Genomic DNA, 61,792 nt, shown 5'->3' with positions numbered 1-61,792 from the left:
TGGCATCCCTTGTTCATCCCTGCCGTTTCCAGACCGAGGAAGAGCTGAGCACGGTGCACCGCCTGCTTGGGTGGAGTGCACAGGAGACCGGCTGGGGGATCCGAGTAGGCTCGGTTCCCCTCGGCAACCTTCGCGCCGGGGAATTTGTGCTATTCACCTCGCACATTTCCACCGGCGTGGGGCTGCCCATCTCTTCGTTCCTGCTGTTGCTGCTGGAAGACTTCGGCCTCCAACTTCAGCACCTTACGTCCCACTCCCTCCTCCTGACTGTCCATCTTCGTCCATTTGTGCGAGATGTTCGTGGGAGTGCGGCCCTGCGTCATCCTCTTCCGCCACTTCTTCATACTGGTGAAGTCCGGGAGGGCGAAGGATGAGGTGGGGGCGTATTACTTCTAGACAAGGAGCGACCTGCCGGCGCCTTACATTCCCGGCCTCACTGGCGGGAAGTGGGAGGAGTGGCGCAAGGATTGGGTGATCGCCACCACCGACGCCAACGAGCGCCTCGCCCTGCCAACCGAGGGACCCGCCTCCGACCGAGCATCCTGGAGGGCCAAGCCGTCCCTGCAGCCGGATTTCGACTCCGTGCTGGGCAAGATCAGGTCGCTAGCGGAGAGCGGCCTCACCTCGCTGCACGTTCTCGGAGATATCTTGAAGCGCCGGATAGCCCCCCTAAAGCAGCGGCCGCGCCCTGCTTGGAGCTTCACCTTCCTCAACGATTGCAGCAGGACCCACCGCGGAGAGGGGAGCGATCTGACCCAGGAAGCCCTGGAGGTCCTAGTGCGGGCGGTGACGGGAGAAGTCTTTGTCCCGGAGAACCTGATCCTTCCCCAGGGCGTCGTCCCCCTCTGCGAGGACTCTGCGAAGACGGCGGTGCTGGCTACCCTGCCAACTCTTGACGACGGTGGGCTGGCCCCACGCCAGATCGGAGGCGACCCGAACCGTGGGCTCCGGATCCCTGGTGCGTCCGGGGATCAAGATATTCCGAGTGCCGCGGGGTCCGGCGCCACTATGAAGGGGAAGCAGGCCGTGCCCGACAGCACCGCCACAAGCGGCCCCAGCCAGGTCCGGAGGAGCCCTGGCGCGTCGTCAGGAGATGCAGGCCGGCGCAGGCTACTCAGGGGCGACGGGACCCCAGTCACGGAGCCCGCCGCGAAGCGTCAGAGGACCGCCGGGGGCGCGGGCCAGGGTAGCTCCCGGGCCTCCGGCCCTCGCGGGTCCTCCGGGGTGACCGCGCCGCCACCATCCCCGCCGAGGGATAGTTCCCTCCGGCAGCAGCAGCGGCGGCGGCAGCCACAGGAGCAGCAGCAACAACAACATCAGGAGCAGCAGCAGGAACAGTCCCAGGTTGTGCCTCCGTCGCCGCCACGGGAGCAGCGGCAGCAACAGAAGCAGTCGTCGAGCCTCCGTGGTCGCTGGGTACCCGGCGCCTCTGGGTTAGTGTTATTCTGCTCACTCCTCTTGTTCTAGGTGCCATGTTTTTTGCTGAAGGCTTCTTCTCTTTGTTGCCAGGGCTCTTCGCCCAAGCATTTCTTCCACCATCGCTGGCTCGTCGGCTGGTGCCCAAGCGACCGGGGCCTCGGCGGCGATAGCGGGAGCGACGGCGGGTGCGGGAACCTTGGATGCAGCGACCTCTGCAAACCCGGTGGTGCCCGATGAGGCGGTGACGGGCGTGCCATCATTAGGCTCTGCAGCGCCCGACGCTGCGGCGGCGGTTGTGCCTGCGGCGGACGCAGCGGCGGCGGAGGCGCCGGTGCTGGGCGCAGCCGCACCCGACGCAGCGGCGGCGAGCGCGACAGCGACAAGTGCTGCAGCGGTGAACACAATGGCTACCGAGGCCCCGATGCCTGCACCGGAAGCTCCCTCCTCCAGCTCCAATCCTGTAGCAGATGAGGAGTTGGAGGTGGTCTTTGGCAGGCAGCTCCTGCAGGGTCCCTCGGAGGAGGAAGCAACTCCGCTGCCCCGGGTGTTGGTCTAGGTCCGCGAGTCGATAATGGAGGCAACCTCTTCCGCCGAGGCAGCCTTCCGGCGGGAGTGGGCTGCCCTGGAGAGCGAGCGCCAGCGCCTCTCCAATTGGCACACCCGCCTGGAGGCGCAGACGAAAGCTGAAGCCTCCCATGCTGCGGAAGCTCGGTCCAAACTTCGGAAGGTGTTTGACCGGGAGTTCGTAGTATCGAGCCGGGAGAAAACCCTGGTGCAGTGGGAGGAGGTTGTTGGCTTCGCGGCTCAGCGGTCCGAACTCGAGACTCGCCTCGCGGCCTAGCAGTCCGAGCTGGAGACTCGCAGCCAGGGTCTCGAGGTCCGGAAGCAGGAGCTCGACAATCTCTCCGCGACTCTAGAGAAGCTGGCTGTTGCCGAGGTGGAGCTGGAGGAGGACCGGAAGTCCCTCGATAAGCGGGAGTCCCTCACCGCCAACATGGAGAAGCTGCTTGGGCACCAGCGCGACTCCCTCAAAAATCAGAAGGAGTCGGTGGAGAAGAGGAAAGCTGAGCTCGAGGAGAGGTCCCGCGAGATGGAGGTGGCCAAGGCGGCTCTGGACACCCGGGTGCAGGAAGCGGTCCAGGAGGCGGTCCGGAAGCACCAGGATGACCAGCGCATGGGGGCCTAGCGAATCGCTGACTGGGCGGCCGAAGCGAGCTTAGCACTGGTGCCACTTGGAATGAGCCCAATCCAAGTGGCGGAGCCGCCAGCTTCGATAGCCGACGCCCTCCCAGTGCTGAACTCCGCTTCGGATAGGCTCCGGCGTCTGGAGCCGATCCTTGCTGGCCAGCTTGAAGCCGAGGGCCGCGAGCTGATTCGGATGGTGGCGGAGCACATCCTGACCTGCCTCCGGAGCCACGACCTGGCCATCTCGCTGACGCCCGTGGTCGATGGCCCTGTGGCGGTGACGGAGGCCGCCGCTCGGGACAGCGTGCGGGAGGTCGTCGATTTCGTCGCCGCCTACTTCAAGCGGGAGCCTGCAGACCCTTGAGCTGGGCATTGTACCTTTTTTCTTTTGCGTTATGTAACAAACATTGTACTAGTTGAAAATTTTGAAATAGAAGAAAACTTCAACTTAGTTGTTTGTCAGTTGCTAGTATGCGGTATGCAGCACCCCGGCGCCCTGGCCCCCTGGCGGATAGGTTCAGTTGTTTGGACCTATCTGCCACTCGAGCCGTAGAGGACGCTCCGGACCCCCGTATGAGGCTGGGCAAGCGTTCTTGGGCATAGGTGTACCATAGTTTGCAAGCCGAGCGAGCGTCTTATTCCCTTCTCTGTGTAGCAGAAAGAACTACAGATAGAAGAATCAAACTCGCTTGTATGAAAGTAATGATACTGCAACTTAGCTGTTTGATGCATGTAGGATCGATCGTTGGTGTCTGGCTCAAAGCAAACGCCCTGGGCCCCTGGGAGATAGACTCAGTTGTTTTGAGTCTGTCTACCACCAAGACTGGACCTCGATCTGCAGGAAACCTTTAAAGCGGATGCCGGGACCCCCTGGTAGGTAGGCTCAATGGTTTGAGGCTGGCTACCACCAGTCAGGGCTTTAACCTGTGTACCACTTCAAAGATACAGCTTAGTAGCAGGCCCGCGGGACCTATTCTGGACCGGCTCCCAGGCTAGTACGAGGTCCGGAGCTCTAGAAGCATAGGTCCAGGTAGTTCAGTGCTTGTTACAGAGTGGTGGAGTGTGTAGGTTTAGGGTGCGGAACCAAGCTAAGGCGCTACACAGAGCTCCGAACCACTCAAGGAAACAACACGATCTTTCCGGACCTGGCTCCGACGCTCCAGACCCTTCCTAGCAGTGGGTGCCACTGGCGGAGATAAGGGTATGCCTGGGTATTCCTTGGAATACCCAAGATTTCAGCACAAAAAATAAATACATATACCAAAATACATGTATATTCTATTTTTTAATTACCAAGATGCAAAAGCCCACCAAGTTGGAGTGAGCAGCTGAACAGCCCATCATTTGGCTAGGCCCAAGAGCAAAAGTGAAGAGGCCATCTCCCGTCAGCTCCCACTGGCCTTGCCCTTTCCTATTCTGAGCATCGAGCATCGTGCTCGTGGGCGACTCCCAAGCGGAAGCAGCGGCGGCGCATCTCGCTGTGGCCTGTGACTGTGCGAGCTGAGGAGGCCACATCTCAGCCGGCAAGCAGGTAGCCAGGTAGACGATTTCTTTCCCCTTTCGTCCGTCCCCTTGCGTTGCTGTCTTGCTGACGTCCAATCCCCAGACCCCAGATCTCGTCATTTCTATCTGCTTCTTTTGCAGTGCTGTGGCGACCGACGACGGGCGGCCGGTGACCAGCAACCAGCAGCCAGCAAGCACCGGCGCGTCATCGATCTCAATTGCAGCAGGCAACTAGGTAAATATTTTATTTTTCTGTTCTAATTTATTTGTTTTTATACTGCTGTATGTGTGCTACTTTATTCAATAATTTTGTAACATTTATTTCTATGTAAATTGTAATCTAGATGAAGAAGAAGGCTACTAGCAGTATATTTACAATATGGGAGAAAGCAAAGGCAAAAAAAGCAGATTTGGCATCTACACCAAATCCTCCTCCTGTTGAGATCGAGAACAATTTGCAGATAGCACTTGTGCAAGCACAGGATGATGATGAAGCACTGGCACAGTCCGCTGTTGAAGCAAATGATGAAGCTCCCCAATCGGACAGAGGCTCCCCAACTCCAATTGTACAAGATGATGCAGCAACTGATGAAGAGGGTGAAGATGGAGCAGATTTGGAAGCACTTGAGCATGATCCTGGGAAGCGAATAGCCATCTCAAGGTATGCTGTAAATGACCAAGATAGAGTTAGAAGGAGATATATTGAGTTGGGTCCATGTCAGCCAAAGAATCATGATTTTCCATATAGAGACATAAGTGATCATCCACGCCGCTTTTGCCCAGTTTGGTTTAAGCAAAATAAGTGGCTTGAGTACAGTGTAGAAAGAGATGCCGCTTTCTGGTTCGTTTGCTATTTGTTCAAAGATAAAAGAAAATGCCCAGGTGGTGATACATTTGTGAAGGGTGGGTGGCGAAATTGGCACCTAAAATCAAGATTGAAAAAACACATGGGTACTGTCAGTAGTGCTCATGCTGAAGCTCAAGAGAAATATGATAGGTTCACTACACCAAGAACATCAATTCGAGAGTCTATTGCTTCAAACACCACAGCAGTACAAAGCTTTATATAAGCTTCGTTTGACATGGACACTCAAGTGCTTAAGGTTTCTATTGCGCCAAGGCTTGGCATTTAGAGGGCATGATGAAAGTGAAGACTCGCTAAACAAAGGAAATTTCCTTGAGCTTTTAAATTGGCTTGCAGGAAATTTTGAAGAGGTTGACAGGGTGGTTCTAAAGAATGCTCCACAGAACTATAAGATGACATGCCATCAAGTACAACATGAGCTCATCAAATGTTGTGCACAAGAGACTACTAAGCTAGTAATTGAGGAACTTGGTGGTCAAAACTTTGCAATACTTGCTGATGAGTCTGCTGATGTGTACCAGAATGAACAGCTAGCTGTTTGCTTGCGTTACGTTGATAAGAAAGGAAGGGCAGTTGAAAGATTTCTTGGTGTTGCCCATGTTGAAGATACTAGTGCTATGACACTTAAGGCTGCAGTGGAGCATATGCTTATGAAGTATAATTTGACCTTTGCAATGGTTCGTGGGCAAGGATACGATGGAGCTAGCAATATGAAAGGTAATGCTAATGGGCTGAAAAAACTTATTATGGATGAGTCTCCATATGCCTATTATGTTCATTGCTTTGCTCATCAGTTGCAATTAACTCTTGTTGCTGTTACTAAGGAGAGTGGGGATTGCACATGGTTTTTTGGACAGCTTGTTATCTTGTTAAATGTTCTTGGCAATTCTTGCAAAAAGATGAGAATGCTTCGAATGGCTCAGGCTGAGGAACTAATTGATGCATTAGAGTTGGAGGAAGAAGAAACCGGAAAGGGTTTGAATCAAGAAATGGGTTTGGGAAGGCCGTGTGATACTCGTTGGGGCTCTCACTACAAAACTGTGATGCATGTTATCTCTATGTATCCTGCAATCAGGCGTGTTTTGGTGAAGATTGGAAAAGAGTATACTACAGCGGAGGCTCAATCAGCTATGACTATGTTGACATCATTTCGGTCATTCGAGTTTGTATTCATGGCACACTTGATGCAAGAAATATTTGGTTATACCGAGGACTTGAGTAGGGCCTTGCAAAAGAAAGACCATGATATTGTGAATGCCATGGAGCTTGTTGATCTTACAAAGTTTCATTTGCAGTGCTTGCGGGAAGAGGAAGGATGGAATAATTTTCTTCAGAGGGTTACTTCTTTTTGTGTGAAGTACAAGATTAAAGTTGTTGACATGGAGGGTTCTTATTATCCTGTTGGGAGGCCTAAAAGAGGGTTCTATAATGGCGCAATGAACTATCATCGCTTCCATGTTGACATGTTTGTGAGCGTCATTGATAGGCAACTTCGAGAACTGAATGACAGATTCGATGAGGTAAACACAGAGCTACTTTCTTGCATGGCAGCATTTAGCCCACTTGATTCATTTGCTGCTTATGATCAAGCCAAGTTGGTTACACTTGCTACAAAGTTTTATCCTAAAGATTTCACAACTGAGGAATTAGGGAAACTTCCATGGCAGCTTAATATGTACATTTCTCATGTTCGTAGAGATGAAAGGTTTAAAAATTTGAAGAACCTGTGTGAGCTTTCAGTTAAGCTTGTGAACACACAAAAGGATGAACAATATTATGTTGTTTACAAGCTTCTTAAGCTGGTGCTAATTCTTCCTGTAGCCACTGCTAGTGTTGAAAGAGTATTTTCCACACTGAATTATGTGAAGAACAAGCAAAGGAACAAAATGGGTGATGAATATTTGAACAATTGCTTGGTTACATTTAATGAGAGGGAATTCTTTAGTCAAGTGAAAGACGAGGATATCATCAATCTCTTCCAACAAGGGGATCGTAGAGTTATATTGTAGTAATTGTTACTATTTTATAATATTTATGTTTCGAACTTGTACTTTGGTTATTATTATGGATTCGATAAATGTAATGGCTGTTATAACTTTTCATTCACTATATTATATACATTTTGCTTCAATTTTTTTTAGCATTTGGCATACCCAGGCACAGATTCCTGGCTCCGCCACTGGTGGGTGGGGTCATCTTGTCACACTCGATCCTTTGAGATATGGAGCTGGACATGCCGTGTAGGTCTTAGGAAGCCAACTCTTGAGCTAGAACGAGGTCCGGGCCCCTAATTACCCGGCTCCAGGTACTAGAGCACTCGTTACAGGGTGGTGGAGTGTGTAGGCTTTGGGTACGGAACCGGCTAAGCGGCTACACAGAACTCCGGACCACCCTAGGAAACAAGCACCCCCTCTCCAGAGCAGGTCTCTAGGAGTCCGGACCCCTCTCCTAGCAGCAAGAGGGTCCGGACCTGTTCGGGAGTCCAGCGACTCAATACAGATCTTAGTTGAAGCGACAATAGTGGCAGTCCGCGCGGGGGTTAGAAAAGTAAAATCTTGAGAATTGAAATGCGAAATTAAATTTTGACACAGAGATAGAACTGGGGTAAATTTTTCCTTTGCAACTTGATATACATGGCTTGCGCGATGGATGCCAGAGGCTGGGTTTACGAGGGTGGACCTCTACCGCTCTGGGCCGTGCGTTAATGCTAGCCGACGGTGCGATGGATGCCAGAGGTCGGGTTTACGGGGGCGGACCCCCAACTGCTCTAGGCCGCACACTGATTCTATCTTATTAGAAAGGAAAAGTTCATTTCCCTGCTCTGCCTAAGTGTAAAACTTACGCAGATGCTCCATATTCCATGGGTTGGGTAGCGGCACTCCATCTTCTGTGGCAAGACAAACGCACCCGGGCCGCCACACCTCTGTGACCTTGAAGGGCCCCTCCCAGCTGGGGGAGAGTTTGTGGAGCCCTGCTCGGTTCAGGATCTGTCTGAGGACGAGGTCGCCATCCCGGAGCTCCCTACTATGCACGAACCGTTGATGATAGCGCATGAGCGCTTGGTTGTAGCGTGCATTTCGGATTGCTGCTCGCCACCTTCGTTCGTCAACGAAGTCCACATCGTCGCGCCACAGTTGTTCCTGCATGGATTCATCAAAAGCCTGGACCCGTGGTGAGCCCAGGTGAATATCTGGGGGAAGGCATGCTTCAGCCCCGTAGACCAGGAAGAATGGAGTCTCCCCGGTGGCTCGGCTGGGTGTGGTCCGATTGCCCCATAGCACGCACAGAAGCTCGTCAACCCATTTGGCACCATGCTTTTTCAAGCAGTTGTAGGTGCAAGTCTTGAGACCCGTGAGGATCTCTGCATTCGCTCTCTCAACCTGTCCATTGCTGCGAGGATGTGCCACGGACGCAAAGCATAGCTGGATGCCGATGTCCTCGCAGTACTCTTGGAAGAGTCTGCTTTTGAATTGGGTCCCGTTGTCCGCAATGATGCGGTTTGGGACGCCAAATCTACACACAATGGACTTGAGGAATGCGACTGCTGATTTCTTAGTGATGTTCACCACCGGGGTAACCTCTGGCCACTTTGTGAACTTGTCAATGGCGACATAGAGGAACCGGTACCCGCCGATGGCCCGAGGGAATGGCCCCAGGATATCCATGCCCCACATGGCAAATGACCACGAGGGCGGAATCATTTGCAGAGCTTGAGCCGGTGTGTGTATTTGCTTTGCATAGAACTGGCATGCTTTGCAGGACTTTACCACCTCAGCCGCATCCTGGAGTGCTGTCGGCCAGTAGAAGCCATGCTGAAAGGCCTTGCCAACAAGCGTGCGAGATGAGGAATGACTTCCGCACTCGCCTCCATGGATCTCCGCGAGCAACTCACGGCCCTCTCCCTGGGAAATGCACCGCATGAGGACACCATTAGCGCCACGGCGGTAGAGATACCCTTGTACCACCGCGTAGCGTTTAGCCAATCGTATTATGCGCTCAGCGGACACATCGTCATCAGGGAGGATATTGTCTTTCAGGTAGCCCCAGATCTCGGAGATCCATGCATCGGGAGCTCCCTGAGCAGGTGGGAGCGGCTCCACGAGGTCTCCAGGATCCTCGACAGATCTCACAACCCAGAGCGGGCACCACAGGTGGTATGCCGCCGGGACCGCTAGCTTCGAGGTGCTATCTTGATCCCCTTCACCCAGTTCGGCAGGCTGGGCGGTTGGTCTCAGCAGCCATCTTTCGAAGACGCCCTCAGGCACGAATGCCCAGGTAGATGCTCTCGCGGAGAGATCACCTGCTGCTGAGTTGAGTTCGCGGGGAACATGTTGCAGTTCCAAGGCATCGAAGTCCTTCTCGAGCTTCCTCACGTGGATGAGGTATGCCGCGAGCTGGGGATTGTTGCAGCTGCAATCCCCTCAGACCTGCTTGATGATTAGCTGAGAGTCCCCCTTCACCAGAAGCTGCCGGACCCCCAGAGACAGGGCTTGAGTCAGGCCAAAGATCAGAGCTTCGTACTCCGCCATGTTGTTGGTGGCCTTGAATTCAAGGTGCACCATGTACTTCAGCTGATCCCCGCTTGGGTCGGTGAGGACCACACCAGCCCCGGCCCACTTCTCGCGGGCGGAACCATCGAAGAAGAGTGTCTAGTGGGGCTCGGTGAAGACTGGTGTCCTGACTTCCGGCTCCGAGGGTCCGGCGTTGAAGTCCGGACCCCCAGAATTGCTTGGGGAAGGAGTCCATTCCGCTATGAAATCAGCCAGGATCTGGCTCTTGACTGCATGGCGAGGCTGAAAGTCCAATTGGAACTCAGCTAACTCTGCCGCCCACTTGGCGATATTGCCCGTGGCGTTGGAGTTGTGCAGGATCGCTCTTAGCGGGTAAGAGGTCACTACGACAACTCGGTGTGCCTGAAAGTAGTGGCGAAGTTTCCTGGACGCAATAAGTATTGCATAGATTAGCTTATGCGTCTCAAGATACCTGGCCTTCGCCTAGTGGAGGACTTCGCTGACATAGTAGACTGGCCTTTGGATGGTCCGGACCCTGGTGGCCGGGTCCGGCTTGCCCTTATCGACCACGTCAGGTCCTTGGGCCCCCAGCGGTTCTGGATTTCCACTGGGACGAGGCTCCTCCGGACCCCCTTGTCCGGGGTCCGAACATTCAGACAGAGGTGAGGCTGACGGGCCCCCATGTGTGGGGTCCGGCTCACCATCCTTGGCCGGGGAGACCCTGGTGTCCCCCTGGCGAGCTTGCTCCGTCCTCTCGGCGACCAGCACCATGCTGACCGCCTCCGCAGACGCAGCAAGAGACAGAAACAACGTCTCACCCGGCTCTGGAGCCACCAATACTGGCAGTGAGGTGAGATGTTGCTTCAGTTCCTGGAAGGCTTGTTCAGTCTCTTCGGTCCAAGAGAATGGACCGGACCTTCTCAATAGCTTGAAGAAGGGGAGGGCCCTCTCAGCCAGCCTCGATATGAAGCGGCTAAGAGCGACGAGAGATCCAGTAAGCTTCTGGATGTCCTTGATGCGGCCGGGAGGCCTCATCACTTCGATCGCCTTGATCTTGGCTGGGTTTGCCTCGATCCCTCGATGTGAGACCAGGAAACCCAGCAGCTTCCCTGCCGAGACGCCGAAGATGCACTTCTCGGGATTCAGCTTCGTGTGCGTGGTGCGCAGCCGGTCGAAGACGAGGGATAGGTCCTCAACCAGGGTTGACCCTACCTTGGTCTTGACCACAATGTCATCAACATACACCTCAACAATATCTCTGACTAGATTACAGAAAGTTTTGTTCATAGCTCGTACAAACGTGGGTAAGGCATTCCGTAGACCATATGGCATAACAATATAGCAATAAAGCTCATCTACTGTTACAAAAGCAGTATGCTTCCTATCCTCTCTAGACATCTGAATCTGGTGGAAACCAGAGTATGCATCTAGGAGCGACAAAAGATCGCACTCGGAGGTGGAGTCCACGATCTGATCGATACGTGGAAGAGGATAGGGGTCTCTAGGACATGCCTTATTGAGGCTAGTGTAGTCGATGCACATCCGAAGCTTCGCGTTGGCCTTTGGAACGACGACCGGGTTGGCCAACCACTTGGGGTGGTAGACCTCCTCGATGAAGCCAGCGTGCAGGAGCTTGCAAACTTCTTCACGGATGAAGTTCTGCCACTCCACGGACTGCTTCCGAGGTTTCTGGCGCACCGGCGTGGCATCGGGGTAGATCCTCAGTTGGTGCTCGATCACTTCCCTGGGGATCCTGGGCATCTGCGACGGTTCCCAGGCGAACACGTCCACATTTGCCCGGAGGAAAGTGATGAGCACGTCTTCCTATTTCTACTCCAGGTTGCCCGCGATGCGGGTGGTCCTGGAGGAGTCCGCTCCGATCTGCACCGTCTTCACGAGAACATTGTCCGGATCAGACGGTTGAACCTTAGGTGCCTTTGCAGGCGCCCTAGGTTGCGAGGTGGATGGATCCTCCTCGGAACGTGCAACCTCTGCCGCCAGAGCATGCAGTCTCTCAACTGCAGCGATGACAGCGGTGCGGTCACCCCGCACGGTGAGGACACTGGCAGGGGAAGGCATTTTCAAGACCAAGTACCCGTAATGGGCAATGGCCATGAATCGGTAGAGAGCCGGCCGGCCAATGATGGCGTTGAACGGGAGGTTCACCTCCGCAACATCGAACTGAACGCTCTCTGTGCGGAAGTTCTCCTCGGTCCCGAACGTGACCGGCAGTGTGATGCTCCCCAGAGGGAACACCGGATGTGGGCCCACCCCAGAGAATGGGCGAGAGGGAGTCAGCTTGGACTCCGGGATCTACAGCTACTTAAATGCTGCATAGCTGATGACGTTGAGGCCAGCCCCACTGTCGATCAGCACGTGATAGAGCCTGACATTGGATATGACAGGGGCGGTGACTAGAGGTAGTACACCGGCCCCAGCCATATTCTCCGGGCAGTCGGATGGCCCGAAGGAGATGGTGGTGTTCATCCACTTCTGGTGCGGCGCCGCCTTCGGGACCCCCGGCTTCACCGAAAGGACCTCTCGGCGAAAGGTCTTCACGTCCCGCCGGGAGACAAGCTCCCAGCTTCCACCGTACATTATGTACAGCTTCTTGCGGCGGTCACCGTCGTCGGAGTCGGAGTTCTCGTCTTGGTACACGCCCTTCAGTTCCCGAGAGGGGGATTGGTACCCCAGCTCCTTCTCCCCAGCAGCAGCGCCGCTGCCGGAGGCTTTCTCCTTGCCAGGCCTCTGGCGTAGAGGGGGTGAGCCATCCTTGGAGGACTGCTCACGTCGCCCACTGACCCGCTTCGCGAGCTTCTGGATCTCGCGGCAGTCAACGGCGCTGTGGCGTGCGTTGGGATGCACTGGGCATGAACCTCCGCTGCCACCTTGCGGGCGCGGACGCTTGCCATGCGCATTCTGGCCCCCAGCCGCTGCCGCAGCAGCTAGCGCCGCTGCTGCAACGGCTGGTGCGCCAGGATGTGACACCCCGCGACTCCGGTTCTTGTTCTTCTTCTTCTTGCCACCGCCCTGAGCGGTAGCACCGGAGCCACCAGCTTTGGTATCTCCATCTTGGGGGGCTGAGTGCCATGCGCGGCCCTCAGCGGCCCAAGCACACTTGTCTGCCAGGGAGAAAAGTGTGGTAACGCTTTCCACCTCGTGCGTCGCCAGCTTCTCGAGCATCTTCTTGTCACGTACCCCCTGTCGGAAAGCAGTGATAATAGATGCATCGGAGATACGAGGAATGGTACCCCGTACCTTGGTGAAGCGGGAGATGAATGCCCGGAGCGTCTCTCCGGGTTTTTGCCTCACGGCGTGGAGGTGTGCCTCCACACCATGCTGCTGGTAAGCACTGGCGAAGTTCGCTGTGAACCTTGCACAGAGCTCCTCCCAGGACTGGATCGTCCCGGGAGTAAGATTCATGAGCCAAGTCCGGGCTGGCCCGGTCAAGGCTATATGAAAGTAGCTTGCCATGACGGTGTTGTTACCACCAGCTGTTGTGATGGCGGTAACATACACCTGCAGGAATTCCGACGGGTTAGTGGTACCGTCGTACTTCTCCGGCAGGTGTGGGCGGAACTTGGACGACCATGCCACTGCGCGGAGGTGATCTGCCAGCACAGCGCAGCCTACCCCAGCCACCGGGGTGCCCGCCTGTATCCGGGCGTTTACCGGAGGCTTGGGTGCCACCACGTCCAAGTCAGCATTGAGGTTGCGGCCCTCAATGTTGAGACGGCGCTCTCGCGCCCTCTCCACGGAGATGCGGGCATCCTCACCTGCGCGCCTGCGGTTGAGCTCCGCCCGCAGGTCTTCTGTCCGCGCACCCCTCACTATGGGGGAGCGCACGGACGCCGACGCACCCCCTGGCGCCGGTGGTAAGGTACCACCGCATTGCCAGGCGGAGGTTGTAGCCCAGACTTTGCAGAACTGGGGGAGGCCTGAGCTAGATGAAGGAGACGGTCGACGTCGTCTCGCCACTGTCTCAGGGCGTCTGGCGAGGCTGCAGCAGCCGAGGGGTTGCGAAGCAACTTCCTAGCCGCCGCCAGCGCTCCGCCGCTCGCAGCTTGTGAGGGGGCCCTTGACGGGTGCCCTGACTCTTGCCGACGAGCAGCACGCGCCGCCGCCGACGGTGGCTGCTCCACAGGCACGGTTGCCCCTGGAGCAGGAACGCGAGAGGCGTGTGGCGTGGAGGACGCCACACCCTCCATCATCTCCACGTCGTCCACCCGAACCATGGAGACGAGCAAGAGATGAACCGAAACCAGCTGCCCCCCTACCTGGCGCGCCAAATGTCGTGGTGTGGCAAACCACAACCGGGTGGCGGAATGCACCTGCCTCAGCCCAGAGGGTGGATACTCGGGGGTTAGCTAGCGACTAGTTCGATCTCGCTCAAGAACACGATGAACAAAGCAGGATTAGAGTGGTTCGGGCCGCCGGAGCGTAATACCATACGTCCACTGTGTGTTGTATTGCTTGGGTCTGGATCAGCTTGGAGCTAAGCCCAGCGTGTGTCTCCGTGTGAGTGTTCTAGCGTGCTCCTGAGAGCTTGTCGTGTACAGCGAGCGCTACCCTTTTATATCTCAAGGGAGGCGCGTACATGGCCGTTGGGTCCCCGACAGGTGGGCCCAACCGGTGCAGTATAGAATAACGTGCTATTCATACATTATGGAGTTGCAGGCGAAGGAGATCTCTCCCCTGGGTTCCCTTGCCTGCTCCTGGAGTCCCCCGTTCAGCATGTCCAGGCGCTGTCTTGTCGGAACGGCGCCAGGCGTAGCTAGCGGCGTCGCCTACCACGTAGCTGAACGGGCCGCGTAGCTTGCGGCGTAGGCGGCATGATGGAAAAGTGTCGTGCCATCGTATCCAATTAATGCGGCAGACGGGTTCTGCGTGGGTGCGGCGCAAGCGGCTTCACTGTGTACCTTGGTAATACGCGGTGCACAGCGAGGCCTGACAAAGGCTGCCCTCGCGTGCCGCGGCAGCAGAGCACGCCTCAGCCACCCGCATTGAATGCGGTGGGAGGGCGAGTCTTCCAGCGGAAGGCTCGTGCACGAGCCCGCGCCCGTGCCTTCGGGACACGCGGCGGCTCCGGACCCCCGACGGTATGTTGATTCTACCGCGAGGGGGGTCCGGATGGACGCAGGAGGTTCCGGACCCCTATGGGGGGTCCGAGGCCTCGGCTGTCAGCTAGGAGCTTCCTTTCCTCAGGGACACGTGGCATCTCCGGACCCGTCCCCAAGCGGGGAACGGGTCCGGGGCCGTTGGCCTGGTGAAGCAAAGGCCTGACCCGTGGGGCCCGACTGCTCCGTCCTTTGGGCATAGTTACAGATAACTACGCAGGTCCTGCCTTGCTGCAGTAGGAGTGGGTATCCCTGCTACAGGGTACCGACACAATGCATTGTAGAAATGGGGGTTGCTGAGATTTTTGTGGAGGATGGTGGAGCAGAAAAACAGTGTGAAGCTGAATCTGATGCAGAGAGGAATGTGAGTGACTTTGAGGATGAGATGGTTGATATGGAAGAGAAAATGTCTGAAGATAATGGTGTAGAACCAATTGAGAAGCAAGTAGGCTGTAAAATCTAGTCAAGGGCTGAAGCTGAGAAGCAGATAATGTGTCTGCAAGAATTCTATAGGAGTCCAACTAAGAAGTATCAGCAACTCAGTGTGTTTGTTAATGAGGAGGTGAAGGGAAGTGATGGATCAGATGACTCAGAAGACAGTGACTATATGTCTGGGGATGCATGTTCCTCAGAAGAAGATGATGAAGCTGCAGAAATTCTGAGTAAGTACAAACCTTTCAAGAAGAAGTTGAGGAAGGGTGAAAAGACCTCATTAGATTATGTGGTCTTAGGCAGTAAAGCAGCAAAGCAAGTTCAAGAAGATACTCAGAGTGAAGGTTATGATACTCCCTATGTAGATTCAGATGTTGATGACTCATTTGAAGAGATAGGCAGTGATAGGGAGATCAGGCAGAAGAAAGATCATTACAGGAGGTTCAAGTCTAGTGATGATGTCACAAAATTTGAGCTGGGGATGAAATTCTGTGGGAAAAAAGAATTCAAAGAGGCAATCATCAGGTATTGCTTGCATGAGAGAAAAGTAGTCAGATTCATCAAGAATGATCCTAAAAGAATTAGGGCTATATGTGATTGGCAACACTGCCCTTGGGTCTGTTTGTGCTCCAGGTACTCCAGAACAACCAGCTGGCAAATAGCAACATTTAGAGATGAACATACTTGTCCCCCTAGGAGAGATAACAAGCATGTGACTGCCAGGAGGATTGCTGCCAAGTATGAAAAGTTTATAATGGCTAACTCTGGGTGGAACTTTGTTCAGATGAAGAGTACTGTGCTAGAAGAGATGGAGCTGACAAATTTAAGGTGAAGCATTGGGATCACAGATTCACAGTTGATCTTCAGGCTAAAACATGCAGATGCAGGTACTGACAGCTATCTGAAATGCCCTGTTGCATGCCATATCAAGTATCTATTTCATTACAAATTCTTTGGATGAATACATTGCTGACTGCTACTCGGTGGAGAACTTAAGAAAGAGCTACATGCACTGCTTGGAGCCAGTTGAAAGCCAAGATAGCTGGCCTACCTCTGATAGACCAAAACTGAGAGATCCTGGATACAATAAGATACCAGGTAGACCCAAGACACAAAGGACTAGAGAACCACATGAGAAACCAAAAGCAACCAAGATGTCTAGAGTTGGAACTGTCATCAGATGTGCAAAGTGCGAAGGTATTGGCCATAATAGGAGCTCTTGCGACAAAAAGAGTGCCACTGCCCCTTCTGGTGGTGCTGCATCTGGTTCTGCTACTAGAGGCATGAGTGGCATTGCACCATCTGCTCCACCTGCCTTAGTTCGTCGTGCAACAACACATGGTGCTCATTTTGTTCCTGGTCATGCATCTGGTTCCAATCAAGTGCTTGCATCCAGCAAAAGAAAGCTGTCCCTCACAATTGGAAGCCAAGACTCTGTTGGCACCACTACTGCTAATACTAAGGTACAAAGTTCAACTATTTCATTATTATCAACCATTTTCAATCTGTTATCAACCAATTAAAGCTTTGTTCTTTTGTAGGAAAAAAGTCTAGGTTTGGTGCACAGCAAGGCAAAGGCAAGGGTTCAAACTGGCCCATCAGGGTCAGCAACCATCAAAATGCATGCACATGCTCCAAAATCAACAGCAACATCTAGTGTTAGTGTTCAAGTCAGAGCAGGATCAGCATCTGCACAATGTTCAACTCAGGAACTAGCAAATAAGAAACAAGTTCAGAAGAAGCCGATTGCACCAGGACCAATGCTTCTCCTTCCTCCTTGGGACTCTGCCAAACTGTGAAGTGCTTCCATGCCTACTGAATGTAGGCCAAACAATTTATTTCCATTTGTGATGTTTACCAAACTGTGTGGCTTATTGTGTCATTAAACTGTCATGTTTGTTCAGTGATGTATGACAAACTGTGTGGCTATTTGTGTCATGTATGCCAAACTGTGTGGCTATTTGTGTCATGTATGCCAAACTGTGATGGCTTATGCCCTATGCAAAATGCCAAACTCTATGGCCTTGAATATTATGTGTGCAAATAATATCGTTCATTCTGTTACCTTTGCAATCTTGTCAATTTACTTGCATCACAAACTCGAGGCATACACATACATCCCAGGATAGCTGAAATTCCATAAGCTAGACAACACTGCCATTACACACCACAGTTTCAAAGTACACATCCTTTACAAATGCATCACAAAAGAGGTGGTACCACACAAAATACAACCTACCACACAGATGCACCATCTACTTCCATTACCATGTCCACTCCTAGATCACATATCTAGATCATTAGCATTCCTAACTGATGCACTTCTTCTTGGTTAAACAGAAACTACTGGTAGCACTACAAGCCTAATCTAAGAACCAGCAAGCAGCAGCACCACCAAATCCAACAACCAAACCAACAACCAACAGCTTGTTCATCATTGCCTTCTGTGACTTCGCCAAGTTGCCAGCATTCAGAGCTTCGTTGGCTTCCTTCAGAGCAGCGATTTCCTTCTTCATCTGCTCCATCTTCACCACAACATCAACAATTGCAGACTTCACCTCCACCCTTTCACGCTTCAGCGCCCACACAGCGTCACGCAGGTCCACCAGCAGGGTAGCGACGAATGGATCCACAGGCCCCTCGAACCATTCCATGAAACCACATCCTCTAGACTGCAATGTTCCCACCAAACGATTTCAAACGTACATTGTATTACGGACTACCATAACTGAATCCAGTTAACTTTATGTACTTACCCGAGCATTGTAGCACTTCAAGTACCTCCATTCCGGATTGTCATCGCTCCAGGAGATCAAGAGGGCTGCCTTCGTCCCGCAGTTGCAGTTCACGGCAGGCTCGTAGTCGAACGGCCCTCTGCGGTACGGGATGGGCGATTGGCGGCGCCAACCATCTCCGTTCCACAGTCCACGACCTGCGCTCGAGCTCATCGAGCTCGACATCCTAGCTAGGGTTCCCTACGACAGGGATTGGGTCCGCGGAAATGGAGGAGAGAGGACGCGGGCGGCGGCGGCGGACCGTTTATCAGTGAGAGGGGACTGACGAGTGGGCCCATGCCATGCGACGCCACGCGAGCCAGCGGACGTGTCGTCGACCCTGCGCCACGTCGGACGAAACCGGCCTCAAACCCGCTAAAGGAGGACCCATGCCCGGTATGGGAAGAACAGGGAGCCAGTTCAGCCGGTTTTGCGGTCCAGGGAGGAAAATCAGATTTCACGTATAGTTGAGGGAGGCAAAAAGGAATTTTTCCCAACCAAATAAGCTCAATGCCTATAACAGGCCTGGGCACTCTCTCAACTTAAACCCATTTTCGAGCGTGGGCCTCGTGGTTATAGGCATTGAGTGAAGGCATCTTGCTTGATAATACACCCCTCAAAAAAATATATATAGCTTGATTATATGCTTAAAATACATGTTGGCTGCAGCTACTTTGCAGCCGCTGCAACCAGGAAACCAGCTACCATTACCAAGCCGAACAATTGCAAGAGGCTGAGCTATTCTCTACCAATTGCTGGCTGGTTGCAGCTTGTGTAACCGCACCACCAGCCAGCTGCAATAATCTTTACCGAAAATCCTTATTATTACAAATTTAGACATTTATTATTACATTTCTAAGATCCTGTTCTTGCATATTCTCAAAAAAAGTAGCACAAAAATAAAAAAAATCTATTAAACGCTAAATCTAGCAAAAATCTCCAGAGCCGCAGTCTATAAGATTGTACTATCATAAATTTAAAGGAATCCTCGAATTAGCATAATAGTCCGATTTTCAACTTTTAACTACGACATCGGACTGCGGAGGCCGTCCAACTATCAACTAGGTAAATTTGGCCCTTTGAGTGGTTTCAAAGGTAGTTTTCTGCTTCTACTTTTTTTAAAAAAAATATAAGACATTATCATTAAACCTAAAAAATCAAAACAAAATTATTTTAAATTAGAAAAATATGAGTTATTTTTTCATAATTGGATCATTGAAATATTATAGACAAATGTTTTGATGAGCTATCATCTTTTCTACATGTATTATACACTCATACTTTAATCCCTATGTGTAAATATTTTTGCTATTATAACTACATCGATAAAGTAAATGAGTAAATGCTATCTCCCAAAACAAGTAAATATCTGGATGTAAATCTGAACTTGAGCTATCTATTTCGTATTCCTATTCGGATGCTATTCAAATCCGAAATCTACATCCGATTCAAAATCCATCTCTAGAACCGTTGTGCTCATGTGGTTACTTTCTGCTCAATGCATGCTCTGTAGAAAATTATGAATTCGCAAGCGATGGCTATGTGTTTTGAGTTTTTGTACTTGATGAGGACATCACTACATCGGATACGTACACGTTAAAATCCGAATCGTCTTCAACTTTGACTTCGTTTTCTTTTCAGAATCCAGAAACATACTGCACCAAAAACGACGCGCACGGCCACCTATGGAGTCCGTTTCAGGAGATCTTTATATGGTTGGAAAGATAATTTCATAACCTTTTCAGTGCCACTGAACTCGGGCCCCGTTCTCCAAGTCTAGACAAGAATCTATTTAAGACTGCCATGCAGCCTGTGAGCTTCTGGACGTTCTTAATTGTTGCTGGAGCATCCATGACCATGATGGTATTGATCTTCTCTGGGTTAGCTTCAATTCCTCGTGGCTGACGATGAATCCAAGTCATGTTTCCAGAGGGTACGCCAAAGCCGCAATTGGTTGGATTGAGTTTCCAGTAGAACTTGCGGAAGTTGTTGAAGGTTTCTTCCAAGTCAACGATGAACTGATCCTGGGTCTTGGTTTTGATGACGACATCGTCAACATAAGCTTCAACATTGCGATGTAGTTGGTCATCAAAACACAGCTGTATCGCCCGCTGGTAGGTGGCTCCTGCGTTCTGCAACCCAAAAGACACGGCCTTGTAGGTGTATGTCCCGTAAGAGATGATGAATGCCGTTTTGATTTGGTCTTCTTCTTTGAGGGCGATCTGGTGGTAACCAAAGTAGCAGTCGAAGAAGGATAGTAGAACACATCCTGCTGTGGAGTCGATTACTTGATCAATGCACTGTAACCCGAAAGGGTCCTTTGGGCAGTGCTTGTTCAGATCCGTGTAGTTGACACACATCCTCCACTCATTGTTGTTTTTCTTCTGGACAAGTACAGGATTGGCCAGCCACTCTAGATGGTAAACCTCCTTGATGAACCCTATTGTGAGTAGTTTTGCCATCTCTTTATTGATGGCTTCTCGCTTGTTCACGGAGAACCGTTGTAGTCGCTGCTTCTTTGATGTGGCCTTAGGGTCAACTTTTGATGCATGCTCGATCAACTCCTTGGGCACCCCTGGCATATTTATTGGTTTCCATGCAAACACGTCTCGGTTAGCCCTAAGGAAGTTGATGGGCTCGAGTTCCTATTTGTCGCTCAGCCCTGCACCGATGATAGCAGTCTTGGACTCATCTCCTTCTTGCAGCTGTATGGTCTTCGTGCCTACGTCACTGGCTGGTTTGACCGAGGACTGTCTTGGCCTTTTGGAGGGCATGGAGTCCTTGTTGAGGGATAACTTCTTGGCGGCTACGGAGCTTGGCACACGAATGCTTGAGGTGTGGATGATTGATTTCTTGTTGCATTTGAAGGACTTAAGCAGATTCCTGCGTAAGGAGAGAACCCCTGTGTTGCCAGGCATCTAGAGGAGTAGGTAGACGTCCATGAATTTGGCCAGTGCTGGTCTTCCTCCCTCCGTCCCAAAAAAAAGTCATCCTAGAAATTCTATGACAAATTAACAAGAAAGTAAAATGATCATGTTTGCCCCTATTTACTACCCATATTTGGTACTAATTGATTCTTGCATGCACATGCACTTTCTAAATAGATAAGATGATTTGTTTTTTGGGATAAATTTGAATAATAGGGTGACTTGTTTTTTGGGATATCATTTTTATTTTCGATGAAAAAATTTGAAAATGAAAATGATGGAATCTTTCACCGATCGACTGTTTCCATGGCTAGGAAGATGGGTCGGTTGATCGCCTGTTTTCTTTCCGTCCTTCAAAAAGGTTCTGTACTTCGCGTCAGAGATGGGCCTTAGGCATCGAAGCCCATAGGAGAGAAGGCAGGAGGATGAGAAGATCCAAAGGATGGGCTGGGCTCACTACCGGTTTTAAAAAAAATACGAATCGAAACTCACAGTGCCACGGAATATCGCGATAACTCGCGATTTCACTTTTGCACAGCCCGTTCTCCACTCTCCGTTCCGCGCCTCTCTGCTCTTCGCCTCTTCCCTCCTCCCAAATCCCAAACCTCTCGAGCCCGCTCCGCCGCCGAGCAAAACCCTAGCCGCTCCTCGCCTCCGCCGAGATGGACGACAGCCTCTACGACGAGTTCGGCAACTACATCGGCCCGGAGCTCGCTGACTCCGACGCCGACGATGACTCGGACGCCGGCGGCGCCTCCCCGTCCCCCTCCGCATCGCGTTCGCCGTCCCCCGCCGCGCGCTCCCCGTCGGGATCCCCCTCCCGCCCGGCCGCGCTCATGGACGTCGACGAGGAGGAGGACGGGGACCCGTCACAGCAGGCCGTGGTGCTCGCCGAGGACAAGAAGTACTACCCCACCGCCGAGGAGGTGTACGGGCCGGGCGTGGAGGCGCTCGTTATGGACGAGGACGAGCAGCCGCTGGAGCAGCCCATCGTCGCGCCGCCCCGCGTCGTGAAGTTCGAGGTCGGGACCCGCGCCGCGGCCACGTCCACCTACGCGTCCACCGACTTCCTCCTGGGGCTCGCGGGGAACCCCGCGCTGGTGCGCAACGTCGCCCTCGTCGGTCACCTCCAGCACGGGAAGACGGTGTTCGTGGACATGCTCGTGGAGCAGACACACGAGGTGGACACGTTCGACTCCGAGGGGGAGCGCCACGTGAGGTTCACAGACACTAGGGTGGACGAGCAGGAGCGGCAGGTCTCCATCAAGGCCGTGCCAATGTCGCTCGTGCTCGAGGGGGGAAATGGCAAGTCATACCTGTGCAATATCATGGACACGCCAGGGCATGTCAACTTCTCCGATGAGATGACTGCGGCACTGCGGCTTGCGGATGGGGCTGTGCTTGTTGTTGATGCTGCTGAGGGAGTAATGGTAATGTACACATTGTTTGCTTCACAGCAGTGCTTTTGCTATCGCAATATATGATGCTGAAATTGCTATTATCATCAGTCATCACACATTTTAGAGAAAATGTTAGGATCATGAGGAGATGCATTTAATCTTGTATGGAATACAGTTTAGTCAACCGTCAACCTAATTCACTTCAAGAAAAATTCACTAAGAATACATTCACCATCCAACTGTTTTTCCATCCAAATTAGAGTGCTCCACCCTCCATTTCCATTGGAAGGGAGTAAATTGTATCGTGCAGTGTTACAGAAACTGCTCCAGATGTGTCACCCATGCATTCTAAATGAACAACATGCGACACTGCTGAATGTAATAAAATAGGTGACTTTGCTGCTGGCATGTAGACTAATTTAGTATCTGTAGGATTTGAGTCAGATCGGTAACATTAATACCTTGCTTGCCAGATTTGTCAAGTACACCGTATTGTGTGCTTGGGAACAGTGTAGTCCTGAGGCTCACAGACAGCTTCACCTGAGGGGTATACACACATTCTGATATGGACATGGACTCAATTCAGGGAGAGGTGAAATATGCATTTGTATGATAAGTTGGCTTTAGTTTGGGTGTACGATGTCAGTGTATCTGAGGATTCTGATGCACTGAGCATGTATGAATATCACATGGTCAATCTTTTGGATTATATTAAAGGTCATGTTTTTATTTGTAATGATCAACTTATGGAGCATTGTGTTAACCTGTTGCAATTGACACTTTAAAGGTTTTCATTCATTACCGACAAAGTAGAGTAGCTAAATTTGAATCAATGTTCCCTCAATCTGAAGTGCCCAGATAACACAAATCAATGATTTTGTTGTACAGCAAAACGCAGTTATGTGACTTTGGTAAAGTAGCTTGTGCTGCTTATGTTTATGCTGGGAACATGAGCTGTGATTGGAAGGGGTTGTTTTAGAAATTAAAAGATGTAAGAACAATGTTTATGGAGCATTGTGTTAACCTGTTGCAATTGACCCTTTAAAGGTTTTCATTCATTACCGACAAAGTAGAGTAGCTAAATTTGAATCAATGTTCCCTCAATCTGAAGTACCCAGATAACACAAATCAATGATTTTGTTGTACAGCAAAATGCAGTTATGTAACTTTGGTAAAGTAGCTTGTGCTGCTTATGTTTATGCTGGGAACATGAGCTGTGATTGGAAGGGGTTGTTTTAGAAATTAAAAGATAATTAAAAGATGTAAGAACATTGAAAATAAATTTTTGTGTACTGTCATTTTCTACACATGCTAGAGTATTTTCTTTCTTTCTTATATGGAGATATAAAGTATCATGTTATTTATTTACCTTCATTGGTGATTAGGTTAATACCGAGAGGGCGATTCGTCATGCAATCCAAGAAAGGCTTCCCATTGTTGTTGTGATTAACAAGGTACATTTTTGTTGCTCGTTTTTCTACTATGTGCCAGTAGCAAGTTGAAATTAAAGTTTATGCTTACTGTGTGCGTAATGGGGTTCTTGAGCGGGTCGATAATGTAAAGAGGGGTAGAGGTAGACCTAAACTGACGTGGGATGAGTCGGTTAAGAGAGACCTTAAGGATTGGAATATCTCTAAAGAGATAGCTTTGGATAGGAGTGCTTGGAGACTAGCTATCAATGTGCTTGAACCTTGAACTTATTTCTTTCGGGTTTCATCTCTAGCCTACCCCAACTTGCTTGGGAAAAAAAGCTATGTTGTTGTTGTTGTTGTTGTTGCTTACTGTGTGCTATTACAGGTTGACCGATTGATAACAGAACTAAAGCTGCCTCCAAATGATGCATATTTCAAGTTGCGGCATACTCTGGAGGCAATTAATGATCTTATCTCATCATGTTCTACTACAGTAGGTGGCACTCAGCTGGTGGATCCTGTTGCTGGAAATGTATGTTTTGCAAGTGGTGCTGCTGGCTGGTCTTTTACCTTACAATCTTTTGCTCATCTTTATTTAAAGATTCATGGGATTCAATTTGATCATGAGAAATTTTCATCGCGCCTATGGGGAGACTTGTATTTTCACCCTGATTCGAGAACCTTCAAAAAGAAGCCGCCAAAGGAAGGAGCTAATAGATCATTTGTTGAGTTTATCCTTGAGCCTCTGTACAAAATATATAGTCTGGTTGTCGGTGAGCAGAAGGGGAATGTTGAGTCAAAGCTTGCTGAATTGGGCGTCACCCTGAGCAATGCAGCTTATAAGCTGAATGTTAGGCCTTTGCTGAGGTTAGCTTGTCGCTCAATTTTTGGCTCTGCTACTGGTTTTACGGATATGTTAGTGAAGCATATACCCTCTGTGAAGGATGCTGCCGCAAGGAAGATAGACCACATATACACTGGCCCACAAGATTCCTCTATTGTGGATGCTATGAAAAAATGTGATCCCAATGGACCCCTTATGGTTAATGTAACAAAATTATATCCTAAGTCTGACTGCAGTGTCTTTGATGCCTTTGGACGAGTTTATAGTGGTACGATACAGACAGGACAGACTGTGAGGGTCCTTGGAGAAGGCTATTCTCCAGATGATGAAGAGGATATGACTGTTAAAGAGGTGACCAAATTGTGGGTTTATCAGGCACGGTATCGTGTTGCAATTAGTAAAGCACCTGCTGGTTCTTGGGTTCTTATTGAAGGTGTAGATGCATCAATCATGAAAACTGCCACAATATGTCCAATGAACATTGATGAAGATGTGTACATATTTAGACCTCTGCGGTTCAACACCTTGCCTGTTGTAAAAATAGCAGCTGAGCCTCTTAACCCGAGTGAGCTTCCTAAGATGGTGGAAGGTCTTCGTAAAATCAGCAAGAGCTATCCTCTTGCTATTACTAAGGTAGAAGAGTCTGGAGAGCATACTATACTGGGGACTGGTGAGCTATATCTGGATTCTATAATGAAGGACCTCAGAGAGCTTTATTCAGAGGTCGAGGTGAAGGTATGTACGATGCACTTTACTACACTTTTCCTCTTTTTTTTTGTGTGAACCAAATTATTTATTTTGGGTGGAACAAATTGATTTGATTTGTTGACTTGTTGACATGCAGGTAGCAGATCCTGTTGTTACATTTTGTGAAACAGTTGTTGATACTTCTTCGATGAAATGTTTTGCTGAAACACCGAACAAGAGGAACAAAATTACTATGGTAAGCTTTTCCTCAATGCATTCTTTGTATTTGCTTTTAACATTCCTGTGTGGATCCTTGTTTGTCAATGTAAGGACAAGGGATGTTATTAAACCTTTTATCTTTGTGCCATGAAATGCAGGTTGCTGAACCACTAGAGAAGGGCTTGGCAGAAGATATTGAGAATGGCCTTGTTAACCTTGATTCCAGACAGAAAGAAATCACTGACTTCTTTCGCCAGCGCTACCAGTGGGATGTACTTGCAGCAAGGTCAATATGGGCTTTTGGACCTGACAAGCAGGTAAGTTGCCATAAATCGTGATTGATCTGGTATTATCTTGGAACCTTGGTTTCTCAATTGTTTTCCACCTGTTTATGGAGTTTCATGACCCCATCACCCTGTTGAACTGCTGATCCAAAAGCAATCTTAGTGCTCACTTTTGCAATTGACATTGATTTGTTCCCATACCATGAAGCACCCACCAAATCATCAGCCTTTTCGTTTGATTACCACTATATTTGTAGTAGCTCATTTCCTTGTACATAATGCATCTTACTTGACATGCAGGGTCCTAACATTCTTCTGGATGACACACTTTCAGTTGAAGTGGACAAGAACTTTCTCAATTCAATCAAAGATTCAATTGTTCAGGGGTAGGGCTCTGCACTTTTCTGTTAACTCGAAGTCCAATTTGAATCCTATTCCACTATCTTTTTTAACCAGTTTATTTATCAACCTATACATAGGTTTCAGTGGGGTGCTAGAGAAGGTCCTTTGTGTGATGAGCCAATAAGAAATGTGAAATTCAAGATCTTACATGCAAACATAGCTCCAGAACCATTGCACCGTGGTGGTGGTCAGATAATCCCCACAGCACGTCGTGTTGTCTATTCTGCATTCCTTATGGCTAATCCTCGCCTTATGGAACCTGTGTATTATGTTGAGGTCAGTAACATTGATTATCTGTAAATACGTGCATGCGTACTCATCCACAAATTTTGACCCTACTTAGTTTCTCTTTTGCTGCTTGAAACATATTTTAGTTTGCTGCCATGTCTGATGATCTTATGTGTGCACTTTGGTAGATCCAAACACCAATTGACTGTGTCTCTGCTATTTATACGGTGCTATCCCGGCGACGTGGTCATGTAACAGCTGATGTACCCAAGCCAGGCACTCCTATATACATAGTCAAGGTAAGGGACACAATGGTCTCTATTCAATCTTCATTTACCTTCTGGAAAACCTGTGAGACTCTTATTGATGATATTGTTTCTTTGTTTTGTTTTACAGGCATTTTTACCTGTTATAGAGTCTTTTGGATTTGAGACAGATCTCAGATACCATACACAGGGGCAAGCATTTTGTGTGTCAGTATTCGATCACTGGGCTATTGTTCCTGGTGATCCTTTAGACAAGAGTATTGTCCTTCGCCCTCTGGAACCAGCACCAATACAGCACCTTGCCCGAGAGTTCATGGTAAAGACCAGGCGAAGGAAGGTAAGAGATGTAGCTGCCTTGATATTAAGCAAATTTACAACTCATTCCTCAGGTTTTATCATCAGTGAGATCCTCATAGTATTACTAGTCATGGCCTTAACTGTGTGCACTATCAATCATATTTTCAGGGCATGAGTGAGGATGTGAGCATCAGCAAATTCTTCGACGAGGCCATGATGCACGAGCTGGCTCAACAGGCTGCTGATCTCCATATTCAAATGTAGTTCGAAAGCGAGATTAGATGTGCTTGGTTGACCAAGCTGGATCCAAGATGGTCACACTTGAGAAGATGCAAATGAGTCATCGGCATTTTTATTGCAGATGGAAAGCTAGAATCGCTCCTCTCTTCGGAAGTTCCAATCGCACCTCCATGTGCTGTCATTTGCCAGCGGCTGTTGCGCCTGGATTTTTGTTTGATATCATGTGGGGAGCGACCATTGTAGGATCGGGTACCATGACCAATCGTGTATGTACGATTTCTGTAGCATCTACATCATCTAACGAACTAGCGCGACCCATTGAGGGTTAAGAGATTTTTTGTTTAATGTGTTAACTCTGAGTGGCGATGACATCTTCGGGGATGTAGACATGCAGAGCATAAGTGAGATTTTGACTGGCTTGATCCCTTTTCTTTTTGCTTGTTCCTGCTCCGTTTCTTAAACTCGTTACAAAAATACAAATGTGTGGTTTTGAAAAAGTAGAAGGAACTATTTTATATTGTCTCTGTTTTCCTGTCATGTATGTATCCTTACGAAAAGATATTTCGTCTCAGGTACGTATGTAGTAGTCATTGCAGTTTGCAAGGTGTCAATTATCATCGACTCGATGGTATGAATCGATGATATGAGCTCGGAGCTTCAAACTCCAAAAGGTAAAGAAAAAAATACTATCCTCTAATATCGGCCCATCCAAATTAGTGAACGGGCCTCCACTTCTCCAGCCCACTTTAGTTCAACTGGCCCACTGTGTCATCCAACGGCCACTCTTCCTGTAATAATCCTGTCCCTGGAGATCTGAGTCATCAGAGAGAGAGAGAGAGAGAGGCGATAAAACACCGAAAAAATTTCCCTCCAAAAACCCGCGTCCCTCGTCGCTCTCGCTCGCCATCTGCCCCAAAATTTCGAACGCCAAACCCTAGCCCTCGTTCTCCATCCCAAGTCCCGTCTCCATGGACTTCGGCGGCAGCGGTGACCGCGGCGGCATCATCGCATCGCCGGGGACGGAGGACGAGAAGCTCACGCGGAGGCGCTCCCGCCGCGTGAGCTTCGCGGACACCACCGCGGTGCATGTGTTCGACCGCGACGAGGACTTCGAGACGCCCCCCGAGGAGCGCGAGCCCGGCTCGGCGTCCCCGTCCCCCGCAAGGTCCTCGGCGGAGCGGGAGGATGTGGACGACACCGAGGAGTTCCACCGGCCCCCGGTCATCTTCCTGCCAGACATCGAGTCATCGTCCCCCGGCAGCACCGCCGGATCCATCGCCTCAGCTGATGGTGACCCCCCCCCCCTCCCCCGCCTTCGTTCGTAATGAGAAGCTGTGTTAACCGGCACGTTTGATTTTGTTATGACCACGTTCGACACTTCCATATTTCCATATTTGATCGGGAATTAGTTCCTTTGTGTTCAAACTTCTGATGCGCAGATTGTTGCATTCGCAATTCAATTATTTAATCCTCGCTGCTTGGGGCCCCTTACTCTTTCAGTTTTGGATCCAAACGTTCGATGACAGACGTGGCATGCCCTGTTATTTGTTTGGTATATTTGGCAAATTTGCTGCGCAGAGTGCTAAATTGCCAGTGTAGATGCGAGTAGGGATAAAAATGAGCGTGTTTAAGTCAGCAGACATTCTTGTAGTGCTTTCTCAGTAAGATCACTAAAACCAAGCTTTGTTAATAGATTTGGAGATGCCACTATCTCTATTTTTTTTTTGGTTTTACAAGTTTTACAACTTAAACAAAACTATATGGCATGGGGTGTCTTGCTCTTATGTGTCCACGAATCTAGTGTGAGTGTGTGAACCTACCATTCTTTTAGTTATATGCTAACAATAATGTCATATTTTTTGTGGAAAAGGTTCTTCTCTTCTCACTATGCCCATTCCTATGACAGATGATAACTTCTTTGGACCTGTATCGACAAGCTTTATTCAAACAGGAAGACCATCGGATTCTGGAATATCAGAGGATGACAACCATGATATAACTATGGATTCCACGATGTTCTCGATGCATTTTCGCAACATTGATCCACCAGATGACTGTACAGCCAACTCAGCTGCCAGTCTAATGACACCTAATGTGGAATCTAAGGGACCCTTGAAAGAACTTACTGTATCTGATCCTGGAAGAACATTGAGTAGTGATCGGACTGACATGAGTTTGTTGACTGGTAACCCCAGGAGTTATGATTACGGTAAGCTACCACCCACATTGAACAGTATGATGCAGAAGGTAAATGGGGGGCAGCAAACAGAGTTTCCGAAAGCTGGAATAGCTGATGTAACTCCTGATTGTGTTTTAACCTTGCCTTCATCTGAGGAAGAAAATAGGGAAGGAAACTTGTGCATTGGCAATGGTACATCTTCTGGTGAGCTGAGCTCTGATAATACTATCGCGGAGCACATATCCATGAGTGATGATCATGAGAATTCCCAGGTTAGTACTTGACCCTTTGATTTGGTATATTGAACTTGCTTCATGCTTTTTAGCTATACATTATAACTTGTAAGTAACTGGAGCACCTTAACACTTTCTGATATATTGATGTTCCAGAAAAATTTTGACTGGCATGTTGGATAGATGCTAGGGAAACATGTATTTGGCACAGGAGGGACTAACATCCTTCATAGTTGTAGTCAAGCTGAGTTGTCTCACTAAGTTGCATTTGCCAGTTTATGTCTCTGACTGGGTTTTCCCTATTCTTGTTTCTCATGTTACTATTATTTGGTTATTTTATTTATTGGGCATCCATCACTTTGGTGCTTATCTGTGTATTGTAATTCAACTATTTTGCAGAATTGCAACTATGACCGCATGGTTGTTGACCCTGGTGTCAATAATACTGTAGAAGCTCCGGCAAAGCTTTCATCAGTACATAAATCCTCTGTGAACAATGGTGACTTACAATCCCATCTCTTACATCAATCTTTGTTGAAAGATCAATCACCTGGAACAAATAACACTACAGATGCTTCCCAACTGTCAAATGCTGCTCCTGCCATTTTGCTGATGGATGCTGAGCAGCTGCACCAGCAAAATAAAGTGATGGATACAGAAACCATTCTAGATACTCCAAGAAATGTAGGTCAGCAGTTGCAAGTTCTACAAGGCTCTATATCCTCCCTACGCTCGAAAAGGCAGAAAATCTTCACTGGTACTCCTCTATCCAACAGTAAAGTGGCAAGTGAGGAGGCTTGTTCTTTGGGTAGCGAGTTTGTTGAACATGGCAAGAGAATATCTGCTCTGAAGAATGTGCTGAAGACCAGGCTTCAAGAATCGCCTGCAGCTTGCAGGTTACCATTGGTTGAAAAGAATGAACTTGGTCATCAAGCAAATGACATGGTCAGAAATACTGAAGATCATGATTCCACCTTATCTGTTTCTTCTAATTCTGTTCCACGACATCAACTGAAGAAAACTGATGAGTCTTTTATCCTAGGCACTCCAAAAGAAGGGCTAAATGAAGCCACTAGGGTTCAGGATACTTCACGTCATGTCCTTACTTTGGATAGCCAACCTAGTCATGAATGCAATCCCCTCCTGGATTTAGATGTTGGAAGAAAAAGAGCTGCTACAGAAAATGGTCATGCTCAGCAAGAGTGCCCTGAGGAAATAGCTAAGGCAGCAAGAAGCCCCAAAAAATCAAGAAAAGTGCTTTCTTGTGTATCTCAATCTTCTCTTATGATTGAAGAAAAACAGAATGGTGCTCTTGGTAATGGGCAGTTAGTGAATGTTGATTGGGACAAGGTAAAACTGCAAGTTTATATATCCAAACTTTAAGTACTGGACAAAGTTTTTGATTGTTGAAGTGGTTAGCTTCTTTAAAAAATCAGGATTTTTCTCTTTTGTACAGGCACTATGTACCATCTCTAATGCAACGGAGCAAGTTTTGTCAGCATCAATAATTAAGCTTAATTTACAACAGGTATACTTATTCCCCTGCTACTGTGGTAAAGCAATACTCCCTCCAGACCCTTTTATAAGGCGTATAGCGCTTTTGGAAACGGCCGATATATAAGGCGCCTGTAGGATACCAATGCATCCATTAACTGAAGTGAATGCAAAGCGCAATATGCATGTGCATGTAGGATAACGATGCATCCATTAATTTTGGCAGTAATTCAATTTTTGCGATTGGGCGGGCGAGGCGAGCATGCATGCAAAATTAGCAACTGAATGGACGCCTAACAGCCTGCTGAGCACAGCGATTGGTGCTAGACTAAATGCTCGTATGCATGCGGCACAGTTACTTGATGGTTTCTTGGTATGTGTAATCCTACTTGCGCCTTAGAAAACGGCCTGGAGGGAGTATGATTTTTTGTTAGGAAAAAAATCTTTTACATGGAGTGGACCAATTTCACTATTGCAGGTTTTGCAATACACAGTATTGCCTCTAGCTAGTATCCTATAGTGTCGACTGAATTGCATACTTGTTTTATTTGGTAGATAAACCTAATAAAAATTAAATTTCAGTGAACTATAACTGTGCCCCTAGTTGTCATAAAAACAGTTTTGTGCTTAAGTCATATCCAAAACCACACAAGTGCGTCCATATTACTATGACTTGTGCTCTGTAACTAACAGCATTACTTCAGAGTTTGGACGTCAACTGGCATCCTGGGCCCAGATGTAAGACATGTTTAGCTCCAACTAACCGCACTATGTGTCTAGGAGCAAGATGTCAATTTCTGTGTAAACACGGTTAGTTTAAAAGTGTGGTTTTGCAATAAACATAACATGATGGTTATGTTGCTTGAGAAATGTTCTCCAAGAAACATAGTTTCTGATTATTTAGACTACATAAGTGTAGCTACATAAGAATAATTTCTATGTTCCGTTTTTTAGTGTCTTAGGATTCATGATGTCAATGTCACCAATGTTTCCTTGTCTATTTTCATTTTTTTTTTCTTGTCTCTTGAGGACGTAAAACGCTTGTAAATGTTAGACGTGTATGTGTGTGTGCGTGAGGGCCCTAGGTGCATATTGCGCCTGGGCTAAGGCCGGCTGTTATGTCAAGCCCAACTGATTAGGATAGGCACTGATCCCTGATTGGTGTATTCTATAAACCTCTCTAGGGCTTGCCTATATATTTAACACATTTGCTTAACCCTAATCAAGCAATCATTCCACGCAATCCTCATTGCTTTCATGGTATCATGAGTTCGGGATCCCCACGATCCCGCTTCCGCACCCTAGCGCACACCCCCTTCGCTGCTAGTCCGCCGCACTCCTTGCGGCGGCGCCCATCTCGGATCGTTGCTGCCCGATGCCTGGCCCTCCTGACGCCGACGCCACCAAGGCCAAGGCGGACGCCGACGCTGAGGCGGCCGCCAAGGCCAAGGCCAAGGCCGACGCGCGCGCTGCTCGCCAGGCAAGGCGTGACGTCGCCCTCACCCGCGCTCGCCAGGCTGACTAGGTGACCGATATCTCTGCGCCCGACGGTGATGGCGACTTGCACGACGCCCTCCTCCACGAGGCTGCCGCCGTCCTCAACCTGCACTCCCAGGCGGTGGCTGTGCAGAGCATTCGGAGTCTTGTCCCGTCGTCCTCGACACTACCTCCAGCAACTACTCCAGATGGCGGGAGCAGTTCCTCCTCACCTTGGGAAGGTACTAGCTGCAGGATCATGTCGTCATGGCCAACCTCCCCGGGGGCGCGCTAGGGCTTCGTGAGGGTGGCGCGCTCGAGGGGCGCCGTGGGAACAGGGCAGCCGCGGCGTGAGAGGAGGGGTGCCGGCGTCGCGAGTAGCGGAAAACTAGGGTTTGAGGCCTAGGGTTAGAACCCAAACTCGTGATACCATGTAGGAGGAATAGAGATGCATATAATGGATGGATTTTATTAGCCTGAGCCTTGGGGCTGAATATATAGGGGTACATGATTTAGAGGGCAAGGAGCCTCTCCTACATACTCCCTCCGTCCTGAAATGTAGGGAATTCTAGGACTCAAAATTTGTCCTCAAATATAAGGCATTCTAGGTTGAAAGTGGATCCAACCATTTTAATTGTGCATTGTTTTTGGGTCTTTCTCAATAGAAAGACGTGCATGCAACCATGTATGGAAGGTGCATGTGGGGAAGGTGCATGGGAAAATGGCATGCTACCTTAATTAGCACATATTTAATGACCCAAATAGAGTTCCAATGTAAAATGATTAGGGGTAGGAGAGTCTTTTCTACACAACCATAATCTGTCCTAAAAACTCTAGAATGCCCTACATTTCAGGACGGAGAGAGTATATGGTAGGATACGGATACAATCCTAATCTACCTAATATAGAGATATCCCTAATATACTCTAACACTAACCATAGGACATTTAGGACAAGCTAATTAGTACTCCAGGTGTTCTGTTAAAATGTTTATGACATTCAAATGTCATACTTAATGTTGTTTTCTGTTTTTCTTTTGAATGAAGCTTGATATGCTAAGCGGTAGGCTGGATGAGATTCATGTGGCTAGAAAATATAAAAGGCTTGCTACTGCTGTGGTATGCTCTCATCTTTTATCTTTTAATTTTGGCAACAGTTCCACTTATCTAGGTAACATGTTTGTTCTTTGCATCCAGAGGATCAAAGATTTTTGTGGTGATAAGCAAAAGAGGTACTTATCGATTGGCATATATATTTCAACATTGCTGGCTGCTTTGAGATGAAACCTAATTTATAACTCTACCTGTGTCCTCAGAATAGAGGAGGCAAGATCTCTCCATGAGAAGCTTTTTTATGAGAAGGCAAAGCTTCAAATAAATAAAATGAAGCTAGCTAAACTCCAAGTAGGAATTTCTTTATCTTGTTTAAAAACTTTTATGGCCTGTAAGTTGCAGTCAGATGCTATCTTAGTCCTTTATTTCCATTATGGTACAGAATGAGGCTCAGCTATATCAAGATGGAATTCAAGAGTGCCGCTTTCTGAAATCTAAGATTTTGGGTGCTGAACAAATGAAGGATGCTTGTCTTCCTGCAGCAACTTCAATCAATGCCAGTGATAGACAGGTAATGATTTGATGCAAGGCATTCTGCCTTTTTTTTTACAGGAATGCATAACACAATGCAAATTGCCTAGTTAGTTTCAGCTTGCAAACCTGTATCTATATCCATCTATAAGAGAGCAGACAACTAAGCGATTGATCTGCACCCCAATCATCTAAATGCCTCTTCGGTGCCATGGTGTTGATCTATTAATTCTGGACTTGGAGTAGTCATGCTTGTTGTGTTTATTACTTCCATAGCTTCTATTACTTATGTTGTTACAATCATCCTTTTCCATTGCTCTCGTTGTTCTTTTATCCTTCAACTTGGGCAATACCCTGTTGCTTCTACTGTCAACTAAACTTGCATTTGGTAAACTAAAGTAGAGTTCTATTTGTTCATTTATACTTCTTCTTACCCAGGTAGAGCTTGCTATTCTGACCGAAAAGCAGCTTGAACTCAACAATATTCAACAGAAGGTGGAGCACTTAAGGAGTTCCCTTGATTGTTTTCGCAATATTGAAGGTGACATTAATTATGATAGTGTTATGCGGCATGCTGAGGAGCAGTTGAAGATGAGAAATCAGTGTCACTTCATCCACCGGCAAGCAGGGGTACTGGTTTATGACTTAGTGTTAAAACTACTGTGTGTACATTCTATCTGCAGCCACCCCCCCCCCCCCTCACAATTTTATTTTTGTTTATTCAGCTCCCAGAGGTAACTGACTTCGTTAAAAGGGACAACAAGCGTGAGCTCATCCTCAACTATCACAATTTGCTGTTCCAAAGGTAATCATTCTGCAAACTTTGGAATTGAAATTGCTACATCATTGGTTCTTGGTTTAAACAAATTGCTGGTTTTATCTGTCTCCGACTCAGGTGCAAGTTTCTAATAGAAAAGGAGGTCCATTTACTATCCCAAAGAATCTATTTGGTCTGCCTGACACCATGAACCAAATGTCGGCTCAATTTACTCCAGGAAAATGTTTCACTTGGCCCAATCTACCCCTAAATAGATTTGTCCTTTGTGTTTGTTGATGTGTTTTAGGTTCAAATTTTGTGGAATGATAGGGGACATCATACCTTCATGGTTACATTCATAGGTTTGGAGCATTTTGTACTAAATTGCCCTGGAGATACAAAATTGCCTGAAAAATTCTTGAAATATTTTTCTAACAAAATATCATGTCCTCTATCGTCCCACATAAATTGAACTTAAAATTCGACTTATACATGGAGAAAAGAAAAAGGGCAATATTATGGGTAGATTGTAATTGAAATAGTTTGGGGCAGATTGTGCTGAAATTGTGTTTAGCAGGTTAAGCGGGCAAAGTGGATTTTTCTGGTAGTAAAATGGATGACCTTTTCCAACAGAAATCACCTAGATTTCCTTTGATTTTGGTGAACTTGCTTGGACTTGACAAGTTGCAACCATTTATGTTCACTGTTTTTGAAATAATATATTCTATGCAATAGTAATGCAAACAAAAATTATTATGAACAAAGACTTTCTACAAGCCAAATAAGTCCCTGTTCTGAGTCAGACTATGGTAGGTTCCTGGCTGATAAAGCATGCTGCAATTGTCTTAGCTTCTGTAAATCCTTCTAGCAAGGCAATAAATAAATACACTTTGCTTTGTCATTTGAAGTGACTTATTTTGTTTCTTACCATTCCTTCGACAGGATCATCATAAACATCAGTGATAAGTCTAGCATATTTGTGAATAATTCACTGAATGGAACCAAAATAGGACAGGTGAGATGATCAAACTATTTTCATTCTTCTGTATGCAATCAATTTCATGACACTTGACTCTTGGTCAGACATTCCCAAATTTGGATGCATCTGTGGCATTCAATTTTGTTTTCAAAGCTGAGGAGAACCAAAGAGTTTGTGATTTGCAATCCTTGCAGAAGACCACGATGGTAAGCTTAACTTTGAATTTGGTATTTTCATTGTGCCGCAATTCTAGCTGTTCACTTTAAGGGATGCTTATTCTCATAAAAAATTCCATTAGCTATGCCTTCCTTGTATGAACTGAACATCTGTGGACCAATTGTATCTGTTTGAGCATAGTTATACCAAATTTTTTGAAATGGCTGTCATGTGTTCAAAGACATATAGAAGAGTCCTGTTTACTAACATGCATCATTTATTTTTTGCAGGAAACAAGTTTGCTTCTGGGTAATCTTGTTGATGTTTTAGAAGAAATCAAGTTAGCCAAAATAGAGTTACTAAATCTTAGTTCTGCTGCTTTTGTCTTGGAGTCCCAGACAGGTGTGCTCTCTATCTTGTCTACCTTCTATCAAGTACTGGTGTGATTTTGTCATGAAGCAGTGATATTGAAATGTTTTTTGAATATCACTCATAGAACGTTAGGTTCACATCCATATGTGCGACAATGGGTTGAAATGCATAAGCAGCTTTTTCTTACATTGATTGAGAGGAGGTGGGTGATGTGCAATAGCTGTCAAGTAAAACTGTTGTCTCAATGCAGAAACGGAGATTTCTCCATATTTTTATAGACGAAAGTGCATCTGAAAGAAACAGAGAAAAACAGCATTTGATTGAAACAATGGTTTCAGGTTATCTATGTAGCATGTTTTAAGCTGACTTTATATTAAATTCTCTAATGTAATACTCCCTCCATTCCAAATTGTAGGTCGTTTTATTTTTTTCTAAAGACAAAGCTCTTTCTGTGCACCTAGATACATGCCAAAATGACCACCAATTTGGAACGAAGGGAGCTTCTAAGAAGCATAAATGGCACAAATTGCAGATCAAGTTCTAACTAGCTGCAGTACACTATCTCTCCTAACCAGGAACTAAGTAGCTACTAGTGTTTGCGCTGTTTTGTGTGTTAGGTGAACTTGGCCTCTGCTTTTGCTTCATGAGCTTCAAGAGCAGCAAGAAGTTTGCTTTCATCATCAACATGACAGACTTGAACCGGTTCGTCTAGTATGACTAAACCTTCTTTCTAAAATGCTGTAATGTATACTTAGTGCTAAACCTTGTTTGATTTGGAACAGCTCGGTCTATCCTTCCGACCCATCTGAACTGCCGATCAAGGTTTGCGAAACTCAGACAACACTAGCACAGCCAAGCATAGATGAGACCATGGCTTCTATAAGGAACCTGCAACCTGGTTGCACAGTGATACTACGGTTGTGCCGGATGGTATCTCGGCTGATTAATTCGTTGGCAGTCTAAGTGAGCACCGGAGTACAGCATGTAGGAAAGTAGACATCATCCAGATGTGTAGGCAGTAGGCATTATCAGTTTTCTGTAAGTAGGTGTGCAGCTGTTGGTAAATGTTCGGATCTATATATCAGAACGTCGAGTGGGTTTGTTGCTGCAAGTGGAAACCAAGTGGTTTGGTTACCGCAAATCTTGTAACTGCCATTGTATTGAAGCAGCACTAAGGAGTTGATAGTCCATGTACTTCTGTTATAAACATGGTGTCATTTGCGTTGGTTAACCGAAATGCAAATTACTAGTCAGCCAGTTGAAAAACGCACAAGTAATTGTATTGCCTTTTTTGAATGAATGAATTAATAGAATGACTCCAATATCTGTACTCAACAGTTGAGATGGCCGAGTTGGTCTAAGGCGCCAGATTAAGGTTCTGGTCCGAAAGGGCGTGGGTTCAAATCCCACTCTCAACAGTTTGATTTTTCCCCCCTCCCTTTTTCAACTGGGGTTAATTCAGGCCTATTTTGTCCACTGTGCAGACCCACGCAGAGAGACCCCCTTCCTATCGGTAAGTTTGCCAAGTTCAAAATGCTGCTTTTTTTTCATACTGCCATCCTGTGCTGTTTCGATTAGCTAGTTTTCTTCGTTACTTCTGAAATAAAATCCCCAAGAACATGTACCTCAAAATTTTTAATAGCATATACACATATATTATAGGCTGACAATATTAACACGCGTGTGTATGTTTGCAAAGTCGTTACAAGGGAAGAGGCGCAGAAGCGAAAAAAATCTCTCGCCATTTCCCCTGTACACAACAGGAAAAAGAAATGTGGACAAAAAGGCAAGCTAAAATAGCTGGCCCATGCACGCCTCGTGCCGTGTTTGCGTTCGCGGGCACGACCCCGCCGTCGTCGACGTCGCCCGCGCCGCATCGTCGTCATACGCCGCCGGGCTTCTTGCTCATCTCGTGGAGGCCGGAGCCGATGCCGCGGTGGAGCCGGCACCGGAACGAGCCCGCGTGCACGGTCGGCGAGCAGAGGCACGCGCGGGGGCTCCCCGGCAGGTGGAGCTGCTTCGCGGCGGCCGTCCGCGGCGTGGTGATGCTCGCGGCAGGCGCCTCGTGCGAGGAGGAGGAGGCGCCGCCGTGGTAGTGGTGGTGGTGCCCCGGCGACGGCGCGCCGGCGTGGAACAGGGCCTTCTTATCCGGCAACGCGATCTTCTCGATCGACGCCGGCCTGTGCGCCTGCAGATGATCCCCCATGTCCGAGCGCTGACGATCTTGATCAACCGATTCCTTTTGGGGAAAAAAAAATCCGAGCAAGCCAAGAACCGGTCCAAATTAAAATGCAGCCAACATTCTACATAAAGCAATCAAGCAAGAAGAGGCACATCACATAAGATTTACCTGTATATATGAAATCAATCAAGGGCAATGTATGGAGTTAGCCTATACTAGGTCTACTAAATTATCTCTATGGGATATAGGAGGTTGTAGTAGTAACAAAATGGAGATGGAGGGGGATTAAAGAGAGTGATATACGGATGAATAAGCCTATATAAAGGTCAAAAAGACTATTTTTATCGTGCATAATTCTTGTGGATCATGGATGACCAGGCCAGCTGCTGAAGATGAACTGGAGCCACTATTTTGGGGTCAGTTTATATTTGGGCTCCGCAAAGCCAACATGCTTTTGGCCGAAAATTTAGTGTGTTGTGGAAAATGTGTGACTTGGATTTATTTTCGAGTTGCCAAATTCATAATTTGGCTGAGAAGGCAAAGGGTGCGGTGTCGCAAAGCCATTTTTGAAGTTCACAACCTTCTGTGCCCTATTTGGAGAGAATCACACGAATGAGAACAAAACTGGTCATGGAAAGAAATTAATTAGGAACAAATGATAAGCCTTCAAGGTTGTTTGGTTGTACCATAGTAAAAATAAAAAAGGTATGAATTCTTGGTTAGGATTTTCCTAAGCTGCACATAAAGTTCTACTTTACTTTCACCGCTCTAGCAGCTAGCATATAGTACACATGTTGATGTATCCTAACAGGAAAAGGCGAAAAGCTACAAAAGCTACTCCCTCCATCCCAAAATATAACTATATCTAGAATTTCTCAAAGTAAAATATTTTCATATTTGACCAAAAATATGAAAAAAAATAATTAATTGAAAATAAGAAAGGTTACATGTTAATTGTTATGGTAGTTGGTTTCATCATGATCAACTAATATCATTTTTATCTTGTCAATATTTATGATTTTTTTGTTATTCATAGTTAAAGCTTAAAAGGTTTGATTTGCGAAAGACCTAAATGTAGCTATATTTTGGGATAGAGGGAGTACATTTTTTACATCTTCACGGACAACTACAATGACATGATGAATCCAGTAATATGAAGACTCCGCAATTGTTTTAAACATGGAGTAAATGGCAATGCAAAATTATGTGCTAAAGTTAGCAATTCACATGCCTGTTACTACACTGCAGTATGTTACACTTTTAGATACTATAATGTCCTCAGTAAATGACATAACCCACAAGTCGTTCTCAAAAAGGAGCACATCCTACAAAACTGCCAAGTATTGAGAACTCGCAAGAACCACATAAAGATCAAACCAACTATATTATCAATGTACAAATAATGAAAAAATCCAATTTAAACATAAATATCCTTTTCCGTATCCATGAAGCAGTTTCAAGAAAAGTAGGCACTTCCTATTTCGAAGAATTCCTTGGAACAATGTGTTTTTATGATAGATTTGTATGGTTGGAGAACTTCCAGTGATTTCTTTTGGATTGAAAAATATTTTCAAAATCCATGAAATGATCCCTTTTTATTTCTTTGACTTAAATACTAGCTTCTTTTTTGAAAAGTAGTATGGCAGAAGCTTTGTCGATTAATTACCGGACGCAAAAGCAAGAACCAAATTGGCCATGGCTTATGAGTCACAAAAAAGTGGATTGGTTTTGGTACATTCTTAGCTGAACTCTTTATCTAAGAAACTACGGCAGCCCTTCAAACGCACATGAGCTGAAATGTCATGTGTAAAATTCCTGTTGAACTCCATGACAATATATTCCTTCAAAACTCATGCATTTTTTTCTCCAAAAACCCACATTTCCTACTAAGTGGCACATATGCAAGGAATCAAGGAAAATGCATAGAAAGAAAGGGCAAATTGTACTCGAAATGTGATCATAAATATTTCTTGATTTTCCTGTTTTAAATGATACATCCAGGAATGAAATTAGCTTCTTTAACTATACCATGCGTACAACTCTGCACCACTTCCTATGAAGCGTTCCTGAAACAATCTATTTACATCGAAGCACTTTTAGCACCCATCTATGTAAGAATCTACTGGCAATGCAAGAGCGTTGAAGCAGGTGACACGTGAACAGGAAGAGATCACGACGAAGCAGGTGACACGTGAACATGAAGAGATCACGACGACCCCTGAACTCTACTAGGTACATCATAAAAAATTTGGTTGATGGAATGTTCAATCTACTTTTGGCGTGTACAGGTGTTAGCTTAACACCTTCCACCTGAAAGTTGTTGTCCGAAGAAAAAAAATCTATATCATTCATTTGAACAGAATCAATATCATTCATGCACAAGAGTAATGGTTTCAGAGATCAATGAAATTGGGTTCACTCTCTACATCGTGGAGCATTCAAATCAGATTTGTTTTCATTTAATTTGTATAGGGAAAGTCGTCGTTACTACTAGTTAACTGCAAGGCATTGCAATTGTATGATTACCTTTGCGCCATACATCAATTTTTACCTGCATGATAATTAAGTTTTATGACACTCCCTAGAATTGCTATGATGTGAATTTTTTAATACTTTTCATATGATATTATTAACAACATTTAAGCAATACTGGGACCAGTTGTTGCATTAAGAAGGCTACCATTTCTTGATGTAAGCTCCTTCTCCACTTCAGCAAAGAGTTCCCGAGGAATTAGAAATGATGTCCTTCGTGACCTTTTGTTGCTTGGTGCTCTTTAACCATGCAATCCCCAACAAAACCTGCACATTGCAGGTGTTTGTTTTCAACGGTACATTCGTCATATGGTACTTCAGCTGGAGCTGCATAGTCGGGGTTCATCCTCAACGTGATCAGTTTCAGAGTGAATTCGAAGTTTACACTACACCGACCTGCTTGCAGCTACATGGCCTACATCAATCCTGGAATCTATCTGATGGAACTAATAAATAAACGAAGAGTAACTTGTTTGCTCGCCTCCAATAGCGTCAGGATGAGAGCTCTACCGCCCGAGATGGACTAACAGGGTTTCCACTACAATCCGAAGGTCTCTGGATCAGTTCGTCCCCCTTCACTCCTTGCCGAAGTCAGCGCTGTAGTGCGCTCTGGACTCGAGCTTCTTGGCCTCGTTCAGCTTGCGCACCGCCTGAAATTATTATTACATCGGAAAGGGAGGCACGGTGAGCACCAAGCAAGCTCGATTATGGTGAGGTAGAGGTAGAGTGAGAGAAAGAGAGAGAAGTGGTGGAAGCGCACCTTCATGAAGTCCTCCTGAATAACATAGTCGCGCTCTGCTCGAATGGCAGCCATGCCAGCTTCCGTGCAGACGTTGCGCAGATCAGCGCCGTTGAAACCCTGGAACGGAACCACAGGAGTTAGGATCCAGGAGATGATGCCAAGCATGTTAGGGTGTTAGGAATGATAGGCTTAGGTAAGATTGGTTCACCTCAGCCAGTTTCACAACAGCTTCGTAGTCGATTTCGCCATGCTTGGCGATGCCAGCTGCGTGAATCTTGAGGACCTCCATCCTCCCCTGCTCATTCGGGAGCGGGATCTCGATCTTCCTGTCCAATCGCCCAGGCCGAAGGAGCGCAGGATCCAAAACGTCAGGTCTGTTTGTTGCCATGATCATTTTCACCTATATTCAGCAAGAGCATTCTTGTCATACAGTTCAAGAAGTCACTGCACACAGACAGCATAACACTAACAGTCAGGGACAATCGATATAATCTCAAATTCACCAAGGGGTGCATCATCATATTTGTGATAAAGTCTCTTGCTGTCTTGCACCAAATTATAACTTCGCAACTGAATTTAATATGATATCAACTCCCCAATATGCTCACCATCTAGGCAACAAACAAACAAAATTCCAAGATTTCTGCACAGCTATGTTCATTGCAAAACATCACAAAATGTGAATTACTTTTGCAACAATGCAAGTGAAGTATGGACCCCTATATACATAGAACAGGACTAACAACTAAAATTCAGCACTCAAATAAATGAATCTAAAAAAATACTTCATGTCACTATAGGACTGGTTCTAAGAGCTGAATACACTTCAGCACTTCCACGTGAAAAATAAGCAGACGATCGACATTAAAAAAAATCATTTCTTATGGAAAGAATACCTTCCCAAGCTCATCGAATCCATCTAGCTGATTTAAAAGCTCCATCAATGTCCTTTGAATCTCACGATCAGCACTTGTGCCCTCACTAAATCTTCGGCCACCAATGGCATCGATTTCATCCATGAAAATGATGCATGGCTAGGTACAAGATTGAACCAAAGAAAACATTTTAGAGGCAATTGTATCTAGACTAATTATGTACTTGATTTTTTTTTTAAAAAAAGACAAATGCATCCACAGGTGCGCATATTTCTTTTTTCCAAGCAAATAGGTTTGCATATAGTAACTAAAACGCAAAAGGCTGTTTCTCAGTTTATTCTTGGCTAATGTACATCTAGAGCAATACATTCGTTTTTCTTCATTGTCCACCTTTGAATGAACAGGCTATTTAGTTCACAGTTAAATCATACTCATGGAGTTAAAGGAAAGAAAGCTATGCTATTGACATCTTTCCCAAAATAAATGAAAGAATCAGGATACAGATAAACAGAATGAAACAAAGCTTACCTGATGCTCACGTGCATAGTTAAACATTTCACGAATCAAGCGTGCACTTTCACCAATATACTTGTCAATGATAGCACTTGAAACTATCTGTTTAAAAGGTGCACATTAGTGAAAAACGATATGCTTTATATATGTGATATTTTACTAGCAAAAATAGAGTTCCAGACCTTCAAAAAGTTAGCATCGATGTTGCTAGCAATGGCTCTAGCTAGGAGCGTCTTCCCAGTTCCAGGTGGACCATAGAGTAGCACACCCTTGAATGAGGAAAGTAAAATTTAGAACAGCCCAGGATTATGAAAATGCACTGTCATCAATTTGAGCTAACTGCATGGTATTGCACTTCAAAGCATATTTATTTCTTGAATTTACCTTTGGCGGCTTAATCCCTACATGGAGAAACAGTTCCGGATTCATAAGCGGTAACTCAGTGGATTCTCTGAGTTCCCTTATTTGATCTGACAAGCCACCTACAGCTGAGTAACTAATATTGCCAGGATCTTCATGTAGCATGTTGTAAACCACAGGGTCAACCTGAGGAGTAAGAACGATATTGCGTCAAGGATTAATAATGTCCAAATCGTAACCACCAGAAATACAGGTCGACAGGGTCGTGTTTGGGCTGCTATGATGATAGCCCATCCAGCCTAACGCTTGCTCTGGTCTCACAACACACACAGCCACAGTGTAACTTTCCAAAATTCCTCCTCACTTTCTCTCTGCACCCAGTCAACCCAGTGCCACACTGCCACCCTCCACAAATCCATCACTGCCAGCCAACAAACTTTAGCAGGCGTTAGCAAAATTAATTGCCCATGGACACCTATTCGCTCCACTGTCCATTTTCGTTGGGCGCCGCTTTTTTTTTTTGCTGCTACTGCGCCCCTCGCTGCGAGGTCCTGTGTGCCATTGGTGGCCCATAGTCCTCAACATTGGCAGATTCGTAGATCTTATCACAAGTGACCTCCTCCATCCTTAAGTAATCAAACAAAAACATAAGCAAAGAACCTAAACATATACCTCACGTGGCAAAGTGCGCATGATAGTAAGCGTTGTCATGTCAAGAACAACTCTTGTACCAGCAATCAACTTTTCTTTGTCAACTTTACTTCGGCAAGCAACAACATAGCGTGGTCCACTGCTGGCCTTCACGATAACTTCAAGAAAGACATGTTTCAGTTGCTTTGATAAAACTCGATGCATTATTTATCAGTTGAGAAGCAAGAAAAAATCTTTAGCATGATTGGAAAAAGTTCATGTGTAAGGAAATATAGCTGAAGGTCAGGTATATAACCCAGATTCTTTCATTATTCCTACAAAAAAAATATTCTGCTCAAACATTAAAAACATTTTTTCACTTACACCGTTCCTTGTCCAAAGGTCTAAGCACCTCACCAATAATTTGGCCCACACTTTGCAATGCTTTGAGATCCTCTTCAGTTTTTCCCAAGTTTTTCTTTGCATTTTTTTGGTTCTCCCTCCCTGCATCCAAATACACAATTTTATCAAAAAAAAAGTCAAGATAACTATAGTAGAAGTCTATGCTATCTGTAAGAAAATGTATCCTATCACATCTTTCAATTATAAGCAAAACAAAAGCATGTCACTTTGAACTATCACACCAAATATAGAAGATATAAAGGTGTAAAGAGTATAGTGACAAGAAAAAACATCCACTCATGGAACATGATCAAGAAAAGATTAAAAAAAACACAAGTCAACCAACTCAACATCACCACACTTTCAAGTTAAAAAGAAGGAAAAAAAGGCGTATTGGTCTTCACTCTGAAGGTCAAGTTCATCCTCCAACTCTCAAAAATGCCAATTTAGTCCCTCAACGTTTTTTTAGGTCAAATTCATCCTTATACCAATGTGATACTCCATAATACCATAAGACTAATGCGAAAAGTTATTTTTACCCTTAGCTCCTTCTTATACTCAATTTCTATTGTTGTATCATTGTAATTAGTCAATGATAGGACAGAACAGATCCATTATTCTTTCTCCTAGCTTACTTTCTCTCATTTTCATTGAAGTGCCCTTTCGTATTTAGTTTAATCTAGATCATATAAGAATAACATGCATATGTTTGATCAACTTTCTGTAGCACTGCTCAACATGCAAATTGTGAAGGAGTCAAGGAAAGGAAATAATCAAGGGTAAGGAGGACTTTTCACATTAGTCTCATGGTATTATGGAGCATCACATTGGTATAAGGATGAATTTGACTTAAAAATAAAAGTTGAGGGACTGAATTAATCTTTTTAAAAGTTAAGGGACAAATTTGACCCTCGGAGTGAAGTTGAGGGGCCATAACGTCTATTTTGCCTAAAAAGAACAAACTAGAAGAAGGCTGGCATCAACCTCTACATTCGATAAAACATAGTAGTATTTTGATACACACTTCATGGGCCCACAAGTCATAAACATCATCCAAAACTAATTTAGTAGCCAAATTGTGCAATGCAACTGCTCTCAGAATACTAAATGATAAAGCACGATAGAACCAAATAACCAATCTGAGCTGGCTGGCACAAAACAACACAAACCTAGGACTCCTGCATGAAAGGGAGAGTGACTACCTAGAATCTCAATCACTGGAACTAGAAACTCTTGCTTTCTGAATGCAAACTCACTTACGGAAGCATTTCACTCCAACTTAACCTCCAATAGACTACAGACATATCTTCAACAGAACAGGGAATAGCAGCCAACACAAAATGTAAACCCAGCCAATTTTGTTTTTGGCAGTAACATTCACCTGCTAACTGAAAAGAGCAAACCTACCAAGCAATCACCAACCACTTGCATCTAAATTCCCCCAACTTGTAGTTGTTTAACAACCAAACTTCACCCAAACCTCACTCTACCCCCCGAACATCGCATCCTTGGCAAGCAATTTGGCACCTCCAAAAAACCCAAAGCAAAGCCCAATCAGGCTACCGCCGGACCTCACCCGAACCCAAATTGAGCCGGCCAAAACCCTACACCGCCGCTCTATCACCACAAAAAAAAAAAGATCGCGATCACCACTCGCGAGCAGCGAAATCCATCCCTACATACCGGCCTGGACATACACGCACGGGTAGACGCGGGGGGGTTGGGAGGCGGCGGCGGCGCGTTACCTGTTTTGGCCCGCGCCTCGAGCTCCCGGCAGCTGAGGAGCTTCTTGCGGTACTCGGCGACTGCGGCGCGGCGGCGCACGTCCTCCCCACCCTCGGCCATCCTCGTCCCACCCCCTCCGGCGACGAAAAAATTGCAATATGGAAACACTGACCACTCGTGAATTTGCCACTCCCAGTGAATGACACAGTGAGATCATCTATACCTATGAAATGTGGGGCCAATGACAAAACTACAGAGACCAATATTTACAGTCCCATTTTTGCAAATTTCTCGCCGGCGACCTACCCTCGTCGGCGGCCGCGGTGCTTGGCATTCTTCTCTCGCAAGAAGAAGGGCCCCAAGAGAAAAGTGGAGGCGAACCCGAGTCGCGCTGAGCCGGGCCGTGAGCGTGAGGCCTGAGCAGAGGGGTTTGGCCGTTTTTTTCTTTTTATAACTTGGGTTTTGGTCCTCGCAATGATATTTCGAGTGATATTTGTTTGCCTTTTCGAATTCGAATGAGGTTTTTGATCGATTTGCTTGTCGAATCGGAGAGAAATCTTTTTACTTACGATTCTGGGGCAATTCGGAGCGCCACGTCGCCAACCATATTCGACCGTCGGATCGGCCGCGTGGACGGCTCAAATCATGCCGTCCCCTCGTATTTTACAAAAAAGCCCTCAGGTTTTATAGTAATCTAACCCACCGTCCACTGCTCTCTCTTAGGAATTTTTGCTCATAAGCCCTCATAGTTTTTCAAAATCAACCCGCAATCCAATAAAACTGGCCCAATCAAATTTACAAAACAAACCTTGAGTTTTCTCATAATCAACCCACTGTCCTTATCTTCTCTCAAAAAATTGTTAGAAAGATCCTCAAATTTTATTTAAATTACACAATAATTCGTTCCATTCATTACTTCTACACGAGCAACACGACCACCAAAACGCGTTCGAACGAAACTGTGCCCAATATAAAATTTGCTTGACATTTCAAAATCTACAATTTTATTATAGAGTACATTTTTAAACTCAAAACATTTCCTCCATTCGTCACACAAATGTTTACATACGACCGTTTCACCAACGATTCGGACACCGAAACATATTCGAATTAAAAAAAACATTGAATATGGACGTCACTCAATTTCAAAACCAACAAATTCGTAATAAAGCAGTCTTGAAAAATCCAAATCTCTTTTCTAATTCTTCCGTCAAACCTAACATCCGAGCACCAGGTGTATTTAAATTAAAAACTTTCCAACACAAGTGTTGCTCCAAATTCCAAAACCTATAACTTTCGTACATAGCAAACACAATTCAATGCTATTTTCTAATTCTCTTGCATAAATTTTCACATTTGAACAGAAGATACACTTCAAAAAAAGTACTCTATATTCCAAAATCTAGAACATTTCCACATAGCGAACTTTCAAATTCAACGTGCTTTGGCATTTATTTCCAAAAAAATATTTATACGATTACACATAAAAATAAAAAACCATACCACAGATACATGCACTGGCCATCCGCAGCAACGCCACGGTCTTTTCTAATGGTCGTGAATAGGAATCGAAATGTGGTTGCATAGACCGTAGCCCAGCCCAATTGTAACGTGAAAAGGATTCGCTGCCCAGAAAGGTGAAGAGCCCGTACTACTCGTTGCCGTTCATGTTACCTGTGACAGCCTGTGACACTTTTCCTTTCATCATCATGTGCCACTAAAAATCACGGCCATTCCGTTCCCAAAATAAATAAATAAATAAATAAACACGGCCTTTTTGGACCTTTGCTCACCGACGATGACTTCTTCTTTTCTAGAAAATGGTAGATTGCCAGAGGATGATGCAATGGTTAATAAACTGCAAAGCGTTACAAGCTAGCAGGCAAGATATATATATATATATATATATATATATATATATATATATATATATATATATATATATATATATATATATATATAACCATCTATTTAGCATGCAGGTTGTTAAATATTATTTAGCACCCACGGCGGAGTGCCACCAGCACTCCGGCGATAGGAAAATTACGCCCCCATGGAGTGAGGGTAGTAAATGTAGCAGCACCGTCCAAATTAAACCGGCTTAAATGCACTAACCATCATCTTAATACTTAATCAAGTTACTGTGCACTTAAAACGGTGTAACCTGACAGGCTGTCGGGTAAAATCCCGATTAAACTACTGTACTCCAGGATCACAATTGCACTTAGACCCGTACGAAGACGAGCACAGGTGATGCCAGCACACAGAAGTCTTCAAAATAATTTACAACGCAGGTTTTACATAAAAGGTTCGAATACAAACGACAGAGTTAAAACACAGCGGAAGTTTAAAACTGTGTTCGAAAAATACAATACGGTAACCACGACGACGATAAAAAGGTGAGCTCCACATCCTGCCCACCGATGTGATGCCAACCTGCCCAATCTTCACGGGGAAGACGGGGCCCACTCGACGGTCCAACCCGGAGGAAGCGGCTGTCCAATCCAGGACGCACAGACCTCCTCGAAGTCAGCGGGGACACAACTTGCTAAAAAGGGTACAACAACAACCCTGAGTATACTAATACTCAGCAAGGCTAAGGGATCAAGATCCTAAACTCGCGAGTGACAGCAATCACTCGACTTCTACCGAAATCCTATTTAGCAAAGCATTTCTATCGACACCTGCATACTAGTATAGGCCCACGGTACCTAGGGAAAACATACATACTATGGTTCCATTCAACTCCTAGAACATAAATGCACAATACTTAAATAAACATTGAATAATTTAAATTATGGTTATGCTCCGGGGCTTGCCTTGCAGGTCAGCGGGGTTAATGAAAGTCTCTGGAGTGGGCTCAACGGCGTCCTTCTGCGGCTCTTCTGCTCGTGGCTCCTGGACCGGCTCAGCGATCAGCTCGTAGGCGACTTCGTTCGCGGCGTCTACACGAATAAAATATGCCATGCAACAGTTAGAATACGGTGCAACGTATGGGTGCTTACGATGCGATGCAAAGATCAACTCATTTTAGCCTGAAGTGTTTCCTTCCAAAAACAACTACTAACTTAGTTAGAGCAGCATGGATTAAAACCGAGACTTACTTCGCTAAGGTTATACATGCATGAAACAATTAACTACCACATTAAATAAGGAAAAGAGCATAGCTAGGGCAACTATAAGCAAAACCCTAACTTGCCTACATGATCCAGCAACACAAGGTACCAGCTCAACGTGAAAGCAAAACGGCATGACACCCAAATTTTCCAATATTTACTGCTACTAACAAAGCATTTAAATAACCCTAGCAAGGTAAAAGGAACATAAATAGACCTACACAAAAGTGCATAGCAACAGGCCATGAAACTTTTACAGTGGGCTACACATGAAATGAGTAAGCCACTGCGAATTTTCCATAATTTTTAGAGCCCTAGAACAACCGGTAATAAATAAACTAGGTTTAACACAAACTGAATTTTCAGCAGAGCAAAAGTGGTATTTCACATGCACAAGTATTTTTCTTCTGAAGATCTTGAGTTTAGAAATCCAACAAAATTGGGTTTGCATTTTTTGGATTTTTCTACGATTTAATAAGCATTAAAGAAAAAACCAGCCGAAATAACTAAATAACTGGAAAACATAAAAGGGGGTGGGGGCGCTGACAGCCGGGCCCCACACGTCAGTGGGAGCCCAGCTCCCAATCGCCCCTTCCCCCTCCCCTGTTTCGCTCAGGCGCGCAGGCAGGCTGCCCACGGCGGCGCGGCACAGGCCGGCCGGCGACGGCGGCTGGTCGAGCCGCGGCCGGGGCGCGGGGCGGCGTGGCCGAGCGGGGCGCACATGGCGCAGCCCAGGGGCGCGCGCGGCACGGCCCGGAGGCGCGCGCTCAAGGCGCTCGCGGCGACGCCATGGCTAGGGTGGCGGCGCGCGGTGCCCCTCGCCGGTGAGGCGGAATCAGCGGCGCGGAGGGGCGGGTGTTGGTCAGGGGACCTCGGCGGCCGTGCAGCTCGCGGCGGCACCCCGCGAGCGCGCGCAGGGGAGCCCCGCGGCGCGAGCCGGCGGTGGCACGCGGCGGCGACGGTGTTCCGGTCCGGCAAGGGCCGGCCGGCGGCGGAGATGGGCGGCGCGAGGTTCAGGGAGGTTGAGCGGCTGCAGAGCGCGCGGCGGTGGCTTGCGAGCGCGCGCAGAGAAGGCCGGCAGCGTGCACAGTGGGGGGGTGGCGCGGCGGCGGCGATAGCGCCGGAATCGAAAGGGGAAACGGACCGGGAGCAAGAGGAGGTCGCGGGGGATCTCACCGGGGGCTCGTTTTGGGCGGGGAAGGGCCGGAGATGGGTCGTCGACGAGAGGGCGAACTCCGGCGGTCGGCTTGCGGTGGTATGCGGCGATGGCTTCGATTCCGGCCGGGCAACGGCTCAATCGAGGCCGGGAAGGTGCTGCAGAGGTGCGGGGTGAGATGAGGTGGCTTGGGGCGCAAGGAAACGAGCTGCAGCGGCGAGCTTTGGCCGGTGCGACGAACGACGACGGCTCGAGCTCGTCTCTGCGCTACGCGTGAGCTCGAGGAAGGAGAAGACGATGGAAGGGGAAAAGATGGAGACGGCACCACGACCCGATAAGGACGCGCAGCGCGGCGTGCGAGGATCGTCGACGGCCGACGCGTGGAGGAGCGCCGATGAGCACAGTTGCCGGTATGGCCGGCGAGCCGCACAGTGCCGAGCAGGAGATGCACTGTTTCTTCGTTTGAATGATTTTAACTCGAATTCGACTAGTTGAAACTCCAAATTTCATATGGGAACATGAAATTTGGCCAAAATAAAAGTTGTAGAGGAAAAGAAGATCTACAACTTTCGTTTTGGGCGAAAGTTGATTTGGAGCTCGGATCGATGACAAAAACGAGATCGAAAACGGCTAAGACAAAGATTAAATCGCGGACTCAGTTAACGCTAACGACAAATTTGAGTCCACGATTAGCGAGTTAACTCGTGATTTGCGGGACGATTAACACAGGTGTTACAGCAAATTTCTTAGATTGTGTGCTTTTAATGCATAATTTGCCATGGAGACTCTGATTTATCGTGGTTATTGACTGTATTAATGAAGTTTGACTTTCTTGCACAGCAATAAAACATTGAATGACCAGTAAAAAGGGCACCATACAGGGCGTTCAACTGCAGTCAAAGTCAACAATTTCAGAGATGCACGGAAATGGGCGGTGTGGAGTATAAAGTTGCATGTGTGGAAGTAAAAATTAGTGGTTCGTTGGTTTTAATAATATCTTTTTGGTTTGCTGTAGTAAAATTACTCCATTTTTGTTCACGATAATAGAAATCGAATCTTACCTATTCTGCACATTTGTTTTAATGTCTTTTTTATTTGCTGGAGACACCAGATATTCTCTCGATTGTATTTACGTTACATGCATGGGTTATGGTTTGCGAAAAAACGGATTGGATTGATGTTGCATATGGAGCTCCGGCGAGCGAATGTTGCATGCATGGGTCATCGTCTGGTGCGTAAAAACGGATTGGATTGACGTTGCATGTGGAACTCCGGAGAGCGCTCGTGGCTGAAAAAACAAAGCGGATTGCTGCGAGCTGAATAGTATTCAGCTCTTCATGGCGCTCCCAACCGGAGATCCGGCAAGCCTCCACAACCGTAAAAACCGCGTATTTTGTGCCAATTTAAGCTCCTCTAAACCATCCTCCTAATTTAAACTCCTAATTTCAAGAAATTATTAAAGCATGAAATTATTACTAAAAAATGTGAAGAATGCTACTCAAAGATAGACAAAAATACTACTCTAATATGGAATAAACTTAGAGGATAATATTCACATGTAAAAAAACATGTGTAATCTTCTATTTAGATAAGAGTAATTTTTATTAAGTTAGAAATAATTCTCGATGTTGGCTAAAGGAGTATTCGAATGTCACGATTTATTTCAAATGTTTAGGAGTATATTTTTAATTGACTAGAGTAGTATTTTCAAATGAAAGGGAGATTTTAGTCCTAATAGTAGGAGTATTTTTCAATTCTCAATAGTTCCTTTTTTCTTTCAAATCTCAAGAGTAATTGCTATGAGCACAATTATCACGTGAATTGCTATGAACTTTCAGTAGTACCGTGGAATGAATGTGGTGCATGCACGCTCGGCATGCAGTCCAGGTGCAGTGGGTCAAAGACGGCAAAGGCAAGGAAATTTTGCATGACAACAAACTAGCGTGATTAGCGCAGGATCACATTCATTCTCTCTTATTCTGTTTGCTGCCTCCTTGTATGTGCACACCAATCCATGCTTGCAAGAAAAGTGAGTGGAGTTTCTTTTACAGGATGACATGAAATACTTTTGCAAATGGCATGAGTATTTTCAATTGACAATAGGAGTATTTTTTTTAAATGTCACGAGTATTTTTCCAATTGACCAAAAGGATTATCCTTCAAATGTCATGTCTACATTTCAATTGACAAAGATGATTTTTTTTCCAATGCAAGAGTATTTTAATTAAACTTACTAGTGGAGTATTCTTTTACCGAATTTCAGGAGTTGTTTTTCCACAAATGTCGTGTGTATTTTAAGTTGAGTATAGAAGTCTTTTTCAAAGAACATGAGTGTTTTGCAATTGACTAAAGTATATTTTCAATTGCCACAACTATCAGAAGTATTTTTCAATTGACAAGAGAATTATGTTTGACTAAATGGTACTTTAGATTGATAATAGAATATTTTTACTGCTTCATGATTATTTTCCAACCGATGGAAATGAGTATTTTTTCCCAAAATGATAAGAGTTTTTTTAGGGGCAATTGTGTTTCTGCCCTTACTTTTAACCCCAATTGCGATTTTACCCTCATTTTTGTTGACTTTGCAGTCTTACCCCTACTGTTTACAAACGAAGCTGCCGTTTACCCCTATTTCTAACACCGTGAGCTGCATCCCAAATAAAATAATTTGAAAAATAATGTAAACCCTGCGAAAAGAAAAGTATACCCCTTATCCTTATATCTTCCCCCCACCAGATCTGGCCACAGCTCTCTCATTCTCTCCGACGAAAGCAGCCCCCCGCGGGCCAGCAGGGAGGCGGCCAGGAAGCTGGCCCCGTCGGCCAGGGAGGAGGACCCGGCGGCGGCCAGGAGGTGGCTCAGGTGGGCTGGGGAGGGGGCTAGGCTAGCCGGCTAGGAGGGGCCGCGGATCCACCGGCCAGGAGGCTCGCCGGCCAGGAGTGGTCGCGGATCCGCCGGCCAGGGAGGGCCCAGGAGGAGGCTCGCGCGCCGGCGGCCAGGAGGGGCCGCGCGCCCGGTGGCCAGGGAGGGGCCGCGGCTCCCTCGGGCAGGAGGCTCGCCGGCCAGGAGGGGGCGCGGATCCGCTGGCCAGGGAGGGCCCGGGAGGAGGCTTGGGCGCCCGGCGGCCAGGAGGGGCCGCGGCTCCCTCGGGCAGGAGGGGTCGCGCGCGTGGTCGGGAAGGGGCGCGTGAGAGCCGCCCTTGGATGGCCATGGAGTCTGAGTGCAGAGTCGTGGAGGTAGCAGTGCCCAGGTACCGAATTTCGATCTCTAACCTTGTAATTGGCAATATGGATCGAATTAACTCGGGATTTAGACAACACAGTAGTGCTAATTTAGTTTCAATTGCTCTGATTTGTAGGCCAAATCAGATGAGCTTGAATATTGTTGTTAGGGTTGGGCCCTTCTTCAGTTTACTCGATGGAGGACCAAAAACATGGATGCAGGGTAAAACTTTGCCAACTCAAACGGTCGACATCCATAGCTATAGCTTCTTGCAGTTGGTTGATTTCATAGCTGAGCACTATATGTGGGGTGTCAAGCAGTACATTACTTTGTGGCGTGAATTAGAATATTCTATGGAGATAAAATCTGATGAGCAGCTACTTGAGTGGTTTCAACTTAACCTAGATAAGGGAATAGTTCGGATTAATGCCCAGATCAATGATTTTGAGGGCCCATTGCAATGCTCACCAACCAAACGTAGGTGCCACCCATCTGCAAGAAATAGAGCACCCACCACCACCACCACCACCAATGAAACAGCCACCGAGGTACCTACCAATGAGGGCTGCACCAATGAGAGAGCCACATTCACAAGTAAGAAAAAGAGAGGTACCAAATGTAAAGGAAAAGGTGGAGATGATGATGACTGTGTAGGAGTTGATGAAGAGGGCATGTATTCTGACACTGATTCGCTTGTGGCACCAAGTGATAGCAGCTATGACAGTGACTTGGCTGCATCATCTGACTCTGATGATGGCTGCTCTGACCCTGAGTTTGATCCTAATGGTGAAGTCGTTGACAATGATGATGAATATGACCCTCCCCCCTTTTCATATGACGTTGATTATCCAATTATTGATGTAAATGTGGTGTTCCCACATATGGATCAGTGCAAGTCTGCAGTTACCCATCATGCAATCTTGCATGATCATGCTTTTGAGATTGTGAAAAAAGACAATAGTAGATTTAGAGCTAAATGCAAGAGAGCCAATCAAGGCTGCAAGTGGACTTTTTTTGCATCAACGAGTACAAAATACATTGGCTGCAAGGTAAATAGTGCTCATTCTAGTTTTTTTCAGCAAGCAATTAGTGTCTTCTCATGTCATTTTCAGCAAGTAATTAGTGCCTTCTCATGTCATATTCAGCAAGTAATTAGTGCCTTCTCTTGTATTTTTTCAGGTTAAGACTAATGGACCAAAGCATACTTGTGGTTCTTTCAACAATTGTGGTGAAACAATGGCCTCAAACAAGTGGGTTGCTGAAAGAGTGGTGGATTTATTGTGGGAAGACCCTGAAATGGGACCAAAGGATTTGCATAGTAGGCTGCAGAAGAAGTACTCCATAGATATTCCATATCATAGAGTTTACAGAGGCAAACATAGAGTCATGGACATCATATATGGCAAGTGGGATGACAGTTATGACTTGCTACCGACCTATCAAGCTGAACTACTCAGAGTTGTACCTGGAAGCATTGTGGAGCTAGACACCGAAAAAGATGAGAATGGTGATTTGTGTTTCAGCAGGTTCTTTGTTGCTCTCAAACCATGCATTGATGGGTTTTTACAAGGTTGTAGACCCTACATTGTCATGGATGCCACACACTTGACAGGAAGGTCTAGGGGTCAGCTTGCAGCAGCAGTTGTAGTGGATGGTCATAATTGGCTATTTCCAGTGGCTTATGGTGTGATTGAGACCGAGTCTAAAGAAAGCTAGACTTGGTTTGTCAATAACTTGAAGAAGGCTATTGGTACTCCTCCTGGTTTTGTCATTAGTACAGATGCTGGAAAAGGTATAGAGCTGGTTGTAGATGATGTATACCCTAGAGTTGAGCATAGAGAATGTATGAGACACTTGTGGAAGAACATGAAGAAGAATGGATATGGTGGTGAGCTTTATGGTAAGAATATGTGATGTGCTGCCAAGAGCTTCACAATTGACAAGTTCAAATACTTCATGGGCAAGATAGAGGAGAAGGATCCTAGGGCACTTGAATGGTTGGATGAGAACCATCCATATGTTTGGAGTAGAAGCAAATTCTCTGAAGATTGCAAGGTAGATTACATCAACAACAACCTTTATGAATGTTTCAATAGTTGGGTGTCAAAAACTAAGGACTTTCAAGTTGTTGAGATGCATGACAAGATAAGACAAATGATAATCAAGAAAATGATTTTGAGGTCCAAAATTGCTAGGAAAATGTCAGGAAAAATCATCCCAGCTGTCTCCAATGCTCTGAATGCTAAAACCATGACCATTAAGGACCATGAGGTGTTGATATGTGGGGCTGGAACAGCAGAAGTAACTGTGAAACAGATTCAGACATGCAGTGAATTTGGAACAAAAGACATATAGTTGTAGGGCATGGCAAGTGACTGGAAAGCCATGCACTCATGCTTTAGCTTTCATTGCTAGGCTTAGTAGGCATGTGCACATAGATGAATTTGTTGATGACTACTTCTCTGTTGATAAGTTTAGGAAGGCATATTCAGGCACTTTCAACCCTATGACATCTAAGGATAGTTTGCCACATGTTGATTTAGGCTACAAAATCAAGAAGCCTAAGTTGAGAAGGAAACCTGGGAGGCCAAGAGTATCTAGAATGAAATCATATGATGAGGCTGGCACTAGTAAAAAGAGAAAGCCATGTTCTGAATGTAATGAACTAGGCCACATAGCCAAGCATTGCCAAGGAGGTCCCACTGCTAGTCAAAAGAGAAAGCTTTCAGCTTCACAAGATGGATCAGCTTCATAAACCTCAGTGTAAGTCAAGGATTTTATGTATCTATATTTCTTTCCTTCTTTATGTAGTCAAACTGTTCTTTGATCCATTTTTCTACATTTGTGTGAAGTGCAAGTGCAGATGCAAGTGCAAGTGCAACAGAAAGAGGGAGAGGGAGAGGGAGAGGGAGGGGAAGAGGCAGAGGAAGAGGACGAGGAAGGGAAAATCCAATTGAAAGTGAAACTGGAACTGAAGGTGTTGGAGGAAGAAGGGGAAAAGGAAGAGGAAGAAGGGGAGGAACGAGAGGGCGATTGGCTGCATTGTTAGGGATAGATGCTTGAATGTGATGGTGCCACTGAATATGTAATATACTAGTTGCTTTTGATGGACACCTATGTTGGATGTGATTTGGTGGTGCTTCTCTTTTAGACATGTACGATGGAGATGTGAGATGGCGGTACATCTCTTTTGGATATGGATGATGGGATATTATATATACATATATATGCATGTGGTTTCCACTTGATCATGTATGTCATGATGCTGCCCAAATTCTGTGAATTTCTTGTTCATATTGTTATTGAAATGTTGGTGCAATATAATGGCAAATAAGGGTATATTCACAAAGTTCTAAAAAAAAGTAGGAGTATATTCGCAAGGGTAAAATTATCTTCTTTAACACCGTTTGGTGCTGTTGACGAAGTAGGGGTAAAACGAGTCTTCATTTCGGAACAGTAGGGGTAAGACTGCAAAGTCAACCAAAATGAGGGTAAAATCGCAATTGTGGTTGAAAGTAAGGGCAGAAACACAATTACCCCTTTTTTTACGGCTTGCTGCACAACACAGCAGGATTATATTACTGTAGAGGTTGGGAACTTGACTGTCTTATTTAACTATGCCAATCGCTCCATTTTGATTTTTAGTTATTTCAAATAACATTAATATAGAAGTAATTTCTAAAACTTAGAAAAGTAATTTTCTAAGCAAAAGTAAGCTCACAATGATACATGTCCACGGAATAGAAAATAAGCTTGGACAAGTAATTTGTTGGAGTAAATTTCCAAAACTCGAGAAGCAAAATTAATTATGACATCAACCCAATAATAAAAAGCTATTTCTGTTAATATTACTCCACTAATTCTATGATAATACTCTTTGAGAGTGATAATATTACTGCTCATATCAATACTCAGGGGACTCACAAACAAAGGCAAGGTTACTACTATAGCATTCTAACAGTCACAACAGAGGCTGACTTAATTAACACTTGCACCGACCCTTTGGTCGATGCCTAGTACAAGAACCGATCACACATTATTCCAAGGGGTGAGTGTTTTACATCAATTTACAACCATCTCTAAACATCAGCAACATCTCTATTCTTTGCACATATTCAGAAATGGTCATGTTCATGGAGATAAATCATTGAGATGCATTGAAGAAACAACACCTCCTTTCGTGAACAAGGACGAAAATTCCGAACATAGAACCATAAACCAGCTCATAAATTGGTACACAATAAACAAACAGGAACCATGTTGCTCTCTTTCTCAGGAGTATACTCGTCACAAAGCAGGATTATACTCCTCACCAAAGCAGCCTTAAACCGTGAGGAGGAAACAAAGCCTGTAGGAGGCAGGGAAATTGCAACCGGATGCCTGGGAGAGAGCCCACCACCATCCCGGTGCGGAGCTGGATCTCGCGCACCGAGATCCACCGATTCAGGCGAACTTGCAGAGTTGTGCTCGACGGGGAGGAATGCACGGGGAAGGCCGCTGCCCATCGCTGACGAAGTGTAGACTGCAGTAAGGACGAGGAGCCGAGGAGGTGCTGGCATGCACCAGGCCTGGAGCAGATTCATTGCTCATCATGCGTGACGGAGCAGAGCATCTAGATCTTGGCTGCAGATAGCGTGAGTGAAAAAGAAGAGGATAAAAAAATGGAGGAGAAGACCCAGGAGTTATATATATAATTTAGAAGAGTAAATTGTTCGTTTGTTTTACGGTTTTTGCTGTGATTTTTACACCTGCAGCATCGTGGGAGGTTCTGAGATTTTTACAGTTGCTGTTCAAATCAATGCATTGTTGCCTAAAAGTTTTGATGAGGGATGAGAGTATTAGGGTAAAAAAAATTTAAGACAATTAATTGCCACCAATTATAGAGCAAAATGGCCATAATAAATATGGCAATAATGCCAATTTTATTTTCTACCAATAAATAGCAATTAGTGGTGTGATTTGCATGCGTAAACCAATCTCACAAAGCCACCGTAAAAAAATAGTTTTTGGACCGTAAATTGTGGACCGTAAATCAATTTCACCAAGCCGAAAATAAAAGATGTGCACTTTTAATTGCATTGATGTGCCTAAGGCCCCTACGACCAGTTGGCCGGCTGGGGCTGGCGGCACCCCCGCGGCGCGGGTTCGAGTCCTGGTGGACGCGAATTTCCGATGCCGCGGGGAAAAACCCCCCTCGCTGGTGGGCCAGGGTTCGGGGGGTTTCTCGGTCGGGTTAAGAGCCGAGGCTGTTGCTTCCTCTTAATGAAACACGGGTGGGGACCGTTTCAACCCCCCGATCGAGTTTTTAATTGCATTGATGTCACGGATCGCATGCTGGTGGAAGGAAGAAATAACCGGAGTGATTTTTACTCGCCGGAATTGGACGGCGCCGGCAAATAATATTATATATATATAGCAGCGCTATTCTTACACCAGTACCTATTCTACACCCAACGACCCAACCACACTTACCAGTCCGGCCCAAGTACCTATCCGTCAGCCAGCCCCAAGCACCCCCGTCCACCTGTTCCAGCCCAACCCTTCATCCATGCCGGAAAGCAGACCTCGCAAGCGCGAGCCGCGAGACGTGCGGCGAGCCGCGAGCGCGAGCAGGCTCGTCGCGAGGGAAGCTGCGGTGCGGCCTTCGCGGGAGCTGCGACGCGGCCTCACAGGGACCAGCGGCGGGCGGCCAGCGCGGAGCTGTGGCATTCACGGGGATCGGAGGCGCGGCCTGCATCGAGCGGTGGCCTGTGCCGGAGTGGCGGGGGGCGTGAGCGTGGAGAGAGAGTGTGAGAACCGCCCAATTTGATACTATTTTAAACGAACCGCCGGTCATTATCACCCAGATGAGAGTTAACACGTGCTTGCCGTAGAGCGAGCCACGTGTTATCCCACATCTAGAGACACGAATAACCGACACGTCATTCATTCAAAATAATACCAAATCCGGTAGTCCCGGTATGTGCTCCAACACACGCCCAGGATCAGCATATGCACATACCGTATACAATCGAATACATAGCCAACAATCCACAAAGAGCAGTTATATAAAACCAGAGTTCGAGACTTAATATTACAAGTTCAATATAGGTGGGTTTCAAGCTTCACTTTACAAGCCTTGGGCTCACGCGAGTCATATTAAACAGAGATTTAGAGCTTATTGAAAATACATGCTCTCCCGAAGCTCAGCTACGATAGAACTTACTTAAGATGATGATGCCTTGCTCAAGGACATCACCACAGCAGCAACAGCCTACTCTTCCCCCGCATTAGGATCAGCGGGGTAGAAATGGCCGAACACCACTTCCGGCTCACCTGCAACTAGGTTTAGAAAGCACCCTGAGTACAAAAGGTACTCCGCAAGACTTACGCGATTAAATAAACAAGGATCATGCAAGGCTCAAGTAAAAGCTTTAAGGTTAAGTAATTATTGCATAAGCATTAGCTCTCTACACTATCACCTAGCAGAATTAATTAATCTTGCCCAAACCCAAACAATTTTAATTGATTAAGAGAGTAATACAACTATAACTGTTCATAGCTGTAACACGAACCATTCTCAGCATAAACGATAATCTATGAGGAGTTCATGGGTTAAAGAGCTTGCTCATAACCGAGAGCGCGGCAATTCGAATTGGTTATAACCTTGCAAGGGTGTACTACTTTACCCACACGACGCAAGGACCATGCGACTCACCCAACCCGCTAAAGTTGGATAAGAGGGTACTCGCGTCAACCGTTCCCAACATGGCTCGACCGTTGAGGGTACGCCCAGCTTGCGCGTGGAGACTTAGTTCCACCGAGGACATCTCTAAATTTTCCTACACATAGTTCCACTCGGGGACCTGCTAAGCCTCCCTGCATAGCCCGTTGGCCACGCATCTGGGACCGGGCCCCAAAGACCAAGTCAAAGAAGGTATTTGGCTTATCCGTTCCATTATATTGGATATGTGGTAGCACGGAAAGGTGCTCAAAACCGACGTCGTCCACTCGGTCCTTAATCGATCCAAGCGGACTATGCCCATGTGACTTCATTCTCTAGGCCCTAACATTCCGCTCGAATCTCGATACTACCAACTTATACTAGCCCCGGCTCAAGTGCAATCAAGGATAAACAGGTAAGTGTGATACTCCAATCCATTCCTTTCTAGCAAGCACGATAAGTATTCTAAGCAGGACTAAGCATCTAATCAAATTAAGTAGTTCATTGACTAACAAGTGACAACGGTATGGATAACAATTCAAGGAATGGTAATGCAGGAAATCAGGTACAAGAATGCAATACAGTTATAACATATCACCCAACATTACCCGGTGAGATAGCTAAACTAAATCAGATTAAATAGGTGCAAGGAATATGCTTAGCTGCTTGCCTGGGTTAACTTCCGACTCGACCACGAACGGGACTCCGGGTTCGGGCTCGACGGGCTCGGCGGGTTCCACGGGTTCGTTCTCCGACGGCTTGGTCACTAAATTGCATGAATGCGATGCAAGAATTAAGAAATGATCTTAACAACATGCATAAATCATGGAAATAAATGAGTATGCAGAAGACAATGCAAAGAACTCATGAAAATTGGTTTTGCAGGAAAAGCATTTTCCTATAAATAACCATAAATAAAACAGTTTTCAGCCACTTTAAACAAAGTAAACCAGAAAAGGAATGCAAACTCAACTACACAAATCCAAGAAAATTATCTTTGAAACTAGGCAGCAATACAAGGCTAACAAAACTGGTTTTGCCATTTTATCACTTTCCTGCACAACGTTCTAGAAATAACCATTTTCAGACAAAGTATAGGAAAACAAACTAAACTTTGATACACAGCAATGAACCAAGTAAACAAGGTACACCACTGAAAACTACACCTCACAAGGAGTCTAACAAAATTTGGTTTGACATTTTTCAAGCAGTACACAAATAACAAAGTAATAAACTCACTTTTGCAAGATAAAACTATAGATCAATATACAGCAAAGTAACATGCAAAACAATATTTTTCCTAAGTAGATCTCAGCTAGAGGAATCCAACAAAACAAGTTTCATAATTTTTGGAGCTATACATGAATTTCTAGAGATTTTGCAAGATTGC

At 46.3% G+C, this 61,792-nt stretch overlaps 6 protein-coding genes and 1 non-coding gene across 12 annotated transcripts; 5 read left to right on the top strand and 2 right to left on the bottom strand.

Annotated features, from left to right (window-relative positions):
* The first annotated feature begins 3,935 nt into the window (after nucleotides 1–3,935).
* On the top strand, nucleotides 3,936–5,177 carry LOC120669398. The gene is made up of 3 exons (XM_039949158.1): nucleotides 3,936–4,143; nucleotides 4,249–4,342; nucleotides 4,452–5,177. The coding sequence occupies exon 3, from the start codon at nucleotides 4,452–4,454 to the stop codon at nucleotides 5,175–5,177; it is 726 nt and encodes a 241-aa protein (XP_039805092.1). The 5' UTR covers nucleotides 3,936–4,143; nucleotides 4,249–4,342.
* A 621-nt stretch (nucleotides 5,178–5,798) lies between these two features.
* Nucleotides 5,799–7,103, top strand: LOC120669704. The gene is made up of 2 exons (XM_039949529.1): nucleotides 5,799–6,492; nucleotides 6,794–7,103. Exons 1-2 carry the CDS (start codon nucleotides 5,872–5,874, stop codon nucleotides 6,827–6,829), a joined length of 657 nt encoding a protein of 218 aa, XP_039805463.1. The 5' UTR covers nucleotides 5,799–5,871; the 3' UTR covers nucleotides 6,830–7,103.
* A 14,173-nt stretch (nucleotides 7,104–21,276) lies between these two features.
* Nucleotides 21,277–27,446, top strand: LOC120669703 (110 kDa U5 small nuclear ribonucleoprotein component CLO-like). Its single transcript, XM_039949527.1, has 10 exons — nucleotides 21,277–22,163; nucleotides 23,519–23,587; nucleotides 23,931–25,124; nucleotides 25,234–25,332; nucleotides 25,454–25,612; nucleotides 25,880–25,965; nucleotides 26,059–26,257; nucleotides 26,398–26,508; nucleotides 26,606–26,812; nucleotides 26,941–27,446. Exons 1-10 carry the CDS (start codon nucleotides 21,396–21,398, stop codon nucleotides 27,034–27,036), a joined length of 2,988 nt encoding a protein of 995 aa, XP_039805461.1. The 5' UTR covers nucleotides 21,277–21,395; the 3' UTR covers nucleotides 27,037–27,446.
* Nucleotides 27,447–27,879: 433 nt separating this feature from the next.
* LOC120669701 lies at nucleotides 27,880–37,514 on the top strand. 5 transcript variants are annotated; one of them, XM_039949524.1, is made up of 16 exons: nucleotides 27,880–28,302; nucleotides 28,919–29,463; nucleotides 29,824–29,923; nucleotides 29,996–30,774; nucleotides 30,881–30,952; nucleotides 33,441–33,512; nucleotides 33,591–33,625; nucleotides 33,710–33,797; nucleotides 33,889–34,017; nucleotides 34,416–34,607; nucleotides 34,703–34,782; nucleotides 35,677–35,749; nucleotides 35,818–35,919; nucleotides 36,160–36,271; nucleotides 36,835–36,943; nucleotides 37,024–37,514. In XM_039949524.1, exons 1-16 carry the CDS (start codon nucleotides 27,981–27,983, stop codon nucleotides 37,202–37,204), a joined length of 2,991 nt encoding a protein of 996 aa, XP_039805458.1. In that variant the 5' UTR covers nucleotides 27,880–27,980; the 3' UTR covers nucleotides 37,205–37,514. The 5 variants fall into 5 exon arrangements, with proteins under 5 accessions (XP_039805458.1, XP_039805459.1, XP_039805460.1 ...); XM_039949523.1 differs by having other exon boundaries at nucleotides 27,881–28,302; nucleotides 29,824–30,774; nucleotides 36,859–36,943; XM_039949522.1 differs by having other exon boundaries at nucleotides 27,881–28,302; nucleotides 29,824–30,774.
* A 64-nt stretch (nucleotides 37,515–37,578) lies between these two features.
* On the top strand, nucleotides 37,579–37,659 carry TRNAL-AAG. Its single transcript has one exon. It is a non-coding gene; the product is annotated as a tRNA-Leu (tRNA).
* A 326-nt stretch (nucleotides 37,660–37,985) lies between these two features.
* LOC120669700 lies at nucleotides 37,986–38,469 on the bottom strand. The gene has a single exon (XM_039949521.1). The coding sequence runs from the start codon at nucleotides 38,445–38,447 to the stop codon at nucleotides 38,124–38,126; it is 324 nt and encodes a 107-aa protein (XP_039805455.1). The 5' UTR covers nucleotides 38,448–38,469; the 3' UTR covers nucleotides 37,986–38,123.
* A 2,685-nt stretch (nucleotides 38,470–41,154) lies between these two features.
* Nucleotides 41,155–46,618, bottom strand: LOC120669699 (26S proteasome regulatory subunit 10B homolog A-like). 2 transcript variants are annotated; one of them, XM_039949519.1, is made up of 10 exons: nucleotides 46,223–46,618; nucleotides 44,460–44,579; nucleotides 44,118–44,254; nucleotides 43,470–43,631; nucleotides 43,268–43,354; nucleotides 43,101–43,187; nucleotides 42,594–42,731; nucleotides 41,906–42,097; nucleotides 41,716–41,814; nucleotides 41,155–41,605 (listed from the first exon to the last, which is right to left on the bottom strand). In XM_039949519.1, the coding sequence occupies exons 1-10, from the start codon at nucleotides 46,320–46,322 to the stop codon at nucleotides 41,531–41,533; spliced, it is 1,197 nt and encodes a 398-aa protein (XP_039805453.1). In that variant the 5' UTR covers nucleotides 46,323–46,618; the 3' UTR covers nucleotides 41,155–41,530. The 2 variants fall into 2 exon arrangements, with proteins under 2 accessions (XP_039805453.1, XP_039805454.1); XM_039949520.1 differs by having other exon boundaries at nucleotides 46,509–46,616.
* Between the last annotated feature and the right edge of the window lie 15,174 nt (nucleotides 46,619–61,792).

This window comes from Panicum virgatum, chromosome 4N, assembly GCF_016808335.1.
Source record: "Panicum virgatum strain AP13 chromosome 4N, P.virgatum_v5, whole genome shotgun sequence".
Taxonomy (NCBI): domain Eukaryota; kingdom Viridiplantae; phylum Streptophyta; class Magnoliopsida; order Poales; family Poaceae; genus Panicum; species Panicum virgatum.
The sequence above is the reverse complement of the archived record's forward strand: the minus strand, read 5'-3'. Positions and strand labels throughout refer to the sequence as shown.

What these genes read in the sequence shown, in the direction of transcription:
- LOC120669398 (XM_039949158.1), top strand. Translation starts at nt 4,452, where the DNA reads ATGAAGAAGAAGGCTACTAGCAGTATATTTACAATATGGGAGAAAGCA.
- LOC120669704 (XM_039949529.1), top strand. Translation starts at nt 5,872, where the DNA reads ATGAGAATGCTTCGAATGGCTCAGGCTGAGGAACTAATTGATGCATTA. An exon ending in TGAATGACAGATTCGATGAG is followed by an intron (nt 6,493 to 6,793) that starts GTAAACACAGAG and finishes TTCTTCCTGTAG; the next exon opens with CCACTGCTAGTGTTGAAAGA.
- LOC120669703 (XM_039949527.1), top strand. Translation starts at nt 21,396, where the DNA reads ATGGACGACAGCCTCTACGACGAGTTCGGCAACTACATCGGCCCGGAG. An exon ending in CTTTTGGACCTGACAAGCAG is followed by an intron (nt 25,613 to 25,879) that starts GTAAGTTGCCAT and finishes CTTGACATGCAG; the next exon opens with GGTCCTAACATTCTTCTGGA. An exon ending in AAAGATTCAATTGTTCAGGG is followed by an intron (nt 25,966 to 26,058) that starts GTAGGGCTCTGC and finishes ACCTATACATAG; the next exon opens with GTTTCAGTGGGGTGCTAGAG.
- LOC120669701 (XM_039949522.1), top strand. Translation starts at nt 27,981, where the DNA reads ATGGACTTCGGCGGCAGCGGTGACCGCGGCGGCATCATCGCATCGCCG. An exon ending in ATGATCATGAGAATTCCCAG is followed by an intron (nt 29,464 to 29,823) that starts GTTAGTACTTGA and finishes ACTATTTTGCAG; the next exon opens with AATTGCAACTATGACCGCAT. An exon ending in AACATGACAGACTTGAACCG is followed by an intron (nt 36,944 to 37,023) that starts GTTCGTCTAGTA and finishes GATTTGGAACAG; the next exon opens with CTCGGTCTATCCTTCCGACC.
- LOC120669700 (XM_039949521.1), bottom strand. Translation starts at nt 38,447, where the DNA reads ATGGGGGATCATCTGCAGGCGCACAGGCCGGCGTCGATCGAGAAGATC.
- LOC120669699 (XM_039949519.1), bottom strand. Translation starts at nt 46,322, where the DNA reads ATGGCCGAGGGTGGGGAGGACGTGCGCCGCCGCGCCGCAGTCGCCGAG. An exon ending in TCGATGCTAACTTTTTGAAG is followed by an intron (nt 43,188 to 43,267) that starts GTCTGGAACTCT and finishes CCTTTTAAACAG; the next exon opens with ATAGTTTCAAGTGCTATCAT. An exon ending in ACTATGCACGTGAGCATCAG is followed by an intron (nt 42,732 to 43,100) that starts GTAAGCTTTGTT and finishes TCTTGTACCTAG; the next exon opens with CCATGCATCATTTTCATGGA.